Genomic DNA, 61,265 nt, shown 5'->3' with positions numbered 1-61,265 from the left:
CTTGTCTTTATTGTTCTAAACCCTCGAACCATACGACCCCGATAGAACCACAACATCAGGTTCTCACTAAGCCCAAATATTCATCATTCATTTTCATTATTTATATTTTAACAACCCCTTTTTTGCTTTTATTTTTTTGAATTATAACACAACTCAGAAGCTGGGCATCCATTGAGTCAACACAAACCTGGGCGCTATTGTAAGAAACTTCCGGAAAATAATATGACTAAAAAGTATATTCAACAATAACTGCGCATTGAAGTTAAAAATACTAAGTTTTTTAGGGTGTCTTTAAAATACAAATTTTCAAAATTCTATTTACGCGCACCAAAAAATTGTTTTAATACATGTAAAAATAAACTGTGCAAAATTTGATCCCGATAGGTTGACGTTAACACGTTCCCAAAAATTTAGAGTGGTTCTGGCGAGATTCAGGCAAATACAATTTTTGATTTATTACAAGTTTGGGATTTTTTACATTTTTAACTTTATAATGCTATAAATTTTTGAAAAGTGTATGGATCAACACAATTTTTTTATGAGAAATAATATTTATATCCCTTTTTCATTCGACATACTTTTTCTTAATCAGGATATAAATAAGGAAATAGCAGATCATGTAGCTTTTGGAATAAGACTGACACTTTTATATCTACCTTAAATTAAAGCTTATGTAATATACTTTAATTTGAAAAAAAAATTTAACCTCTGGACTTGTATGCAAAAATATGCTATTTTGTGTTATATGTAGTTTTCCTTATTTTTAACATATTAATAATCAAAATCAGTATTAATTTAAAATAATTTTTTTGTTCTTAATTATTTTTTATATAAATAAATACTTATTTTTTAATAATAAGTAATAATATTAAAACTTAGAAGCGATAAAAAAAGTCTAATTGCACATTTGAAAACATCGCGAAAAGTTGATTTAGAAAAGTATATTTTTGTTTGATGAATGGTCCTTGTAGTCCAGTGTATAAAACTTATAACTTTGTTATAAGCAACAAACATTTTTTATTGAAAAGCATTGCATCAAGCCATTTAAATTTTTATATGCGTTAAAAGTAAAGAAATATACAATTTCTTTACTATTTTATAATATCTCCGTAAAAATAAAATATTGAGTTATTGAATATCAATTTCATACTAAATTTAATTATTATTATTATTTATTCATATATTATAATTAGAGACCAAATAACTAATCGGGATAAAATTAAGGGAATAAGAGTTATTATTGCTTTTGAAATAATTTATCAATATCTCACAATTCAATACTATCTACAGATTTGCATCGAAGCGTTTCTTATGATAATGATTTTAATCACTGTCAGATACCATCTATACTTGTACCAACTATGCCACGTCCATACTGTGGCGTGACCCCACTGTGCTACCGTTTTTTTTACATTTTTTTTTTTTTGTCCTACGCAACTTTTATCACATCATTTGCGTTGTGATTTATAAATGCTCGATTTCTCCCTTTTTAGTGAGGCATTTCTTTAACTTTAGGGTTACTAAATTTTATTATTAAATTCAAACCCTTGGATAAAATGAACTTTGAAATACACGATAATTCATTATGCACAACCACACAAATCGAAAGTCGATAATGTACGACATTGACGTATTTAGAAGAGACCAAAGGTGGCGATAATATGAGACAGTACATTTTAAGGGCCATATCTTATAATCAAATGACTTTTTCAACTTAAACAAAATATGGTATCTTTATAAATTGAAATCTGAAAAATTAAAATTTTTAGTAGCATTAAAATATTATAAATTAATTAATCCTGGACAGCAAAACTGAAATACGCCTTTTATATATTATCTATTAATTTATATGTAAATAAAATTAAAACTTATTATTTTATATCTAGTAGGTACCTATATTTTAAAAGTATTAATGTTAAAACATAATATAACAGATGATTATCAAAGGATCGATTTCTCATCGACCCACATTTGGCATACATTTGATACAGCATGAGCTCTCAGTCTGTCAGATCGAGAGAATAGTAATAAACACTTTCCACATTTAAACACCTTTTCTCCAGTATGAATACGTAAATGTATTGTGAGTGATATACGCTGAGAAAACGATTTTAAACATATATTGCACTTAAAAGGTTTCATACCGCTATGAACGTATTTGTGTCGTTTTAAATCTGCATTGGACATAAATGATTTCGAGCACTCGTTGCATTCAAAACAACGAGTAGGTTTACCTTTTTGCTCTGCATTTGAGTGTACATTATTCATATGTCGAGTGAGATTAGCCTTTTTGGTGAAATGTGTATAACATACTTGGCACACTATTGCACTACCTTTGATATGCATTACTTTTATGTGTTTTAAAAGGTTAGCCTTACGGCAAAATGATTTCGAACAAAATTGACATTTATAATATTTCTTATAATTATGTTCTTGTTCCTGATGCTTTCTAAGAATATCACTTCGGGAAAATTTTTTTAAACAAGTAACACATCCATAGGGTTTAAGTCCCGTGTGTATCCTACGATGTCTATTGAGTATAAATTTACTGTTAAAAGTATTTTTACAATCCGAGCATTCCACTTGACTTTGGGGAGAATTTTTTTTTCCCGAATTAAAATCAGAATTAGAGTTATTATTGTGAAAATTCGTTAAATGACGGATAATTTCTTTTTTAAAAATAAATTTCTCTTGGCAATGGTGGCAAACAAACAGTGGCTTAGAATTCACTTCGTTAATTTTTTTATAATCAAGTAAAAGGTCCCCTTCAACTTTTAAAGTTTCAAAGTAACATTTAATTATTTTATCGTCTTCTTTCTTCTCTTCTCTTTTTACAAAAAGGCTGTTATAGCTGAAATGAGAAGAAAACCAAATTTTAAAAGAAAAAGTAAAGTTAAACATATTATAATAGTTTCTAAATATAATTTTATGTATAAAAATTATGTTTAAGGATATATCCATGTTTACAGTTGAGTTCTGACGTTTCGGACTTATTGAAGAGCCCATCTTCAGAGTGATGGTTGCTAGTCGGTAACTGCAACTATACAGGCAGCTTATCTTGATAACAATGTCCAATGTAAAATTTACCACACAAGATTTTCATTAGACAAACAGGAAAAGCTACTGCAACAAGAATAAGGAAACATTAAAAAAAGACGTGGAGTACCAAAGGACAGAAAAATCTTCAGTATCTGAACATAGCTAAAAACAGAGGACATGACATCCAACAATTCGATAAAGTGAAAATACTAAACAAAGAAACTCATTTTGACAAACGGATGTACAAGGAAGCAATAGAAATCGAATTATGTACGGAATATTTCAACAGAGAAGTTGGATGGAAAATCAGCAAAAATGGTTAACTATCATACACCAGACAAAAAGAAAATCAACCAAGAACATTGAAAATAAATCAAAATACGAAGAGGCTACAATCAACGTAACAGATAATTGTCGGTGTAGGAAAGGATGACCAAAATGTCAAGAATGCCGTAAAAAACAACGTTAGTCAAAAACTGAAATATTGTCAACAACGTTAGTAAAAACCAGGTGTTATCAATTGTATAAAAGCAGATTGTTATCAAGATAAGCCGCCAGTATAGTTTCAGCCACCGACTAGCAACCATCATTCTGAAGATGAACTCTGCAATGAGTCAGAACTCAACTGTAAACATGGATACATCCTTAAGCACTTCAAGCAACAAGATAATCCATGAAAGCTTTAACACATTCACAATCATGTTTAAATTAAATAATTTAAGTTTAGAAGTTTGTGCTTTTATTTTGATGGACCCCAATCTTTCTAACTAATATCTATTTAAACTCAATAAACAAACAATAATCATTTGTAAAATAATATACACTAATCAACTAAAAACAATAATTTTTATACTATTTCTTTATTAAATAATTATTATACATAACATAAAAACTATCAGAGTAAACGAATGTATAATAAAAAGTTAAAATAAATTCAAATTCAAATCTAGTTAATCAAAGATTAAATAATTAGAGCGAATATAGAATGAAAGAAACTATTCAATAGGACTTATAAGTAGTTAATATTATTTAGACCTATTTCATATCACTTGGGTGCGAACTTCCTTTTTTTTTAAAGGCAGCACACATATATTACTAGTTTAAATAATAGAAAATAACAATACCAGTACTTCGAAAGTTATTCATATTTTTTAATTTAAACTGGAGGCGACGTGCAGATTGGGTTATATATTTCTCTGTCGCACTTCTTCCGACTTAGGCATAAAAATATTCATAACTCCTGAACTATTGGAACAAAAGTTGTTATCGACCAGTATAGTTGAATCATTTTCTATTATATAAACTAGTTAAATTTGTATGTTGGCATTTAAAAAAAATTTAAGTTAGTATCTTTATAAACTTATAAATCAAGAAATAAATATTTCTTAAATAAGTCAAAAAAAAAAAATTATAATTATTTTAGAAGCTTCTAGCTAGTGGTCAATAGTAAAATAATCACTCTGTATATTATTTAAAAGGAAGAATTTAAAATTGCGGTTTATTGTTATTTTTATTTTTTACAAGTTATGTTATTTCTTTTTAACACGCTTATATTAGTTTCACGTGTATGTTTGTTGTAAGTTTGTAACTCCACGCGGCACGTGTTATTATGTCGCGTATCCCGTCGTGTATGACCTTGAGACTAGACTGTCGTAACGCATTCAACCCACCCCGCTCACCTCTCGCACCAAACACATTTTTTTTCTATATATTTTTATTTTTGGTTTTCGTACCTGTATACGCGTGCGTGTCATCAATTATATATATATATATATAACAAATTTTTATTGTGATTGACACGGCCCGCGTCGTTTCGTTATACACGATGCCCCACGACTCGTGCCACCTTTATCAGCCGTCGCCCTATTTTATGAGTATTTGACTGACCAACGCGCAAAGTCCAGCAAGTGCCACACGGCCGACGACGTCCCGCTGCTAATGATACGGAGTCTTCTTCTCGTTGTCAAAGTGACAACGTCAACAAACCGATCTACACTCGCGCACCGTCGTCATCTACGCTGCTAACCTTTTGACGCACGAGGATCACGCCGGACATCGCGTCGTCGACACCAGCGAAAGTGCCGCGATATTATGCGAAGATTATATATTCTTATCATCGTCACTAATATTAATATATATACATACGTATATGTTAATATTCATTTATATATCCCTACAGCCGACGCCGCTGCCGCCGTATATACCTCGTGTATAACGTTCCCCCCACCCCGCCCGCCCACAAAACACGGCTATACCTCGTGCATGATACGTTTACGTACTTAAGTCGCTTTACATGTATATATATATATATTCTAATTACTATTAAAACTTATATATTAATACGCTTTATTCTCATTAAGAGATATTTAGGGTATTTATTCCGATTACAAAGGATAATTCCCGTATCGTCATTTTTCGTCACTACCTCCACGTTCCGGGAGTGGGTAATTTGCGCGCCTGATATTTGGATGTGGTAGCCGTTTCTCAGACTCCCTCTCCGGAATCGAACCCTGATTCCCCTTTACCCGTTACAACCATGATATTGATAGTAACTACTATCATAACATGTAACTAAAAAGTGAAAAATAAATATAATTTAAAAAACCCCGCTTTTGAAGCACATCAAACTAAAAAGTTATAAATAATTTTTAAAATATGCTTAAAACAATAATGACTGAAAAGTACTAGTATTATTGTGAAAAAAGCGTGGGTGCTTTGTGCCATATTTTTCGTATATTGAGCGCCTGACGCTTTTATCACAATAATACTAGTATTTATCGTTCATTATTGTTTTAAGCTTATTTTAAAAATTATTTTTAACTTTAAAATTCGATGTGCTTTAAAAGCGTGTTTTTTTAAACTATATTTATTAAGTCATAAATATCATAATATTCATATAAAATAAACTATGATATGTTGTATATTGAATTGTGATATTGTGATTCTATTTTACATCAATATTACTCCCCAAAAAATTAGTTAATATTAAAATATCTATGAATACTTCCTTTTAACATTAATTCTAATTTTAAATTACTAAAAGCATATAAAAAAAAAATTAAAAAGTCCCTTTTATTTTAAGTATTTATTTTTAATTTCTAGAATATTCACTTGGTATTTACGAAGATCTACAAATACCCATTTATCAATTACTGTAACTATATTTAGTACAGGTATATGTATTTATTACTAAGTTAAAGTCATCCTCGCCCCCCCTTAAAGTATATTTAGATATATTTATTGATTTTTAATTTATCTAATACATAATTAAAACAAATAAAAATGTATAGAATAATAATATCAAAAGAATAGAAATTACCTTGATAATTTTCATAAACTATTTTTAAGTAACTAAACTAATTTTAAAAATTTAAAAAAATTTATTTAATACGTAGGATTTTTCTAGACATTTGCACTATTAATACAATAAGGATATATGTCAAAAAATGTAATTATTAGATAAATGACTTCAATCTCCGATAAGATTTACAATGTGTATTACTTTATTTTATATTTCAAATAAATTCATGACAATTTCACAGGTAGAGTCTGCATCATTAGATAGAAAGTAATAAACAGAACTTTACTAAATGAATTGATAAAGTTTAAAATGTCAGGAATCATGTTTTTGAGTTACTTATTTTATTGAAAGTACAATAAATAATAAACAACTCAACTTAACCTGTAAATCCAATAAATATGATAAAAAATAATACATATTTTTTAAATATAAATAAAATAAACACTTTTTATATATTTATGGCTTATATACAAAAACAAATTTATCTCATAATTGGGTTTTTAATTTGTCAAGAAAATAATGTTTTTTTTCATTTCCAAAAAGTAAAAATTAATTATATCAATAAGGTTCACTACCAAAATTTTCATTTGTATAAGACACCATAGAAACAAAAAAAATTTTTTTTACTCTTCTCGAAAATAGCTTAAATTGAATTATGAACTTTAAGAAAATAACCACAGTATTAATCTGATATGAATCCATTAAAAAAAAAATAACCTTACTTCACTGCAGATTTACTTAATGGAACGTCAATGTAATCATTATCATGAGTTATAACACATATCTCTTGTTTTATCTGGCAATCTTTATTCATATCTAACAGCTTCTATTTAAATTAAGCTATATAAATACTATATATGACCTGAAAAATTAAGATAGCAATTTAACTTTTACTTATTAAAAATGAAAAAAATATTTCTTATACAAAAGTTTAAATCATTTAAATGTAATACTTATTCCAATTTTTAAAATAACTATCAAAAATTAATTACATCATGAATCAAATTTCAATTTTATATTTAGACATTATTTTTCATTAATTAACTATGATAAAGTATGTTTTTATTACATTCTAAAAAGAAATTTAACTATTAAAATAATATTTTTGTTTGTACTTTAGGAGATTTTGTGTAAGAATTTATTAATCTTTATTTGACTTTAATAACTAGGATTAAAAATTAATACATTTTCTTATTTCAAGCACATAAATTACATACTCAAAAGATATAACAAAATAAGAGTAAAAGATAAAAATTATATTTCTAAAATTATTTTTACTTAAACTGTTGCTATATGTAGGCTTGTAAAAATAAATTAGTTATCTAATTATATCTATTTATATATGACTTAATTACAGATTTTATTGTACATACCACTCAATAATTTTAATAAATAGTTATTTACAAATTAATAATAAAAACGATGGCATAGTGGGGTCGCGGCACAGTGTTATCGTGACATAGTTATGTGTATGAAGTTAGCAATTCCTTTATAGTAATTTCTATCAGATAACTATAACATACACCGCTAGATGGCACTACTTAGTTCAATAAAAATGTTATATTATATTGTACTTTTGACAAAGTTCCGAGGCGTGTTCACTTAATAATTATACATCAACTATAGCTTATAAAATTTCCTATCGAATGGCATAAGTCGCAAAGGGTACTCGAGTGTCCAAGTAACCCGTATGAGAGAAATTGCTGGTCAATATCTATGATAGTAAACAGTATGTATTCACCGACCGGCGCTCTGTTTTTCGTGCTTTTGATAAAGTAGATTATATCCTTCATGTTAATTGACAGTAATAAGTAATTAAAAAACTAATAAATGTATGGTGAACTGGGATTCTATACCCAGTAGCAACCACATACAGTGTCGGATTTCCAAGTAAACATAATAAGCTAGTGCTTAAGATTGCAATTTTTAGGAACGGCAAACTCTTAGTGGTAAATACATACTAATTGTATTTTCCTTAATTATAATAAATACTTATACATAAAAATATGCTAAATTTTTAAAGAAGCTAATTCAATAAATGTCGTTGCTTAGTGTTTGATAGTAACTTAGTTTAAATTATAAATATTCATTAATACGAATAAAAGCTGTATAAGGTCTAGGATGTTAAAAAATAAATTATTTATATAACGTCACAAACTATTTTAATTTAATTATTATAGTATATATTGTTCTTGGATATTAAAATGATTAGTATCAATTTCAAATAATCCCTAAAAAGTTGTATTTAATAATTGAAATATAGTTTTATTAAACCTATTTGATTATATTCATTAAAACCAATGCATTAGAGAAAGTTATTATACAATATAAATATTTTAATGCTATTACCTTTCAAAATATAAAAAATGTATATAAACACTCATATTTGTTTAAATTTTTTTTATAATGCATAAAGTTCTAACTTTATCGAAAAAATTATTTATAATAATAATAATGTGTTTTTTGGGGGGAGGGTTATCGTGCAAACAATGATTGGTCAAATCGAATATTTTTTATAAAATATTAAAAATTAAATGTTTTGTTAAAACTAAAATATTCATTACATTCATTTTTTTTTATATAAAATACTTTTAAAAAAATTAAGGAATACGTTCATATATTTAATTTGTAATTAATTTAATTATTATAGTTAAATATTATCATAATTATAATATCCATTGGTATTTTTTCATTGTTAACAATTAATGTCATTGAAATATAGCATATTCTTATTTATATGTACATTAGGGTAGCCCTCAAAAATCGAATGTCTTTTTTTTCTTTATGCTACCCCTTGATTTTTTTTTAATGGTCAAAAAAATGAGCTGTGTAAAATTTGGGACCGATCCGTTAAGGTTAACCCGTGCCCCCGGGCCTATTAAGTTGAGTCGAAGAGTCAAATTTAATAGAAATAACTGATCTATGTCTTATAACTTTTTTTTCTCTTAACTTAGAATAATAAAAGTAAAACTCAAGTAAAGGAAATTTTACAAGAAATTCAAAAATAATAACTTCAATGTTGTTTTCTCAATAAATAGCCCACAAAAACACTATATACAGTAAAAAACATGTAAAAGTCTTAAAATACGTTATAACTGATTTTGTTGATTTTTAATTATTTATTTTCATTTTATTTTTTGGAAAACGCATATTCGTTTAAAAAAAGATTCTAGAAGTTTAATTTTTTATGCCAAGTACGATAATTATATTAGATTTATTATTTTATGGACAGTTAATTAATGATTAATTACAAATTTAACAAAATTGATTGTATTATTACATTTTGTCGTATCAATATATCAATTTTGGTTTACTGAATTACTTTAAGATAGTACCAATTATATTATTATTAAAGATAAGAATATTTGAGTTATTTTCGACAACTGACATAATTTGTGTCGTATAAATGCAGCAGACAATTTGTGAACACGTTAAATATATTTTACCTGTTTATTATTATAAATTAAATGATACGTTTTAATCACAAATGTACAATACTTTTAGCGTCTTTTAAAGTATTACGAACTAATATTTATCTTATTGGTAATTATTCCCACGAAATAACTGGTAGTAAGTTACCATCAAATTTACAACTATTTAATCTGAACACTGATTTTTTGAAAATTGATCCATCATTTTGGAGTGCGAACAACAGTTACATAAATGCTTTAAATACTATAAGTAAATTACGAGTCATTAATGATACAGCCTAGCGTGGCATTAAATTAATCTAAGACTACATTAATATATTAACTACAAATGAAGAACAGAAACAATACGTTTTACAAATAGTAAGTAATTATCGGAAAAAATTTCCTAATTGTAAAAAAAGTACATTATCAAAAAATATATTATAATAATATAATTTAATTATTGTTAAAATATTTTTTTTAAAGTTATTATTATTTAAAAAAAAATAAATTAAAAATTGTTAATAACAATTAAATTAAACTGTTAGGTTTGTAATTAATCATTAATTAACTGTCCATAAAATAATAAATCTAATATAATTATAGTACTTGGCATAAAAAATTAAACTTCTAGATTCTTTTTTTAAACGAAAATGCGTTTTCCAAAAAATAAAATGAAAATAAATAATTAAAAATCAACAAAATCAGTTATAACGTATTTTAAGACTTTTACATGTTTTTTACTGTATGTAGTGTTTTTGTGGGCTATTTATTGAGAAAACAACATTGAAGTTATTATTTTTGAATTTCTTGTAAAATTTCCTTTACTTGAGTTTTACTTTTATTATTCTAAGTTAAGAGAAAAAAAAGTTATGAGACATAGATCAGTTATTTCTATTAAATTTGACTTTACGACTCAACTTAATAGGCCCGGGGGCACGGGTTAACCTTAACGGATCGGTCCCAAATTTTGCACAGCTCACTTTTTTGACCATTAAAAAAAAATTAAGGGGTAGCGTAAAGAAAAAAAAGACATTCGATTTTTGAGGGCCACCCTAATGTACATAGATAATAACAACACGATATAATTATTAATTATGAATGTATATTATATGCACCAAATATTACAAATTAGTAAACACAGTTTTTAAAAATTTTGGACATTTTTAATGAACAAGGTATAAAGTACTTAAAAATATTTTATCCTCTTGAAAGGCTATCTAAATAATTTTAGAAATTAAAACAACTTCAATCTTTATATTAAAGTTGTTATTTTAAAAGTAGTCACTTTTTAAATAGACTTTGAATAGTCTATTTATCAATTTAAAGGATACGTATGCGTACCGGAATCGTATAGATGCGAACATAGCAAGATTTATTATTTTGTTTAACAATAAATCAAAGTTTGAGAATGGTTAATTAAGATAATTTTTGTTTTAAGAATATAACATATTAATTACTTTAGTTTATTCTTATAATTGTATTCGTATATTTTGAGATGAACTTTACTAGACTACTCAGTAGTATCTTGAATATTTAAAATATAAAATAAAGCTATATTTCAAGATAGAAGTGTGGTATCCGTAAACTATTTTATTAAGTATAAATTACTTTAATATCGGCAAAAAGTTGAGTTAAGGAGTGAATGGATTAAACCGTGTTGCACTATTTAAATATTTATGTATGTATTTTTCACAAGTCTCCAAGTCTAATTATTACTATAATTGTTTTTTTCAGTAGGTACAGCAATTATAAAGAATAATAGCATAACGAAAGTAATTTCGAAGTCCCCAATCAATTTTATTAGTATAAAAACATTTCATCATAACTTTGGGAGATATATAAAGGCGAGGTTTAGAATTATGGCTTAATTTTCTGGGAAGATTCTCAATAAAACTAAATTAACGACATCTATGGTGAATTCGTAGATAAAGTTTTGCAGGTGTTCAATTTTTCAATATACTATTTTGGAATTTGACAAGCAACTCTATTGAACAAGAAGTTAAGTGTAATCAATATAAAAATTTTGATTCATTAAGTATTTGATAATTTTACATTTAAGTTATTAAACAAGGGGTACCTGGCTTTTAAAGTCAAATACTCATAATTTGTTAATCCTTTTGACACTCAATTTTTGTTGATAGAGGTGAAAATAGAATTTTGTTGTGGCGCATATAAAAAAAATACTTAGTATCCTCTCCTAATAAAAAATAATTCTGCTTTAATATGGAATTTTTGCTTTGGCGCCATTCTTATAATTTATTTTTATTATTATAATTCATTTTATATATTCTTAAATTAATTTTGATATTTTCAATTACCTATAAAACATTATTTACCAACTGTTAATTATATTTTAGAATCGTCTATTGCAACTTATTTTTTCAATTGGGTACATATATAATGAACAAGTTTATTTATTTATTAACAATCTAATTAAAAAAATTACTTAACTATTACAATTTTTAGATCAATATTTCAGAAAGTATTAACAGTTTAAAGTTTTAACTGGCGTTGAGGAATGGGTGCTGTTGCTATTTTTATCGCTAGTCAATTTAACTAAATGTTTCCTTGACTCACTTTTAAACTTCTTCATTTTCAGTTCCTCGTTTTGATTGGTTACTGGGGTTGTACGATTAGAAACTTTCGTGCCAGTAGATACAACTTTTGGATCTTTTTGAATTGAGCGATTTAAATCAAAAGTATATTCTCTTATTTTTTTTTCTTGAGTTAATTACTATTGTTATATTTTGTTTTGCAGCGCTTTTTATTAATTTTTCAAACATCAAGACTGTATTAGTCACATTTACTGAATGCATATTTTCCATTTTTTGTATACAGTATATATAAATAAAAGTATTAAACTAAATATATATTGCAACACTAATAACTATAGAAGTATGAAAAACTTGATTAGTCGAAAATTTAAGAACACGTAAGTGAAATAAGTCTGCAGGTAATTTTCATGTATATTTAACAAATGTATTATTTATGTTTATCTATAGAAACAAAATAGTTGTTTATATATTGTTTATAAAACATGGAAATGCGTTGAGCCTGTATTTGATTATTTATTATAATTCCAAACGTTATAACGTTTGGTTTTTTTCATAACTTTTAAAATACAAACATTATTTAAGAACAGTTATAATAATAAATATCCAAATTCTCAAACCAACCTATTACTATTACATATTTTTTTATTTTAATAAGATTCATAAAAAAATTCAATATATATTCTGTTATATATCATTAAGTATAAATAAACTGCCTTAAATTTTAAATAAAACTAAGGGGAATTTTCCAGAAAAGGATTCCACCCCATTTATTTATAAATGTTCCATTAGAGGCAAATAGTTTATATTTACCTCTTAAGAAATAGAAAATTCAAAAGATAACATCAGAGATTTTAACTCTAAAAGTTTAATACATTATAATTAATAAAAAAATAAACATTAAATATAGTAAAAAAAAAAAAAAATCATAATATAATCGTAGTTAATTTAGTTAGTTTTTTCTTAAACATTTCCCTAGTACGCTTAGCAATAATTTCAGATGACTAAAAGGAAATAAATTATAGCTATAAACAAAATTTCTGATTTTCATCATTAACCATTAAATACAATAAAAATTAAAAATGCTCATTCATCTGTGTAACTATACTTCATTCATAATATTAATTGTTCAAAATACTAGTTTTATAGTAGTAATTTTCATAAGAGTAAAGTTTACCATTTTAATATTACTCATTTTAGAACAACAAGCTTATAATTCATGTTTTTTTTCACAATTTCTAATCATTTATTATTAGAAATAGATTATTATTTTTAATACATTATCCCATAAATTACAACAAATGTAACAATGTAATTATTTATTTAACTACATAATATAAAATAAATAAGAAAATACTGGAGACAAAAGACCTATATTGAGGCTTGTAATTAAAACTTAATTATTAAATGTCCTAAGTGTATCAATCAGGTAGAAAATTTAATTTAAATAAATAATTTTCACCTTACAATGAAAAGGTTCTTACGCGACTTTTTCGTAAAACTATTTTTTTTTCGATTGATCTCAGTTGTTCTTTTTACGCTTTATAATTGTATTGAAAAATATCTAAAATATATTTATTACTTATATAGAAGGAAATATTGCATTTCTTTAGAATTTAGTGATGCGTATGGTATCAGACCATGTGGTTGCGCGAGTGGGATAAATTTTTTTTATATATAACTATTAATATTGATAATTTTTTTAATTGTATCTTGAATCATAAATCGAGTAAGAATATGTCAATATTAGAATTTATTTTTTATGTTTTTTAAATTTATTTTTAAAGGCAATTGCAAATTTATTAACACATATTTAGTTATAAAAGTTGGTATTTCTGAAACCGAGCTCATACATTTGTTCAAATAAGGAAGATTCTAAATAATAAAATATTTCATTTAACTAGAATGAAAAGGTTCTACATGTAGAGCCTTATATTCTTACGACATATTCCAGTAATATGTCATTTACTCAGCTTATAACTAATAAATACTTGATAATTAAATCTCATTACATTCAGTACAACCAATTACAATGTCAAATATTTCTAATTAGAGGTTCAAAACAATCACTTCAAACTAATTCACTTTTTGAAACTATAAAAAATTAGGATTATAACTTTAACCCAACTTTTATATAAATGCATTTATTTGCATATAAATGAAAGTTTAAGGATCGGTTAAGTGCAATTTTAAATATTTATTAGTTCTAATAAAAATATCAAATACGTTTTTCTAGCATAATTATGATAACAATGATATTGGAACTAACCACTATATGTTTAAAATTTATTATTATTCTTTCGTCTAGTACACAAACGTGTTTAATGCGCTTTTAAACATTTCTGGAGATTAGTTTTAAATTTTATATTGTTATTAGGGTTAATTTTAACTGTTTTTTTAAAATATAATACAAATCGTATTCTCCACCATCATAATATAATAATTGATTACTATACAACTGACATTTGTAAAATACGTTGATTAAAATTTTTAAAGTTTATTTATTTCATCTATGAGTAATAAAACCCTTACTTATAATGTTTATTATGAGGTCAATAAATTATGCTTAGTATGATATCAATAAAAATTTTTAAAAAAATATGAATCAAAAAAATTATATAAAATAAGTAGGATACCCCACATACTATAAAAAGGGGATTGACTGGCGGATGACGGTTTGACCACGATCGTTTCCGTCGCCGTTAGTTTTATGTTCGTATCGGTTTTACCAAATTTGTGTGTGTGTTACTATTATATTTGGAATACAATTATTTATAAATGTTATAAAGACTTATTATTACTATTAATTTATTAAATCTCGTTAATTCATTATTTTATTAGTGTGTGTGTGGCTAGAGTTATTGTCGGATTGTTGGTCCTCCAATTAATGCAAATAGTTATTGTTTAAGCTGGCTATTTTCTTGGCTAAACCGTTCTTTAGTTGGTCAAGGGAAAACGTAATTTTGCTGGTGCCTATCAAAGGGTCGCCCTTCAGTCTGTTACTTTCTAACTACGAAATATGGTATTTTCCGAAAATGAAATATGCACCTATGAAATTTAGGGTTGCCAACTATCCTACATTGGAGAGGACAGTTATACATTTCAATATATCGACTTATTTTTATAGTAACTCAAAAAAAAAAAAAAATGAATGATATATGTAAATGGCAGTTTTCTATTATTAAAATGATATATGTAATTAGTTATTGGTTGATCTTGTATGAGCATAAGAAAATTGAGTTACTATATATTTATTGAATAAAATGATATAATATAATTTTCTCTCGGGATATGAGTACGAGGGTTTTATGAGAAGATGTTACATATAGATAAAACAAAGTGATGTTTGACAATTTATTAATATAATAATAATTTGAAATAGAAATTATTGCGATTAATTATTACACTTAAATTATCAACAACGCCACTCGTACCAGTAGTTATCTAAGCTTTTGCTAACTGTGAGTCGTGTCAATAAATACCTCGAGTAGTATAGGAACTGCAGTGGGTTCTTTATCTTTGCAAGAAAGTCTTTATTTGTATTGACTAAACAGTTAATTCACTCAAAGATTGGGAGTAGACTACTAACTTCGTATAAACGTTTTTAATTTTTTTTATTTATTTAAATAATATTTTATTCTACAGATCACTTAATTTTTCTGGTTCCTTACCTAATTTATGTTCTCATTACACTTAACTTTAAACCTTATAAATCTTCTGTAAAAATGTAAATTTAACTTGGTGATATTGGAAGTAAGGTTGAAAAATAAATATGTTTCGATTTCCTGTGTGAAATTATAAGTTTGTCGAGCCACTTCTTGCACTTGTTAAAAGTTCACAAAGTCAAAGAGCAGCGAGTCGAATTGACAGTTTTTATGTCCTTTTATATTAATTTTAATTCATCTATATGTGCAAGAAGTGTCACGACCTTTTACTATATCTGTTAATTACTCAATTGTGTTAGTTATTACACATTATTTGACTTAAAATAGATGATTTTTCACAACTAAAGAATTTCTTATAGTTATTACATTACATTTGTATGAATGCATTTTTATAAATATTTCTCGGAACAGTTTAAAAGATTAACATGAATAATATATATTTAATTTGGTGATTAATAGACAATAATTTATAGACTACTGAATAATGAGTGATGTATGTGTTATAACATTTTATAAAAACCACAAATTATTTGATATTTAATTGTAATCTTAGATTATGCAACCATAAAATAGAACCCCTTAATATTTGTGTACAATAATCAACAATATTTTATCTTTGTTTTTATTATTAATTTGTCTTATTGTTTATTATTATTTCTTATAATTAACCTCTCTTATCAACTACGATAATGTAATAGAAGTAAATTAATTAGGTTTTTATTTCATATACTATTTCTATTTATTTATTTTTAATTATTTGATCTGGTAATTTTTTTTAAAGTAAACAATTTTTTACTAAATTGTTCTACAAAACACAATTTGAGAGTTTGTAACTCTAAATTTCATTGAAATATATAATAGATCTATTAACTCATTGTGCATTCATATAAAGTAATAAAATTTAATAATTTTAACGAAATTCATTGTTAATTGTTATTTTTAAATTATTGTACATTCTATTGGATTCGTAGGTTTGTTATAAATAAAAAATAAATGTCATACATAACATACTTGTAATTTAATAAAATAACTGCTTGACGTAGTTAGTTATGCTTAAAAAAATAAATCATGAATTTCTGGGCTAGCAAAATTGTTAAATGTAGTTCTGTACTTTGGCACAACTCGTATTTAAATATTTTTAAAATTAATATAACCTATTATAGAGGAAAATTAAAATTGATATAAATTTATACTAATTTATGTCTATTCCATTTTATTCGATTTTCTATCTAACGTTCTAACTTTTTGAAATTCTCTAACAAGAGAGCTAACAGCTTCTTCGTGGCCCTCAAAACTATCAGCTTTCCTTATTCCATCTTGAAAAGCGTTTAAATTAAATTGACTACGAAATGATTCTGGATCATGGCAAAATTTACTTGCTTCTGGAATAACTGACTTTTTTCGTGTTGGAAATGTTTCCCAAGATCTTTGCTTTCGCACACTATTAGTTTTTCTGGAACGACAACGAACAGAATTAGATGCTCGAGCTGATTTTTCATCATCTGGAGTAGAGATTCGTCTACAAAAATTATACTTGTCATGTTTTATATTAAATTAAAAGTTTTAAAAGAAAAAATATTAATTATCCACAAGTAATCAATAATAATTTTAATAGTTTAAATTATTATTACTTAAAAGATGACTCTTGATACATGGCAGTTATACCACAATCCTCGGTGTCTGAGTGTGGATAACGTCTATGTTTTCTTGTTACAGCATTAGGTGCTACCATAGTTTCTTGATTTGATGACATATTTTTTTTATGTACTTTAATCCCTTGGTTTTTACAAACATTTGACCCTTCGCAGCTTATTGTTTCAACTTCTCCAAGAAACCCTTCTGTATAGTAATCGTATGGCTTTTTTTCAATTTTTCGGGAACCTTTTTTTTTAAAAATAAAAATAAATCAAACCTAATTCAAGACTGAAATAAGTGCAAAAACGAGACATTATTAACCCTCTTATTATCCCAAAATGTTGAGTATATTAATTAAGCTGTCCTTTATTTTTTAAATACGTCAATTTAAGGAATATCGGTTGGAAATTTGTTTCTATGCGCCTAACGATAATGTAACAATAATGATTATGCCCAGCTAGCTCAGTCGGTAGATTACATCTATTAACCGTTGGTGACACTTATTTTTTAGATTATTAATTGAAATTTATTTCCATAATGAGAAAAATTATATAAATAAACAAAGTAATTTTAGACTACAATATTCACCAAAACAAAATTTACTTTAAAATACTTAAGTGTTATTTAAAATCGAAAAATATTCTAAATCCCGTTTAATTTGAAAATTATGCGAAGTAAATAAGAAAGAATGTTTTTTTTATAGTCAGAATGGATAGTCTAACGATCCTTGCGGAATCTTGGAGGCTGAGGATTTTAATTACAATTGAATAATAATGATAGAAGCTCTGCGCATAAGCGTTGCTATAAAATCTGTCAAATAATAAATGGATTTTGTCCCATAATTAGTTTGTTACTTTGACTTTTTAATGAATATAAAGAAGGAATTCTAATTTAGTAATCTTGTATATTTATAATATGTTACATAAATGAATCGGTGAGTGGAAGAACAATACTAGTAAAATTCGATATTTCGTTTTTTTTTTACGAATAACTCATCTAATTTAGATCTAAGTATTTAGTGTAAAAATAGTACTAGTTCAACCTTTTTTCACTTGCTACAGGTATATTTATTATTTTGATGAGTGGAAAAACAGTGTTTTTATTATCATTTATTTATCTCTATGGTTATCGTTATTGTTGTGGTGTGAATGTGTGCTTACATTATTAATTTTTTGCAATATTAATAATATTTTTTTATGAGTACATATTTTGTTTTGTTTTTTTGTTTAAACGTTTTTGTGAAATAAAAATGACTGACTCTGACACTACCTCAGATGAAGAAAATGAAACACCAAAGATAGGAAAGAAACGCTAAGTTTATCCTCAAACATGGAAACGTCAAAAAATTAAGATCGCTCGTCAAAATGGAGCTTCTTATACTTCAGTATCGGGTAATCTAATTACTTCTAAAATTACTGGTCCTAATTGTGTTTGCAGACGCAAATGTATGAATACGTTTTCCAATGACGAAAAAAAAAATAATTCATAATTTATATGATGGAAAACCGAAAAATGAATTTGATACTTTTTTACTCGGGCTGATCGAAACAAAATCTGTGATTAGACGCCGCCAAAGGTCTGAGATTGGTGGAGCAAAAGCAAAACCAAGGGCGAGTAATTTTGCGTACTTTGTCAAAAAGAACGAATTACGCATATCTGTTTCCAAACAGGCTTTTATGAGATTGCATGCTATATCACATATTCAAGTGCAAAGATTAACAAGTATTTTGTTATCTGGTATATCACCTTAAGATGGATGTGGAAAGCACAACAATCGACCGTCCAAGATAAAAGACGAATTCATTGTAAAGATTAAAGAACACATTGTATCATTTCCGCTGGAAACGTCTCATTATTCTTCTAAACCTTTACGGTATTTGCCTTGTACCTTAAATACTAAGGAAATGCACAGATTGTTTATTAAAAAGCACCCAGATCTTGAAAATAAAATAAAATATGAGTACTACCTAAAGTTTTTTCAAGAAAATTATAACTTCAGCTTTCGTCGACCTTAAGTGGACGTATGTTCAGAGTGTGAGAACTTGGGATCAAGAATCCGGGATAAAAACTTAAATGATAATGCAAAGAGAGTAGCAGCAGCGCAGTATTTAATCCACAAAAAACGTGCCAATAAGTTGTATAATAAACTTAAAGAAGTTGAGAATCTATGTAAGGAAAATCCTAGTGTGGCAGCAATATGTTTCGATTTTATGCAAAACTTTCCTTTACCTAATATACCTGTTCAAGAGGTATTTTATTATCGTCAACTGTGGGTAAATACCTTTGAAATTCATGATTTAAAAGAAAATACAGGCCACTGTTACGTGTATCACGAAGGGCAAGCAAGAAAAAGCCCAAATGAAGTTAAAAAAGCTTAAGTTACTAAACAATAAAGTGTTACTATTATGTTTTAACTATTCCTACTATTTTATATTATTTTTATTTTAATTTAAAAGAAGTTAACAGGGAAATTATAAACAAAAACATAATTGAGAAGAAAAACAGTACTTGTCCAATGATATTTTTAAATTGTTTTAAAATAAAAAAAAAAATTTTTATGACCAATGATTGTAATAACAAGCTATTAGGAACTTTGTAAAAACAGCTACAAAATTTCCTGGCTTCTAAAGTCTATAAGTTACTGTAAACAGAATTTTTTAACTTAAAAACTTGATTATCTCAAATTTCACTTTTTGGACTAGTACTGTTCTTCCACTCACCGATTCAAATGTAATAATGATAACATCATATTTTATGTTAATATTATAGTGATAATATAATTACAGTACAAAATTTGAACTTTATTCAACTTAATTAACAGAATGTACATCAAGCTCAATATTTTGAGAAAATATTGAAGTTTTTTGCATTTCTAGGCTACAGTATTAATTTCACGGAAAATATTATATTATTTGAAATATTTTCAGATGTATCCATATCTTTAGTATTGGGTAATTGATTCGGACTTGCAGAGTCCGTTTTCGGATAAGGTATTATAATATGTTCTGGAGAATTAATACTGTTGCCTAGAAATCCAAAGAAACTTCAATATTTTCTCAAAACATTGAGCTTATTGAGGTAATTAAATGTTTTTAATTAATTTCTTATATAGTAGAAAATAATTTTTCAGAAATCAAACTTTCTTGTCCACTTTCAAGTTCTCAGTTATATGATAACGGTTACAGCTTATTAACCACACAATTAATACTACAGAATACTACAGTTAGCAGAAAAACTATTTACTATTAAGGTTTTAGCTACTAGTTTGATAATTAAAGATAATATATCAATTTTTATTTGAAACATAATATTTTTTTGAAAACATGTTTTTAATAATGATAATTTTATCCTATATTTTTAATATTATTATTGAAAATAATAAAAAAATCTTTGCGTTTAACGTCTAAAATTACAATTGAATAAAACTGGTCACTAATGTTTAATAATAATTTGATAACAAAGGAGTTTAAAATATAAACACGTATAGTGGGAATGTGGCATAGTTGGGATAAGTATAGATGATATCTGACAGTGATTAAAATCACTATCATAAGAAACACTTCGATGCAAATCTGTACTTAGTGTATAATTTTAAGAAATTGATGAATTATTCCAAAAGCAACATCAACTCCTATTTTCTTAATTATATCTTGATTGGTAATTCTTTGATTTTTAAGTTTAATATATCAATAAATTCTTAGTAATTTATATGATGGAGTTCTGAAAATATTTACTGCACTTCTACAAAACTATGTGATTTTAAACAAGTCTCTAAACAACAAAATTCGTTCTTCATTATTGAAGGAACGCCAGAGCCAAGAAAAATTTGTCAATTTTATAACTGTTAGAAGTTTTGTAAAAAGGAGTCTAAATAAGTTTTGGAACGTAGAGTAGTGAAGAGATTTGCCCCTCCACTGCCCTTCGTTATTATGATTTCATATGCATGGAAGGTCCTTACCTCATATATCACTCTTTAATATGCCACTAATTCTATAACCAAAAAGTTGGTTGGTTTTACTATACTTCGATTGTCTAATGAATAAACGATTTTTTGAACTACATTAACGTTATAAATAAACAAGGTGATTTTTTTTATATTAACTACTCGATTTATCCTTTAATAATAATTACATTTAAAAAAAAATAAAGCTGACATTCTTATAATGTATAAGGAATTAATTAAACATATACTTAATAATTAATAAATCGAGAAATATATAAAATTAAAAATTACCTAAAAGAATTTCCTTTATATAATTATTATTTTAAGAGAAATCAAATGGTCAATATCAAAATAATTACTCTGTATTGACGTATATAAACAGGCAATTCGTTAAATTATTATAATTCTTTTTTTTTTATTTTCCCAAATATTTATCTAATAAACACAAAAATATTTACTCTAATCTATTATAGTACATAATATATACCTTTTGCCTCTTCATCAAATATTTCAACATTCAATTTTTTTTTTAAATGATCTTTTAAATATTCTCTTAATTTGTCACATAATTCTATATTAGGATCCTGAAATATTAGTTTATCAAAGTATTTATCACTCAAACAAAAGTAAGGATTAAAAAAAAAACGTACTTTTTCGTGAATATTAGATGTTGACTGAGCTGTCAAATGTTGTACTCCGCGAATATCTATCATTTGATACAATGAACACGCTCTTGTATTCTTAACACACTCTTCTTCAACAACTAATAAATAACAAATGTATTATGATAAAACAGTCCTGTCCGTCACAGGAATATGACAATAATCTACAAATTTTTATTTTTTAAAGCTATTCCTCAGAAATTGATTTGCTAAGAAAAAACGCGATTACTTTTAATAGTAATTAAAACTGCTTGTTTTACTAAGAAACTAAAAACAAATTTAAAAAGTATGTAGCGACAAGTATTATATTTTGTGAAAAACTTTTTTTTCATTTAATTTATGTTATATTAATAACTTATAATACAAAATTAAAAATTGATGCCACTCTTGAAATAACACATATCAATTTACCATAATCTCCTGTATTGGAGAAAAATCACAGAAAAAGTTCAATTTTGTATAATTGTATAATTTATCAATTTAATTTATTATTTTAATAAACGATAAATTATTTTTAAATAACCTACCACTTTTTGATTTTGGTCTTGTCACAGGACATTCTTTAATACGTCCTTCAGATTTACTCCTTTCCCTGAATTCTTGACACGTTTTATCTCGAACGCATACCTTATCTACTATGTGTGATAGAACACTTTTTGTTGATTGTGCTTTATGAATAAATAAAATTTGTTGATCTTTTTCTCTGACAGGTGTATCTGGACGATTATCTTTCGCGTAATTTGTTTCTGATATGAGTGATGAACTACTCATGCAATGGGAGTCCATTTTAGGACAACCAAATGAAAATCTAAAATCACAAATTATAAATTTTTGAGTGGTAATAAATTATTTGTTTTTAAATATATAAATTAATTAAAATTTATCTGCATATATAACTTTCTATAAAAATTTATTAACTAGCACATAATTAGTATGCAATGACCATAAAATGAAATAATAATTTTGCTGTAAAGTGCTTGAAATTTTACTTTTTAGATACCTTTGAGATTGTTGAAGTGAACTTAGCCTGTCCAGTAAGATTTTCAAATCTGTAATTTCGTTATTACTCGGTTTAGATGTCAAACGTTTTACGTAAGGATCCAATTGTTGTGCAAGAGTTGCTAATTGTTTAACTTCACTTTGTAAAGTCACAATATCGGCCATCTAAATTTGATAAAAAATTTATAAAAATTATATAATTTTGGCAGCGGTTGGAACTTTTGAGAGTTTTAACAACGGGTTTTATAGTGGTTTTTTTAATTTAAATTAAAGAGGTTCTGGCTCTGTTAAGGTATCTTACATTTATTTTACCAATTATAATTATTGGTTCTTGCAAAAATAAATATCTATGGTTATTTTCTAGTAGTTGATATATCAATTTTAGCAATTTATCAGGATAGCAAAAACAAATTTAACAGTTTATAGACATCTTGTGCAAATCAACATTTTCGAAATGCTTCTCGTTTCCCTTAAATGTAACTTCCAAAAAATAAATAAGATTCTATCTTTACTTGTGAGTGGAATATATCTTGTTCGACATGAATTCGGTACAATTGCTCTTGCCATATTGTTTGAAAAACGGACCTCAAACGCTCTAATTCGACGCGATTCCTTTCAAGAGTGTCATTTAAACGAAGGCAGTCCTTTATTATGTTTTGATGGCGTAAAATTAAAGGTGGTACAGCTGGTGATTTTGTTCCTTGGAGAGCTTTTACTTCTCGTTGTAGTTCATTAAGTCGATCTTTGACACAACATAATTGAGTCCCTAGCTCCTAGTGAAAAAAAATATGAATGTGATCTAAATCAGGAAAACCATCGTATAAAGCAATAGTTTACTTTTATTTGAGATTCAAAACTTCTACAATGATTTGAAAATGGCCCTTCACCTTCCAAAGCCTTTGCTTTTAGCGCAGAATGTTGTTTTTTTGACGGATATGTTGACTGAGAAAAATTTAGATTGTCTTTTGATTTTGCATTTAAGATAGATAAGTTTTTGGATGATTCGTAAATTCCAGAATCTTGAATTTCTTCCTTTCCAAACCAAGGTTCTAAGCATTGTGCAAATTCTGAACGATAGTTAGTTTTTACTGTACTTGTAAGCAAAGGTCTACAATAAAAAACAGCGTATACTATAATTTAAATATTTAAAACATTTTAATTGTCTATTTTAAAGTGATAAGAAAATCTAAAATTTTACCATTCAAAGTTCAAACATTCAGATATCAGAACTTTGAACTTTAAAACTTTGGAGTTTTACATAAAAACTTAGTTTATAAGTTATGTTTTTCGAATTTAATTTCCATCACTATAAAGTTATGACATTTTCGCTTTTTTGATTATTAATATAGTAAAATTCAGCATACTTTGTTGGCTGCGGGATCTTTACTATTGTATTTAATCGATCAAGCATCAAATAAGCAATCTCGAGAAAATAATATTTATTGGAACTTGATACGAAGTTTCTACACAAAATAATATGGTGTTGAAGAATTGGTAATACAGCACTTAATGTTAATAGCTGGTTGCGAAAAGCTCTTTCCTTTATTTCATATTGACTATAAACAAACAAATAATATTTTAATATAAACGGTACATTTTTTAATGATGCAGATATATTTAGGGCTGATATTAATATTTAACAAATTATACATTTTCTTAACATGCAATAATATTAAACAGTAGTTTAACAAAGTTGAGCTAACAAAGTTATAATAACAACCATCAATTATAAACATTTTATTTATCTATTTATTTTTAATTGTGACAAGAAATTATGAAACTAAACGTATTTAATATAATATACTACAATTAAATCTATTTATTTCCATTCAAATTTTTTATCAATAATAACCGATAATTTAAAAAAATCCTAATACCTTTATAGAGGAAGATGTATTTTCATTATATGAATATAACTACGCCACTGTTTAAAATATCCACTTAATTATTTAAGAATTATTATTATGAGCTTGGAGCAGATCTATCGAGGAATATTGGGTTGTTGCATAACCCATTTTTGTAACATGTGTATCGCATCAAAAAACAGTTTTTGTGCAAAAAATGGTCAAAATGGCTAAATTAGATGATCATTCCAAAAAAATTTCTTAATTCGTCCCAGATTATAATAATAAATATTTTTTCTTAAAAATATTTATTTAAATTAATAATACCGTTGAACTTCTAAATGCATATCAGTTTGTATTTTATTGATAGCCTCGTGAAGAGTTTGAACAAAGTTATGTATTGTTGTTTTTTCCGTATCTGTATTTTGCCTTAATTCTTCTAACAACGTATGACAAGCTACAACGCCTTCTCGAATAGAGTTTTGGATATCATAAACTGACTAATAATGAATTTTTTTATTTTTAAAATGTTGTGATTGATTAAAAATATTTAATAAATATATAAATAACAAGAAATATTTACAAGTAAAGCTCTATCCAATTTTTTTAGGTTTTGGTTATATGCTACATCAATATCGACGCATGATTTGCGGCTTTCGATTGGTTTCTCTAGAACACAACTAGTACAAATTACATGTCTCTGGTTGTTTGAAAAGTAAGTGATTTTTTCATCATGCTTAGAACACTAATCATAATTAAAAACATATTAGCATAATAATTATATTATCTTAAAAAATGCACACTTACTACTTCAGTTTGTTCAGTTAGTCTTTTAGTCATTTGAACAATGTCATGTTTTGAAAACATTTTGGCTCGATGAGTGTTTTCTCGGCAAGATTTACATAATGCTTGACCTTAATAATTCACAGTTATAAAACATAAAAATTCTAATACTAGTATTTATAAATCTAAAAAGTATTTATTAACTAATAGATATTTTGAGATAAAACGATGAAATCATATATTATTTCTATTCAACTTTTTCAAAGTATAAAATAAATGATTAACTTACAATTTATTTATTTTTTTTTTTACATTTCTTAGTTTTAAATCTTGAATATATAATGCATTGTTAACTATATTTAATTACTATTTATTGTACATAAATTTATAAATTTTCATTCAAATTTTTGTAGTATTACTATTTTATAAAAATTGTTAATGCAATAAATGTTTTATTTTAATAACAAAAATTATAATATAAACTTAGAAAATTTTATATTTTATATTTTTAAAAAATTACCACATACCACAAGTGGAGCAAAAATACATAGAAGATGGGTCACGTTTATCGCAGTTAGCACAAGGTGGATTTTCTATATTGACCATCTCGATAAGCTTTACCATCAAATAATCTTGTGGTGGTAGTTGAGTCCCATCTTTCAAAGTAGTTTGTGTTCTAAAATATTGTGTTTGAATTATTATTTATAATTCATTTTAAAATCCTATTATTTTAAAGAACAAATTTCGGAAATTATACATTTTTGACACTATTAAATTGTGTACATTTATAATAGATCCACAGAAACTTAGAACTACTTATCCTTTAAGATGGACTAAATCTTCTTAAAATCCTCACGACCTTCGAAAGAAATTTTCAAAATCTTGTTCAATTTAGGATTAAATGAAAATTTATTTTAATAAACTACCGTATTTTTAATTATATGTACACACATTTTTACCGAGTATAGTTTCAAATCACTTGTACTTAAATTGTAAGAACATAATACTCCGTTTTCTAATCATTTTAATATATACTCGTAACAGTACATTAAAAATAATTTTAAATAACATTTATAAGGCCGCTTTAAAATAAAATTGATAACATTTCAATAGTACTATAGTTTTTTCAAAATAAATTATATTATGTAATATAAATATATTATGTTTATATAAAACTTGGATTTTTTTCATATCAGTTAATTACAGTTGATATTAAGATTTTAAGAAGATTCTTGTGGTCCGGATCCTCTATTGACATAAAATTATGAAAGTGGGGGGGTAGTTGAAAGGTATAGCTACTCAACGTAATAAAAATTACTGGACTCCCTTTACATGTAATTGTATAATTAACATAGATACTTCTTGTAAGTAAGACTCTAAATTTTAAGTCTTAAGGCTAATAAATTATTATTTCAGTAGTGATTTCGTAAAAATTTTTTAGAAAAAATGATTGTATAATGACTAAATGCTAAATTAATGTTTTTCAACATTTTTACCATGAGGACCTTTCTTATTGGATATTTAATTTTTAGCGACATAAACGTAATTATATATAAATTATAATTTGATGATTGTTTAATTCTTTATATAATTATTTTATTATGGCATTAATAATTTAGATAATTACCGTAATTAGCTCGCAACCCCCTAGTTGAAAAACACTGCGTTACCTGCATCATATATTTTACAGAAAATCACTGAATTATTCAGAATATTTACATAAAAAAAATCGCCTTTTATTATATTCAATAAAACGCCAGCGTTTTAAATTGCGAGGCTCTGGGTAAATCGTAAATGCGAGGTACTAAATTTAAATAACTTACAACCAAATGAGTTATTTTGCTAATATTTTTTTTATGAGGTCCAGGCCGCAAACCTTACTTACCAAGCCTTAAAATTGGCTTAGATTCTTCTTTTTCTAAAGAATATAATTAATTAAATTGATTTAAATAATTTCTGGTGGGTATTATCATTTTCTTTAAAAGAAGTTTAGTTTAAATTCCCATATACTTTACAACTTAATAATGAATTTTGTGTCAGAAATTATTATACAACTGCTCACTTTTTTGTTTTGACAAATATTTAAATATCAGTTTCATAATTTATTTAGTACTTTCCTTTTTAAATTGAATAATTATTATTAATAACGAATAATACACATACCCGCATAATGGACAATTTATTTTGTTATCCTGGATTCGAACTTTGATACATTTTGCACAAAAAGTATGAAAACAAATCAAAATACACGGATCGTTATAATAGTCTTCACACAAAAAACATAATAACGGGTTTCGGCTGGATGATACAGTGCAAGCATCAATTTCCTTTTCAAGACTAACATGCTCATTATTCAATGACGAATTCATGATCACTAATTTATTATATGAATATAAATATTAAAATTTGTTTCAAAGTATTCAAGGAGCTGATGTTATGCGATCCATTACCCAGACTCAGATGTACGTTTTCTGTACCTGTATCGACCCATGTGGATAACATCAAGTAAGAATCGCGCGCATGTGTCAAGCGTGGAAGAAACAAATCCACAATCTATAATCAAATCATATGTATCTTAATTTGATTGATACAAAAAAATATTATATTCAATGAATTATTTTTATTTAGGTTTTATTATAGTTGTATTAGCTGATAACAAAAATAATTGTTGATTATATAATGCTTATAATTAGTCATTATATATATAAAAAAAATTTATCATATTACCAATGGTGATTATTTTATTTTACTAAAATATCTTATATATTAATATATGTATATGTATAGTTGAGGAATTAGCCACATAAACATTACATTGTCTTGACGATCTCTAATTATTAAGATTTAAAATATTCCTATATTTTAAATATTATCTTACCAGTGGTACATTAAGATTTCGTCTTGAGGGAAGATATACATAAGAACATTTTTCATTTCTCCTTTTAAATGAATACAATAAAATCATGGCCATTTAATTATTTTTGTGATGGGGTATATAACAACCCAACCCCCTATGATACGCCAGTACTACCTACAAATTACACAGTATTAAAGACAATCGGAAATAATTATATGGTGTTAAAACAATTATGTTTACATTCGACCGATGATATGAATAATTTTCAAATATTTCTCCACAAAGAAAAAATGTTAATAACGCCTCTGTTACTTAAATATATTATTATTACATGAAAAAATGTGTTTATAATTATAAATGATAAAAAAGAATATTGGTTGTATATTAAATAAAGCCGATATTTTTTATGAATACACTACACTTTGTATTGTACTCACTCAAAACTGTAGATTTGAGGTATAATTTTTTTTATAATAATATAGATTTTGTTTATTGCATTAAGATTGTACTTTGAGTATTTCAATTTTTCTTGTAATTTTTTGGTGTATAAATAAAATTGTCTTTATATGCAAATTATTACGATTAATTAGTTATGTTATTTATTACTAATTATTATTAGTAACAAAAATATGTTTAAAACCCTTTTTTTTTTTTATTTTGGGAGAACTATTTGAATTATTATCGCTAATGATCATTACATTTTTAATGAGATTTAGAGACTTAAATATTGATATTTTACTTTCTTAATTTATACAATAGCGTAGCTAGGAAGGTCATAGAACCCGGACCACTTCCTCATTGATATTAATATTAGCTTAGTATATAAGCAATATTTATTTTTTTGATTAAGTAATAAGTAAAAAAAACGTCTATAATAAAGAATTTTATAGATTTTTTACTTTTGTCAATAATATAAAATTCTAGCTATACCACTGCATATATGTATTGTATATATTTTATAAAAAGTATAATATAAATTTTGTACCTAAATACACTTTTTTGAAAAAATATGTCGATTTGATTTCAATTATTTATTTATGAGCCATAAACAATAAAAACTTTCTCATTTTGAATACATATATGCACGAATATATTAAAAAAGCTTTTCAATATAATCATGAAATGTTATTGTACTTTTTAAAATTTTATTGTTTGAAGTTTAGTTGGTTAAATTTAAATGTGGATCATATCTAATTTAAATGAAAGTGACAGTATAAAATCGTTTAATTAATGCAATTCAAAAATGATTACCGGGTTCACTTATTATTATAATCTCATTAGTATCATTTATTATGGTACCTACTATACAAAACAACAAACGTAATTCACAATTATTTTATTCAATATTAATATCCAAACTGTGAAATACTAAATATTAGATTAAAATGAGATTGGGTCAAATAGAGCAACACGTAAAATAATATCTTATCTTATTATTCATTATATTGCCGGTATGGTGGGGAATATCATTCTTCTATATTTGAGAATGCAATTACTATTTTCATTCAAATTAATAATTTTATAAATTTGAAATTTTCCATTTGTAAACAATAAGTAAGTACTTTATTAAATTAGAATAATTAAAAATAGTTTTTCCTAATGGTATATTATGCTTAGTTTTTAATATTGAAATTGTGATATGATTTCAATGTAGTACATATTCTGAACTACAAAAATTTTAAGGTATTCCTTAAATTGGAGAAAATAAACTAAGTATTTCCAATCTATAAAAATCACTTTCATTTAGTTATTTATTAATCATTACTAGTTTATCACAATTTTTTATCATTTTTCAAAATTTAAATATCTTTAGTAGATAATTTGACCAGTTTACAGCTATTGCACTAGTATGTGTAACTTACATTAAAAATAAAATTTATATATGTAAGCGCTAAATGAGGTAGATTTTCTCTAAAATATAATTTTTATATTTGTTTGTTATAAAGTTATTATGTTTTAAATTATTATTTTTGAGCTTCAAAAAGAATTATTGATAATTTGGTATGTTATGCTTTTTCAACAAAAAAAAGTATTAACATTTTTAATAATAAATAAATTTCATTTGCAACATTTTGGAAAATTGTAGATGAACATTCTCAGAAAATCAAAATAAGTTAAAGATATTCCCTAATAAGATAATTATAAAATAAAAAATGTTTTGAAATTGAATAGTTTTGTCATTCTTTTATATTTAATTATTAATTATTTTTCATAGCAATTGGTTAATGGTTTATCTCATTGGCTATGGACAAGAATGATCAAATGCCCGAAGTTAATTTATCAAAAGACGGTGAAATTGATAGAAGAATATTGCAACAAATAAAATTTGTTGAACGCCAAAACTTTGTTCGTGTTAATAGATTAAATCGCATGCGTAAAAACGCACGTTTCACTGGTCTTTTGCTAGGAAGTATTGCTTTAAGTATTTACGGTTATTCTATATATGCAATCAAACAAGAATCATTTTTGGATGATTTTGATGAACCTGAAACAACTAATAAACAATAATAACAAAAATTTTAAAAATTAAACAACATGTCAACAAGTCAGTTAGTTCGTTTACCTCCATTACCTAGCATAAGAGATTTAATTAAACTTTATAAAATACGCGCAATGAAAGAATTATCACAAAACTTTTTAATGGATCCTCGACTCACTAGTCGTATTGTAAGATCTGCAGGTCCAACTAAAGATTGTGAAGTATGTGAAGTTGGCCCAGGTCCTGGAAATATTACAAGGTCCATTATTCAGAATATGCCTGCACGAGTTCTGGTTATTGAAAAGGATAAGCGGTTTATTCCTTCATTAGAAGTATTAAAATTCATTAAATTTTTTCTGTATAAATAATGTCTAAGAAAAATTAATTTTTCTTTATAGTTATTAGCTGAATCATCTCCGGTACCATTAGAATTAATATTTGGTGATGTTATGAACTTTAATATGGAAAAATTGTTTCATGAAGAACATGTAAGAGATTGGGAAGATATTTGTCCTCCTATACATTTAATAGGGAATTTACCATTTAATGTTTCTACTCCTCTCATTATTCGATGGTTAAAAGCTGTATCAGAAAAGTAATAATAGGTTTTTAATTAGTAATTAATCATTAAATTACTATATTTCACTTATGTAATCCATAATAAACTATTATAGGAAAAATGCATGGAGATATGGCCGTGTACGTATGACACTAACATTTCAAAAAGAAGTTGCAGAAAGAATGGCTGCTCCAATTATGACTAAAGAAAGATGTCGCTTATCTATTATGTGTCAGAACTGGTGCCGAGTTGAACATAAATTTAATATTCCTGGTAAATTTTTATTTTCAATTATTAATCTTAAGATAATGGGTATTGACTTTTTAGGTGTCAAGTATAGGTAATATTACAATTTGTGTATGTAATGCAATGCTTGTACGAAAAGTTAATATTTATTAATGTGGATTTATAAAATAGAAACAGAAATAAACTTATGAACATATAAGATAAAACAGAAACTATGAAAATACTATATAGGTTTTATGTATAAAAAACTATCCATTATTGTTCCTGTATATGGAACAACTGAAAACATAAGAAGTCTGAAAAATTATTTGAATTCAGTATTATGTCAATGGAGAATTGATCAGGTCACTTTTATAAAAATTTGATAACTCACTTTCTCACTCCTAACTTTTCAGAGTGAAAGTGATACTATATCGATTTTTATGATGTATCACAATTTTTAGTCAAAATTTGGGTTGACAGCTTTAAAATTAAAATTATATTAAATATAAAAATTATTTAACTCAAAAAGCCATAAACAATTAACTAATAAATTGTGAATACATATTTCAGGTATAATGTTACCATTCTTAACACTAAACATATAAACATTATAATTTTATGTGGCTTTTTGAGTTAAATATTTTTTTATTTTAAAATAATATTTTTAATATAATTTTAACTTAAAATAATATTAGCAACAAATGATTAATTTTTATTAACTTATATATTTTTTTTTTTTTGCAATTTTATGAAATTGTAGGAAAAAAATGTTTTATGGTTGTCATTGTTTAGTACCTTACCCTATCCAAAAAAATGTTTGAATTCAACACTAGTTTTGATACTTTCAACCACCAAAGTTAGTTTGAAAAAATAAAACCTGTACTTAAAAGTTAAATGAAACAAAATTTAAAAAGTGGCCAAACTGGTCTTTAACTGTAGAATAAAAGTCAGGATGACTATTACTGAAAATGACAATATTGAGATAGATATCCACTAGGGTGGTCTAAAAGTGACAAAAAAAAAATTTTTTTTTTAAGTTATACTCCTACACTTGAAAATTGTTCTACCTGGTTTTATATACAATTCTCAAGAAAAAAAAACACTAAAAATTAATTTTTGAGCCATCCCAAGCTATTCGAAAATTTTTAACTTAAAAAAAAAATAAAATAATAATGAAAACTATTTTATGTATACGTTCTTATATTTTTTTATCAATAAGTCAAGCTATATTATATAAATCATTTTTAACATTTCTAATTTTACTTTCTAAAGAATTAAAAAATTATATAAAAGTTGAATTGCTTTTTTTTAAAGTTTGTTTGCTGCAATCAGGGTAAATCTTCCGATGCTCAGAAACTACTTGTAAGAGAAACTGAAGTTGATCCTCATCATGAGTAATTTTGCGATTAAGGTCTTGAATCAATGAAACTCCTCTTTCTGCCACGTCATTGGTAACTCGAAGATTCTTAAAAACTTCCTCTGCTTTTAAGTAGCTTTTAGACTCGGTCCAGTTTACCACGTCATTTTTCAAAAATTCATCGACACCAAATTCTGTGAAAATTTGTATTGTATTTTTGTTAGCTAAATCATGAAACTGTAAATTTTCTACATCGTGTTGGTCAATTTTCGGTCTTACATTGGGAACTTCTGGAGAGGGGTTATTATTTATGGCGTAAATTATCTTACATTTGGTTTCAACAGGGACATTTTTGTCGAACAGACAAAGACCAACTAACTCATCTGACAAATACCATAAATGACCCATCATTTTTTTTACAGTGGCTTTTGAAATATGTGGATTATCATATTTTATTAAGGTCTTTATCAGTTGCAAGTCATTATTTGGAGCACATGCCGCCAAAGTTGCAGTGAACTNTAAGACCGAAAATTGACCAACACGATGTAGAAAATTTACAGCTTCATGATTTAGCTAACAAAAATACAATACAAATTTTCACAGAATTTGGTGTCGATGAATTTTTGAAAAATGACGTGGTAAACTGGACCGAGTCTAAAAGCTACTTAAAAGCAGAGGAAGTTTTTAAGAATCTTCGAGTTACCAATGACGTGGCAGAAAGAGGAGTTTCATTGATTCAAGACCTTAATCGCAAAATTACTCATGATGAGGATCAACTTCAGTTTCTCTTACAAGTAGTTTCTGAGCATCGGAAGATTTACCCTGATTGCAGCAAACAAACTTTAAAAAAAAGCAATTCAACTTTTATATAATTTTTTAATTCTTTAGAAAGTAAAATTAGAAATGTTAAAAATGATTTATATAATATAGCTTGACTTATTGATAAAAAAATATAAGAACGTATACATAAAATAGTTTTCATTATTATTTTATTTTTTTTTTAAGTTAAAAATTTTCGAATAGCTTGGGATGGCTCAAAAATTAATTTTTAGTGTTTTTTTTTCTTGAGAATTGTATATAAAACCAGGTAGAACAATTTTCAAGTGTAGGAGTATAACTTAAAAAAAAAATTTTTTTTTTGTCACTTTTAGACCACCCTAATATCCACTCATATGATAAAAATAATGCAAAATTTAATAATAGTATATAAAAATGTATATATATATATATATATATTTAAAAACTACAATTTGTATTGTGTTAAATGTATTTTTTTGCTTATTTGCTCTTCTGTAAAATTAGAAAATGACAGTAGCAAGTTTTGACTCATTACTCTATAATTTATATGGTTCTCAATTTAGATCCATTTTTAAAAATTAAAAATTATTGTATAAGTAATTCCAAACATCTGTATACCTTAAGAACATACTCAATAATATAATGAGTAAATAAAAACAACTTTTTTGCCAAAAAAATATTGGTACTAAGTGACTTATTATTTTAGTATACTTATAGTAAATTAATACATGTTAAAGGTCGAGCTTTCTTACCAAAGCCTGAAGTGGATGTTGGGGTTGTAAGGTTAGTTCCATTAAGGAATCCTGTAATTCAATTGCCTTTTGATGTTGTAGAAAAAGTTGTAAGATCTGTCTTTAGTTACAGACAAAAGTATTGTGTACGTGGTATAGAGTGAGTATTTCTAATTAGATAACAATATAATATTTAAACTATTTTGAAGAGAAATCAATTTATATATTATTTTCTTATTTTAATTTTAATCTCATCAATCTCAAAGAGGAAATATTCCATACTTTTTGTTCATTTAAATTCCAAATTTTATTCTAAAATATATACATTTTTTTATCATTTTTGCTACAAATTAAAAATTTTTTGTTATATTATATAAAAATTAAAATGATTATCCATCTATATTATTCCTAATTTTCAATTTGAATATCATACATATTTTACAGAATATTATTTCCAAAACCTGTTAGAGAAGAACTTTCTAAAGAAATGTTAAAGGCTGCATGTATTGAACCTGAAACAAGACCTTTTCAATTAACAATTAGTGAATTTGGACGGTTATGTAATGCATACATGGATATTTGTAATAAAAAACCAGATTACATGAAATATAATTATCGATCATCCAAATCACTTGAAGAATGGCCAATTTTAGATGATATGGAACTTACAAATGAATTAGATTAAAACAATTCCAAATTTATAGTTGTAGTGTATTTGTGTTGTTCAATAACTGCCTAATAACTGATTTTATTGTTGTAAAATTAAAAAAATGAAATTTTAATACAAAATGTTTTCATTTTTTCACTTATGATACTATTAAATTGATGTTGTATGTATCCTCTTTTAGTTTAATGTCTTTCATTCAATTTTTTGGTATGACTAACTTAAGTTAATAAAAAAGTTTAACTTATAATGATTAAACTATAAAATTGCAGGTTATAACCAATCGTAAACATAATATTGTTTTATTGTAGTGTTATCTAGTGATACACATATTGTATTAATTCATTATTAAAGCATAGATATGTGTAAAATTTCAACTAAAATATCCCTTGCTGCCCTTGATTAGTCAACTTTGGTGTGGTTATAATAGGTATAAAATGACAATTCATTTAAGAAATAAAAAAAAATAATAATATTTTATTGTATAAGACTTTATCCAAGTATAGTGTGTAAGAGTATTTATGATTTGAACTTTACAATTCCTTAATATTTCGCATAAATTATGGACCATTAATTAAAACTAAAATTAATTTAGTAATTATGGACCATTGAAAAGGAATCTAAGGTGGCACAAATTTTTACTATAGTTGACATGCGTCTAAGAATCAAAATAAGTAATCAAATTTTCATAAATTTCATAGAATAAAAATCTATTTTTTCATTAATTTTAAATCTAACCTTGGAATTTTATAAAATGTAATACAAACAATTTTTAAAGATTAATGTATGTATTAATACAATTATCGATGTCCAGGTGTCTAAAAGGTAACACTTGAATATTTTGATCTATGTCACATCATCAAAACCCTTTTTTGTTAATTGACATAAACACTTTAACTGTTACACTTTTACACGTTGTAATACTATGTTTAATATTGTTTGATAATATAGATGATTCTCATGTGTATTTGCTAAAATTTCAACTTCTTTCTGAATTTGTTTCATCAAGATAACTAATGATATTTTAATGTTATACAGTTAAGTTATTAGTCAAGTTTTTTTAATTTAATTTTATCATTTACTTATTAACACACTAATTTAAAGTTAACTTCAAGATTTTCATGGAGAGTGTTAAATGTTAAAAAAACTTTTACTATCACCTCAAAAATACATCTTTACCATTTAAATACTTTTTTATGGAAAAGTCTTTGACTATTATTTCACAATTAGGGGTATTTGATCTGAATCATTTGATTATGATCCTCAAAGTACTAAACCCAATTCTGCACAAGAGAGTAAATAATTAGTTGAAAATATACTAAATTATTTATTTGATAATCGTAAATGTTTCAATTTCTACATAAATTGTTCATTGAAATTGAAATATTAAAAAAAAATGTGTTACAATAATTAATTAACTATTTTCTATGTTTAACAGGAAATAATATTTTATTAAAATTGAAAATGTAAATTTTATAATGTAAAAACAGAAATAATTTAAAGTTGTCCATAATAAGTCAGAATTTAACAATAAAACTAATTCTTATCAATAATCATTCACATCATCAGAATTATCCCTATTTTTTGTATTGTTGAAATGACTTAATAACTCTTCTTGAAGTTGTAGTACATGCTCTATAGGTTTAGGACGTCCATCATCTCCAATCTTGCATGGTTGGATTACACCCTCCCTAAAAAATCCAACATTTTATTAAACAAATCAAAACAAATATTTAATTAAGTTATTCCATAAGATATCAAATGAATTTTACCTAGTAAGTTTGTCCATTTTACAAACTAACTGCATTACTTCATGTTCTTGCTGTTCTTCTGACATACACTCAAATGGATTAGGTTTAGGTGGTTCAAAACATCCAAGTACAGGATTTATCCTAAAAAATTACTTCATTTATGATAATTCAAATAATAACATTAATGAAAATTACTGGTCTTTGTATTTGAGGTATTCATCTGTATCACTATCCTCGCTATCAGAAGAATAATCTGGATTTGGTGTTTTATTAAGTAAACCTAGATTAGCAAATAATCCAGCAGCATTTCCAAATCCAGTGTACTTGATCATTCTTCCAACTAAAATTAAAAATATATACTTTTTAAATGTTTGCACATAGAAAACTACAACAACAGCGCCAAGAGTAGGCTCAGACCCACCTTAATATTTTTGAATTCATAAATGAACACAATTATTGAAATGATGTACTACCCTAATAGATTATCCCAAATTGTTTATGTTAGAATTACCCGTATCTTAAAAAATGTTTTTAAAAAACAAATGGCAAACCTGCCATTTAGTATTCTACTTATACATACCATTTTCTTTACACAATACAAAAAGAAGTTCAGCAACAAGATCTCGTAAATTAACATTAGGAGTGGTTAACAGGCGACACATTTTATTTCGCAATGTATTTCCTTGTTCGGGTCTATTCATTACATCTTTTAAAGGAGGTAAAATATGTTGTCTTACTGAACAACGAAACTTAGATATTGCCTTTGATCCTTTTAACAAAACTATTAATGTAGGTGAAACATTTTCATATAAGACTTGCTAAAAGATAAATCATTTTAGCTGATAAAAAAAAATAATTTTGATTAAGTTACCAAAGTTGATAAACGATTGTCCAGGAAATCTATTAAAACATTTAAAGCTAGTACATTAGTCCAATGACTTTTTATCAACAACTGATCTAAACATTGAGGTGGCACATTGGTCAATAAGTTCACAACATTACTAGAAATTAATTTAAAGTTAAATAAAAAGTTATCTTATTAAGATAAAAATGTATAAATAAATATAAAAACAAAAAATTCACTTTGAATAATATTGACAGAGCATTAAGTTTATTGATGTATATTTTTTTTTCTACTATAAATGTTAATTTTGTATTGAAATAATTATTTTGATTATTTTTCTTAAAATTATTATACAATATTATAGTAGGTTCTATAATTTCCATATCTTGAAAAATCAATTGCGGATAAGATGACAGAAAATTTATTTAGATGGATTGGTCATGTTATGAGTAGAGAAGAATTAAACACTGTGAAAACAGTTATGGAAATGAATGTTAAAGGAAGAAGTAGAGAAAGACCAAAATAGAAATACAAGGATGTTATTGAAAGTAATATGAGGGCGGCTGATGTGTGATAAAATTTGTTTTTTGTTAAAATATAAAATAAACTATATAAAAAAAATGCCATCATTTATGGCACAGAGCCTGTACACAAGAAAATTCTATTTTGGGTAAATGTAAACTAATAGAAAAATGAGATTTATATATTACTTTAGTTTTAAGTATTTTAAGTACTAGTTTTACTATATATACATTTGTGTAGCATTCAATTATGTGATCAGAACATGTTTTAATTATATTTACAAATTTTAACACAGCTTTCATTAAAATTTTTTAAAAAAATTTTTACAAAATTGAATTTTTTCTTTGTAAATCTTCAAATAAAATGTTGTATTCAATTGATGAATCTAATTTATATTGATTTTTTTAATACCTGATAATATTATCTTGATGAATAGTAGCATAGGTTGAAGTTACAAGTAAATCTCGCAATATTGATATAAGTCTTACCCATGTGGAATAATCATCGTCATTTGATGGATTGCATATTGGATTTACAGTTAGATTGAAAAGTACTTTTAAGATCTCACAACTTAATGATACATTTTCTTCCTAATAATCAATACACAGTAGAAAAAGTTTTAATGAGCAGTAATATAATTGTTAAAAATAAAAATAATTAAATAAAACAATATACATTAAAACATGATTTATTGGTTGATGAATCATCAATAATATTACGTAAAATATTATCTAAAACTTCCATCAGATAAGTGATACCATGCAGTTCTTTGGAAATCTTCATCCTAGAAAGGAGATTGTTAACAAAACGTAAATAATATCTGTAATCTAATAATATATAATAGTTACCTTAGTTCATTATTAAATGCAGTAAGAAGAAATAAAAGCTTAATATCAAAATACTTAATATCATGTGGCACCTCACACTGATAATAAGTTCTGAGTCTTAATATAAGACAATCCACAGTTTTATTGGAACAACATATTATTTGAGCATTTTCACACTGATAAATAATATTGCATAAACACTTGAGACTTTCTATTATAACTATAAAAATTTTTTACTTCTATTTAAATGAATTTTATGTAATTTTCAATATTTATAAATTATTTACAAATTTAGAAAAATTAATATACTAACCATCTTTATTTTCTGATGTAATAAATATGCACAATGAATCATTAAGAAGATTAGCAGATTCCAATAGAATATTTATGTGATTTTCATGAATGGATTCAATTAACTGTGTTTTGTCACGACTTAAAAAAAAGGATTAACATTTTTTAATTAAATGTGTAATATTTTAAACTATCGATAATTGAATTTATATATTTATGTACAATAAATAGAAATTTACCTTAATAGTCTTATACATGATAAACATGATTTATGCAAAACTTTTTTATCATCTTGTGATACATAGTGAAACATCAAATCCCAAAACCATTTATATGAATTTTCTTTATCAAAACAATTAAAATTGAATGTGTCTTTATGCTACAGAATATCATGACTAGTATATTTTTATTTAAATAAAGTAAATAGTAATAAAACAAAACAGACTTACATTTTCATTGAATTCATCTAAAAGATTATTAACTAGATTGAAATTTTTTTTTTTAATTGCTTCACTGATTTCAGTAAACATTATAAAATTTGTTAAGATTAAAGGTATCAAGACATAGTTTTATTGACAAAAAAAATTCACATTAATGTGTTTAAAGTATAAAATATTGAATTACGTTTAAAACTCAAAATTTAGTACAATTATTATGACACTTTAACCAAATTAGAAATTTTAACTTGTAATGTTTCAAAAAATAATTTTCAATATTTACAAATAACACTACGCGGTATATACTACAATATATTTAGTTAATTGTCAAATAATCGTTACGTGAATAAAAATTATTTTACAGTTTAATCATTAAACATAAAAAAAAAAATGTTACAATTCTTTTGAACCAAAAAGCTATGAATTTCTAAGTTTTTTTTTTTAATTAATAACATTGCTCTTAATATTTATGTACAACAATGTAAAGATGTTTAAACTGACTGATAACAAATAATAACATTAACATAGATATAAAAATTGTATTTTGAACAAATGACGTGTATGTTAATATTTATGTGGTACAACTGTATTCATTACAAAAATTAATGGTACGAAATTAAATATTGCAATAGACATGTTTTGATTTATTAAACAAAAAAATGCTTTTGCTAATGCTTAAAGGGACAAGAAAAAACATAGGGAGATTGCTGTCCTATACTATTTTAAGTGATTCATTTATCTATAGAACTAGGCGTGCGCACGGGGAGTCTAGACACACCCCGAAAATTTATAAGGGACATAGTAGTAAAATTTATGTAATGTGTTTGTTTTGTAGTCATGCAATGACAAAAATATTGGTATATAGACTCATTAATAAGTTATAGGTAGTTGATGCTTGGAGAAAAACGGTTTATTTAAATTTAAAGAAAGATCCCGTTTTTGTGATTATATCACAGATTGTATTATTCAGGTGGATAAAACCTTGGTAAATACGAATTTTTAAATTTAAAATTTGATTTTGAACATTAAAAAAATTCAGTGGCGTAATTAGGGGTTCTTTTTTGGGAGAGATATGCGTAAGAAAATTATTCACTTTACCTTACAAACGAAAAAAAAATTGTGTTTTTATCATATAATTTTTTTTTCATGGAGGGATATGACTCCATGATTGTCAGTGAAAACTTTTGATTAGAATTTTATAATATTAAATTATGTATTTACACTAAAATTTATTCTACGTCCATACAATTTAGATAGTTTATTCATTTAAGAAAAATATGTGTATTAGGAGTACATAAGCATGATTTTAAGTTAAATTTGAGAGGAGGGTCGAATTTAATTTTCTATTCTTATTTGATAATATTTATATAACAAAGTATCTATCTTCTATAGTAGTAATCATTATACATTTTTGTAAAAAAAACAAAATTAGAATTTTTTCGACGAAACTTTCTTATTGGCGATGCCCGTGAAAACTTTCCCTATAGGCAGAATTAGTTATATACATATAGGTAATTCCGTCTCTACTCATATAATTACTTACATTTTGAAAAATTCTTAAAAGATGACACATATTAACCGTATTGAGAGATAGAAGAACTTAGTCCTCTTTTAGCTTCGATGCGAAGCTGAGAAGGTATTGGTTTTACTAAGATGTGTTTATTTTTTTTTTATTTATTTTTTTTTTTTTTGTGTCTGTTACCACTTTTTCTCAGCTCTCACCGAACCAATTTCTTTCAATGATACGTCAAAAGATCACAAATTGTATCTAGTCGAAGACATTACCCTCAAAAATTGAAAAAAATGCCCTCGTTCCCCGTAAATGGGGGAAACCTCCAAAAAAATTACAAATTTAAAAATCGCTAATTTTCGAAATTTTTTCAATTTTTTTTACTTAAAAGTGCCATAACTTTTTCAAAAATAAACATATCAATATAATTCTTTTTTATATAGATGCATAATATCATTACCTTTCATTTGGTATATTTTTTTCATAAATTTAACCCTTAACCTGCCCACAAGGGGGGATTTAAAATGACAACTTTTTCACAAAAAATTAATTTTTTTAACTTAAATTTTGAAAATGTTCCGGAAGGTCTGACACTTTTATATATATCTTAAATTAAAGCTAATGTAATATGCTTTATCATGAAAAAAAAAAATTTCGGACTTTATCTTATCTTCATGGTGAAAATGGCTACCGAATGCTATTTTTGTGTGAAAATTTTCGATTTTGTATTTTCCATTTTTAACTTTATTATGCTATAACTTTTTGAAAAATGTATGAATCATTACAATTTTTTTATGAGAAGTAGTATTTATATAGATCTTTCATTCGACATACTGTTTTTTTAAATCGGACCATTTCCCTAAATACAGGGGGGATTCAAAACATAAAAATGCATATAGAAAGTAGAACTTTTTCAACGTAACTTTTGAAAGTGTTCCGGAAGGTCTGACACTTTTATATATATCTTAAATTAAAGCTAATGTAATATACTTTATAATGGTAAAAAAAAATTTCGGACTTTATTTTATCTTCATGGTGAAAACAGACATTAAACTTAATAAAAAAAATACGATTTTTGTAAAAAAATTCTTTTTTATATTTTTAACTTTATAATGCTATAACTTCTCGAAAGATGTATGGATCAATATAATATTTTTTTTTATAGATGCACGATGTCTTTACCTATCATTTGGTATATTTTTTTTATAAATCTGACTTTTTACCTGCCTACAGGGGGGGATTCAAAATGACAACTTTTTCACAAAAAATTGACTTTTTCAACTTAAATTTTGAAAGTGTTCCGGAAAGTCTGACACTTTTATATATATCTTAAATTAAAGCTAATGTAATATACTTTATCATGGAAAAAAAAAATTTCGGACTTTATTTTATCTTCAAGGTGAAAATGGCTACCAAATGCTATTATTGTGTGAAAATTCTCGATTTTATTTTTTACATTTTTAACTTTATAATGCTATAACTTATTGAAAAGTGTATTGATCAATATAATTTTTTTATGGGAAATACTATTTTTTAAAAATCTCTTTTTTATTCGACATACTTTGTCTTAATCAGGATATTAATAAGGAACTAGCAGTTTATGAAGCTTTTGGAATAATCCACCAATTTTTTAAAATTAAACACTATCTAAAGATTTGCATCGAAGCGTTTTTTTTTTATAGTGATTTTAATCACTGTCAGATATCATTATACTTGATCCATCTATACCACGTCACCACTGTGCCGCGACCCCCCTGTGCTGGGTTTTTTCTCTTCACTTTAAGTCTTTTTTTTTTAACGTATGCTTCTTGATTTCTGTGTTATTAACTAATTACTCAAGATTAAAATGGTTTACAAATTATAAAGATTGAAATAAATTAATAATTATTAAACTGGACAAACCTGATAATTTCTTCTGATGTAATACTAAATATTTCTATTATGTAATTTAGATAAGTACTCTTTTAAATGCTATTATAATGTTTATTGTAACACGGTAAATTTTGCCTTTTATCTAAGTTTTTATTAATTTACTTAATTTTAATTAGTAATTCTTTTTTGATCGATCGAACACTACGTTATGTAGATCGAAAGTTTGCTTTATCGATTGGCAACATATTATTATTAATAAAAAATCGCTACCGGCATCATAATTTATACTTGTTTGATTTTTAAATAACTACAAAAACAACCCGAGGGGAATCCTGATTTTTATGTTGGAAGTACTCGTTAAACACACACATAGGGACCACCTTGGTGGTCATGGTTGCTAAAACAGTTCAAAAATCGAATGACTAACAATATGGGCTGTGAAACGATAAAACTGAGGCTCAATGCCCCTCCGACAGGTGCATGGAAATAGAGTGAGAGGAGGTACTTTTGTGTCAGTATGGTCACGCATCATGCATATTGCCGACTGGTGACTGCTCCACGAGATCGGTAGTAAACAACGTTCAGTCGGACAATTCGGTGGCGCACTTATGAGAATTGTAGTTTTTCTTCGTGTGTTATCATAATCGCGTAAAACAACTTTAATAATATTGTGTAAATTAAAAAGTGATTGGTTTGCAATTGATAATGTTAACTTGTGAATTTGTCGGATTAACTTCTTTCTAAATTCAACGGATACAAGTTATAAAATAAAGTTTATAAGGAAATACCACGGAATGGTTATCAATTGGTAAAACGACTAAATACATTTTTATTTAACTATTATTAATAAAATTTAGATGACCGTTATTATACAAATTATATTTTTAAAAGACACAATTGATAAAATCACGGTGCACCTTAAAATATGTGAAAACGCATACTTTTAAATTTCGTATGCAATTTTATGGCAGTTTAAAAATGACCCAATATAAATTATAATTAAATTAGTCTTAAGAAACATATTAAGTCACCAATTTTTATATGGAGTTTTGAAAGGTTTCAATTATTTGATTATAAATGTTTTATGTTAAATAAAACATCGGCCACTTTGATGAGTATTTCACTACTACTAGTGATTTTATTTATTAATTTTTATATTGATTTTGTGACTAATATTGTTTCTTAAATAATCAAATTAACTTAAAAATTAAATGTTTGACCCTAAATATCCCGTAATTTTTAAAAATTTGATATAAAACCTGAGTAATAAAGTAGTTCTAGTTTAGTGTCTTGATTAATTGGGACATTAATAACAAAATCCTAATTAAGATTTTGTTATGAGGTATAAATGTAAGTAAGTTTTCTACTACCCCTCTAAATTTTTTTTATATTATTTATGTAATAATTTTATTTTCAGCTTATCATTGGTCTGATTTTTTTTTATCTGTAAGCAAATTACTTTCCCTCCAAGTAGAATTTCATACTGTTTGAATTAGTTTTTTTTTAATAATTGATTAACAGTTGTTATCAACCAGTTTAGGATGTATTTTGTACAGTTAAAAAATTAAAAGTTATAAACTGCTGTTAAAAAAAATGTTTGCTGATATCATAAAATGAGTAAAAGATGTAAAAACAACCTTTTTTTTTTAATTTGAAAGAAACAATAAAATTTAAGCTTTCAAAAAGAAAAAAAATTTCTTTTTATGTACACTGTCGTATAAGTTACGTGGAATACATAAAAATGTTGGTCGGTAATTTTTTGGTTTAATCTTTCTTGAATCAATATCATGAACATTTATAAGTAAAAACTTAAAATTATTGTAATATTATTATATATTGTATAAAATTTAGTTAAACATACATAATTATGATATAAACAAAGATTGAGAGCATACCTTTACTTATTATGAGCTACTTCGACTACTATTTTTGCCATTCTTAAAAATTTTAATAAACGATTTCCCTAGTCAATGTCTTTCGGGAGACATGCCTGCTTTATATGAATTATTTTTAATTATTTACAAATATTTAATAATAGTATGATTTCAAATGGAATGCGAATCAACCTTATCCATATCAAATTTTTAGTAAAAAGTCTTAAGTTTTAATTATAGGTAAAAATTATAGACGTCATCATATCGAATGTGTATTATGTATTTTCTTATCTTTAACATCTATTCTCACAAGAAATTTTAATTGATACATCTTGATTGAGTAAAATATCAAAAAGTTTTACGGTTCATTATATACGTATATTAGCCATAACTAATCAGTTAATTTAGAGAGCTTATGAACATTTATATTAACTCATTGATGTAAGAGATAGTTAAAACTTTTGATTGGTGGTAATTAGATACAATAAACTGTACATTCTTATAAGTAACAGTAGCAATTTCATAGTTAAATAACTTTTAATTGAAATATAATTTTTTTATATTTGATAAAATCTACGTTGTTAGGCAATCATTTTACGTTGAAATAAACAAAAAATTAAATGGCTCAACACAATTCTTGATTTCGTAAAAATATACAAATAATATATCTATTTTTATTAGAAAATAAACTTCATAATTCAAATCTACTATTTATCTTTAACTATAAACTACACGATAAAAAAAGAAATATGCACATATTTCTTCGTAAAATGCATCCACTCTCAAATATTGAATAAATTAAATTATACAATAAATTAAAAATTAATTTAAAAAGATTGACTAAACAAGTTTTTATAGTATATGTTTGCGCTAAAGATTATGGTCGATTACAAAAGTTATTTTATATAAATATATATACCATGTTTACGAACATGTAAAAGGGAGTATTATATCTATAATAGATGTAACGTCAATCGTAGATAAGATGAGTGAAAATAGACTTAGATGATTTGGTCATGTTACGAGGAGAGAGGAATCGGAAGCGGTAAGAACAGTTATAGAAATAAATGTTGAAGGAAGAAGAGGTAGAGGAAGACCAAAAAAGAGATGGAGAAATGTAATTGAATGCGATATGAAGACGGCTTATGTGAGCGTAGATGATGTGGGTGATCGTGTCAAGTGGAAGTTTAGGATAAGGGTGGCCGACTCCAAGTAGTTGGGATTAAGGCGAGAAAGAAGAAGAAGAAGACTTAATGTGGTTTCAAAACTAATTAATACGATTCGATCTCGGGGCTTGGTATACCAACAATTCCAAGAATTTCTGATTGATGTCGACGCAGATTATTCTGACCATCTTTACCACACGAAAGTAAGATGGTTAAGTTGTCAATATGCATTTGAATGGGTTTGGAAATTAAAAGATGAATTACAGAAAAAAAAAGTAAAAAAGAAAAGATATACCTTGTTCTACCAATTTTTGATTCAGCAAATATTTATGTTAGTTTATTTTTAAGTAATTTTTACAGTTTTTGACTACATTAGATGCATTATTTTTTCAAGTTAAAAAATAAATTTCTAGCTATTTTTGTTACAAAAAAATTTAATGGGTTAATAGCAATTTTAGGAAAAAAACTTCTTGAGTGTGAGTATGAAACGCAAGTGAATACAGTTCGTACTGATATTTATAATGTATGCTCTACTCGCGCTACATATTCACTCAATGTATAAAAAGGTAGGAAACTCAATAAGTACTTTTCTTAGAGTTGTTATTAGTCCATAATAATTTTTTGCAAGAAAAGAGCAAAACATTTGGTGTTTTAAAATTTTAAAAAGTTAAAAAAGAATTAAAAATATTTTTTTTATTAAGAATTTTTCTAATATGGGAATAGTTATTAAAGTAGAATTTTCATTTATTAAAACCGCAATATTTCTTAAACTTTTAACTCGAAAATTAAAATTTTAGAAACTTATGATTTTTTTATATCATTTGAAAAATATAGCATAATAATTTTAAATATAGTGTGGATGAAAAATTATGTTAGGAGTTAAAACCTTCCAATTAAATTAATTATTTTAATATAATATTTTGATATTGGTTACTTTTTTACACATAAATAAACTTGACGAAAATGTAAAGTTGTAATTGTAGTTATGTATAGTACTGCACAAGTTTATTATTTTTATAACTGTTTAAGTGAATTAACCTAATTCATTTGATGTTGCCACTTACTTTTGTGCACTTGAACATACAATACACAACGACGTTCTCATTAAAATACATATTAACGTGCTCTGTTTTGTCGGGCGTAACCGCCCCAAAATTGATGTTGTTCCTAAACAATTTGTATCAAACAATAACGTTACTATAATGTTTAAAACTTTTTCATTATAAAAACTAAATAACGATTTAATAAATAGCTCATCGTTAATTGTAAGTAATTCTGTTAAATGTTTAAAAAACCTTTTTGATGCATGATATAAATATACATATTTATTTATAAGTGTAAGCAGTGACTCATCCAAAATATTTCAGTAGGAACTAATACCAAGAAATTTTTTGTGACATTTTTTTCTTAAAATATTGTTGGTTTACAGGGCAAATAGGATACAAGCATAACCATTTTAGCTACACCTTTAAATTCGTCACTGATAGTGCATAGACTCAGTGTATCGGCGAGTCAAGCGACTGCCTGGGTAGCACTTTTAAATTTTCATTAAAAAATATAATAAAATGTTTGTTTTTGAGAACAAAACAAATCAATAGTCTAGGGGCTTAGTACCACTTGCTACATATAATAATTTTATGTTTATTTTTCAAAATATAAAAATACTCTTAGTGTTGTTGACATGACATGTCTGAGATGTTTAAGTGTAATGTTTATGTGGTTAATTCAAACTAGTAAATATATGTATTTCTTATATAATTGTGAAATAATCATAATTTTATTTTAAAAGTAATATTTGCACGAAAATATATATTGTATTTTGAAGAGATTCTTAATTATTTCGTTATTTTTTATATATAAATAAATCCTCTTTATTTTATTATATGTTATTTCGAACATATTTTTATTCTTTCCAGGCATTTGATTGAATAGTATATTTTATAATTTTTTAGATTTTCTTTTCTTTAATATTTGTTAAATATAGATGTGTTCCTAGGGGAATATAGAAATAATTCTCCCCCTACTAGAAAAAGTAATTATTAGCTCATCATTATTTAATAAGTCAACAACTAAAAAAGTAATTTTAAAAAATATCAAAAATTAATTCTCATGCTATCAAAAATAATAAAATAGCTCTCTCAAATATTTTTTTCAAATTTGTGCCTGCTTAAATGATGAACAGAAATAAATTACAATAAGAGATTATTAATCAGAAAATTATTTTAATTGTAATCTACTGTAATTCTAAAATTGAAATTAAGTGAGGTCAAATGTTTATCTAACTTGAGTTTATTTGATGTGTGATTAAAAAATCAAGTTTCCGGCCAATTAAATTGTCGAATATGTTATAAAAATGAAATTCTACTTATCTAGTATTGTTAAATCTTATTTTAAAATTGTTGGTAATTACTAAAAAAAACACAGCCATGTCAAGTTTGAGCAATAACGGATGTGTCATCACTACTTCTATTGTTAAGAGCGTGTTATATAGATTAATGATTATAATAATATATAGAGCATTCTCTCTTCATGTTTATGCGCAAATCTCCTCAGGCTGTCGTAGCCGGTAATGCTCATTAAACTATATATTTTGATTGTAAATGTTAAACACAAAAGGGTAAAAATTGTGAAAGCGAATGGACTTTACCTATGTACAGATATACCTATTATTATAACACTTAGCTGTATTATTATTAAATTATAGCCTCTTGATTACTATTGTCAATGAGCGAACACGGTGCTCATTGTAAATGTATCAATTTCGCTACACGTTACAGTTACAGAGTATAATGATATCTACTGCTGCTCGATTCAATCAAATATTCTTCTTATATACTAAACATAAAATATAGGTTAATTCCATAGCTGTACATATGGTTATCATCACATACATTGATAATAATATAAGACGAAAGTGCTGTACTATTTTTCCTTAACATAAAATAATGCACTACTTATGTTACAGCATAGTTAATAAATTTCAAATGCATAGTCTACAGAAATGTTTAAGACATATTTTTAGGGGGAGAAATGTTCTTTGTAATTAAAGAGATTTTGACGTAATGACTTATGCCTAACTAGGAGGGGTAATCTTCCCCAGTTGAAGAATGAACCTCTTAAAATTAAAAAAAATTATGTGTATTGTTGTATAAAATTACTTTTAGTGTGGATGAAAAACTTAATACACCACCCCTGAGAATTTTATTTTAGTTACCTCTATTCATAATAACTATTAGTTTAATCAGGAGTTCATGGAGTTTTAAGCTCTTCGTAGGAATGACTAAGTCAATTAAGTTGAATGTCTCTCGTTTTAACATTACATTTACCTGATCATAAATTTAAAAAATTCCTTTTGATTACTTCCGGTAAATTTGGAGAGACAAGCTACCCTCATATACTTCTCTTTTAATTACGCCCTAAGCCCCCCCCCTCTATTCAATGGCACTTCTTTTTGATTCTTTTTTTTTATTAAACTTAGTACTTCAAAACTGTGCTCTGGTTACTCAATTGATGTGACTGATTTTAGAGGTGTTTCCAACCTACACATAGTTTCTTCAAATATGATACTACTAAAATCAGTAAATCTATAAATGATCAATTACTCAGTTAAAGTTTGTAACACACTTTTAATATTCTCTTCTATAACTCTAAAAATCAATACATTTTAGCTACGCCAAGCAAAGACATACTGACACCATTGAGGCGTGTAATAATTTAATTATTATTTACATAGTCCTTACCGAACAAGCAATGAATGAGATCATACAGTTTCACTTAAAAAATTAGCAATATATGGCATAGTAATCGTCATTATGAGTTTATTACCCTAAACAAACAATAATACAATACAAATCAATCCTAGCACCGTATTGTAAAGGACACCTTTATTTTGATTAAATAACTTTTATTGTCACTTTAAATTGTATTACTATGATTTAAATATAATATAACAAAGCTAAGAGCCCTCTAGGACCTGCTCTGTCCTTTGATATCTGTCAATGACTCACTCTTGTCTTTTCTCTTCTTTCGATCACAATTAAATGCTTAGTTTAACTCTCCTATTTAATTTAACAACTATCTTTATATTGTGCTTTAATACTCAAATTATGGCTTGGTGTCTCATTATTAATGTAAGTCTTTGATTTCATTTACAAAACATTCTTTCAAAATAACTAATTATTCATTTATAATATACACTTGTATAACATTCTATCTTTTATTTGACAATTGTTAAACCTTCACTAATCATCTCTCCTTAATGCATTATGGACTGTTATCAAGGAATTCAAGTAAGAGTAGTTTTAACACACTAACTGCTTTAATCAAGCAATAACTTGCAATTAAGTACTAGTATTTATTATGCTTTTATGTATGATGCTGTTATCATTCTTTACTATTATAACCACTGCGATTAACCTTATTTTTAGTTATTACACACTGATGATCAACTATATGAATATTTACAGACTAATAACTAAACATCATGTCCATAAAATTAAAAAAATATTCTTTAAATTAATTTAAATTTAGTATTTTAAATTTATTAATTTTAATTTATTAATTTAAAATTTTTTAAATATAATATAGAAAAATATCTAACCTTAGGGTATCTGGCAACTACAAGGCAAGGTCTAAAGTAGAAAAAAAATCTAACTTTAGTATATATGATTGGAAGAAAGATATCAATTATCAATTATTATTGAGTAATAGTTGTTTATTTCTTTCGATGCAACTTTATTTAAAAATACCAATATGTACAAACCAACGCATGTAATTAAATTTAAAATTATGAAACATCTTTCTGTTTGTCCATTTTTTAACACGCATTTATAAATGTTGACTATTTTTATTTTTTATTTTTTATTCCAAGTATTACATATTGTTTTTAATGAAAGTTAAATGCTTTAAAATCACATTTATGGAATAATTATAATTATACATTTTTCTCGCAGTAATTACTATTTTATTTCAGGAAACTATTTTTACGCAAAAATCGATACATTAAGTTTTTGTAGTTAAAAACAATTTTTTTTAAGAGGCGCCAGACATTTATTTAATATTTAATCATGCTAATTTATGTTATTATATTGATCTAAAAATAGTAAAATAATTATTATTCAAGTTTTTTTAACGTCAAATTATCATAAAATACTAAGAAAATAATTAATAAAACATTATCAGTATAACAAATCAATTGGAAGATTCTAAAGATTTTAAACGTTCCTTTGAGACAATATTTGTCAAATGGTCTAATTTATATTTTTCTGATTTTAATTAGAATTGCCATCAAATTCTCAGCTCGCATTGTGCGCATAAAATATTTCGTGTAGTTTTACTGGATAGCTTTTATTTCTATATTTTATGTGTACCACAAAATAGTAAAGTAACAATGTAATGTGTTTAAAGTGACAACAATAATTACTATCAAGAAAGACTGCGTTTTATATACACACATGTGTACAATTTTATTTTGTTTACAACAGTAAGAAACAGTTATAAAATAAAAGGAGGTCCGTTATTGTGGTGAAAATACCGCAAAAAACATATTAATAGTTTCGTTATTGAATGGAAATTTATAATCCATTCAATTTTTTAAGAAAATAAATATTAATGTTATTATTAACATACTTAAAATTAAAAAAGAATAATTATATATATATATATATATATATATAATTTTGATTATTTGATATTGGAAAGCTTTCCTATTTTAATGTACTTAGTGTTAAATGACCTAGGTCATTTAAAACTTAGTAGAAAATGTTTCTTCGTGTTGCGTGAAAATAGAAATTCATATCAAACTTTGGACATAAGTATCCAAACTATGTAAAGAAATAGCATAAAGCTAAATCGATATGCTATAGGTCAATAGTTCAGCGAAATATAATGGCATAGATTAATAAAGATTTAATTTAGTATTACGACACACTTGGGTATTTTTTTCTGATAGCACATATATTATAAATATGATGATTATAATCATAATTAATCAAATCTTTTATAATTTTTTAAGGTAGATGCAGGAATGTTACTATTCTGTATAGAATGCCTACGAAGACCATAGGATGCTTACTAGTTGGGGTATTCATCGCGATATGGTTTGGGCATGTCGAGAATCAAGGTAAGAATTCTTTACAAAAAACTGTTAAAATTTCTTAAATGTAAAGTGCTTATTTTATTTGAGCGCATTTAATTTAATTTCTAAAAATTTATATTTTTGTATACGCCATATATAATAACATTGAACTGAAAAAAGTACAAAAATAAATTGTTGAAACATTAAAAAAAAAAATTTAATATAATAAATAATAATTATTATACTCAGAAATATTAAACTTATATTTTTATGTAATTAAAAAAATTAATGATTTTATTTGATAAACTTCTTTAATGTGAATCATCAATGTAAGTTGTTTGAAATTTCTAAATATTTGAACAATAAATAACCTTTTCTAAATCTGTCATGGACTACATGCTGAAAAAAGAAAACGGCAAAAATAATTTTATTTCTTTCAATTTATATAGATCTAGACAATTTTAGAGAAATACTACCGTAAATAGGAAACAGTGTCGAGCTATATTTGTTGTTATTAGTCAGATTCTGTTATAGCTCAGATTTACATTTTTATACGTTAATGTATGGTTAAATATTATATGATAAAAGCAGTTTTTATCGATTTGGAAGTAAAAAAAAAAGATAATGACACATACTTGTCCAAAACAGACGGATCAATTATTATGCAGACTATATATATTTTGATAGCTAGTGCTTAATGTTTGACATTTAAGCATTGTTAACTAAATTATTTACAAACCAAATCAAAATCAATTTGTTTCGGTTTTATTTGATTAGGTACCGTATCTTTGAATACTTATTTAAATTAAATTACACATAATTAATACGGGTACGGTTTATTTTCCTGGTACCAGTTGTGTTTACACATTTTTAATTCAAAATTATTATATCTACACAATATTGTTTTTTTCGGTATCATAATGTATTGTCTTTATATAGTTATTGTGGGAAGCGCCTAAGTTAAACAACCAAATTTCTAGCCGTTTGCTTCGCACCCGTGTGCTATAACTGTACAAACCGCGTCATCCAGATGGTAATGAAGCATCTAGTCACGATCTGTTCTTTTGTCAGTAGTTCAGAGCGGTAGTGCACGCATTACTAATTTTTTTATAATTATATATGTTTTTCCTATGAACGTATACATCTGATCATATTATAACACATAGATTCAGTAACGGGTCATGTATTCGTGTTAGCTATTGTTTGAGCACCTTAAAATTGCGTGGGTGGTTTTCAAACAAAGCAAAAGAAGTAAAATTAACCAATAAGTCGAGTGGTGTAATTTTTTCGTTATCGTCTAATCGAGTCATGAATGAAATTAGGTGTAAAAGATATAATTAAACAAGTTCGCATGTTGGCGTATTTATAAAATATCAGGTTCTTAATTTTCAGCGTGTTATAAAAAAGAAACTGCTTTATAATAAAATTCTCAAGATGAATACCTGAAATAATTCTCGAATTAATTTCCAACTTGGAAATAACAACTTACAAAGAGCAAAAATATTAAAAATGTAAAAAAAAGGAATCTAAATCACTATGTTTTAAATAATTCTTCAAAGATTCTTTAGAATTTTATTTATATTGTTACCCGTTCGAAAAATATTTGTTTAATTATATTACATTAATTTAATTTTTTTTTATAATCTTTTGGTTCATTTTTATAGTTAATCATAAAGCAATTAAAAATTACATATTACACGAATCGTAGAAATTTAAATTAAACTATGTAACTATAAATTATATTTCAATTTTAAGAAAATAATCAAAAAGTATCTACAGAGATTTGAGCCTTAAGAATCACGATTTAAACAGTGTGTAATTTTAATTTACACATTATAGTTACAGTACATGAACTCGATACACATCTTGTAAGTTAGTGTAACTCATATTCAAATGGTATGTTTCGTTATTGTTAACGTAAGTCTTAGATAACAAAATTGAGTTTTTTGCGTAATATAGATTGTTTTTTAGATTTTGTATTAATGTAGCAACTAATATTTGTGTAGACTTTTTGTACAAATACTCAATTAAACGATATAATTTTATTATTTTTGAGAAATTTGATTATTATTATTATTAAAAAAAATAATTAATAAACAAAACATTTATAAAACAGCAAAACTTGATAATTTTGACCATTGATTATAATATTTAATGTTAACAGTTTTTTATTGTCTGTTTAAGAATAAGACTCTATGATTTATATTCAGAGACTTAAACGGGTGGTAATGATATAACTATATAGTAACATTCGGAATATTTCATGGATGCGAATAAACCAAAAATAATATAATTAATGTTAACCTACTTTTTATACAGTCGTTTTCCCGCGTTTTAGTACAATGCATACTGAAATTCACCAATAACTATGAAATGAATTATTGGCTAGTAGTTAAATTTGATAGTTTGTGTGATATTATTTAAAATTATTAGTTTTCATTGAATTTACTTCAATTTTAAATGTTTCTTTTTATAAACTGTGTAAACTTTTTAATGTATTTTCAACACTCTTACTGATACAAATCACTATCAAGAAGGCTATTTTGTGTAGCGAAGTATTAATTGTGCTAGTTGATATTTGACCCGAAATCATTAAGTTCCAATATCAAGGATTTTTTTGCGTGTTAGATATTTTGTTTCGCAATATAAATAACTGACGGGGAAGATATATATTTAATCATGTTGGAAACTGCCTGGAGCAGTACACATAGTGGTGCACACCCTGAAACGAGTGTCACGGTTTAGTCACGAGTACTTTTATATACTATCGATGGGCAAGAAGTAGTGAAATTATAATAAAAAAAAAAGTACAATATTGTATGTATTCGTAGAAATAGGAAAGCAGTTCTTTATTACATCGCGAAGGCACGAGCCATGTGGTTTTTACAGAAGTATGGATATAAATGGTATCAATATTAGCCATCTACGACAAAATAAAACAATGATTGTAGAGGAATGTATAACACGATACCAAAGTAAACTGGAACACGATCTCAGAATAAATCATTGTGTTGTCTATACTATAAATTATAAACGCTGTTAAGACCAATTATTAAATTAGAAATTGTACAACCCACGCGAAACGGAAAATCAAAAAAAATTATTCAATTGCACTAATAGATTATTTTACAGCTTTTTTCTTTGATGTACTTTTTTTAGTACATTTTACAAATTATCATTTTGTATTTTATTTATTATGAAAAATAGTTTTATTCAATTCAGACTAGTTCTATATTTAATTGAATTTAAGTTAAACTAATGATATTTCAAATTAAATCATTAAACTCAATAATATTTGAAAAATGATATGGTAAAACATATGTATTCATTAGCATATATAACTTTACTTAAAAATCTAGATTATTTTTTTCAAATTCGTTAACTCATAATTATTGTTAAAATTTATTGAAAAATAACTTCCTACATTTAATGTATTGGATTTATTTTTTTACAATACATTTAAGTTTAAAATCAAATTAATTTTGAAATACTTAAATCGTAATAAAAAAGATAAGAAATGCAAGTATTGCACATGGCTGTATATTTAGACCACCTAAGATAGAATGATTGAAACATGGATCTAAGACAAGTTAACAACATGATGGCAGTGAAATACTAGTTTCGAATCTATTTTTTAACGACATATAGTAATTAAATTTCTTAGATTTTATTACAACCGGATCTATGTAACCTGACTTACTAAAAACAATCACAGCTATGAATGTTTTGATACTCTCTCATCACAAGCATAAAGATATTTAATGGCGCGATTGAACCTTTTATGAGTACGACAGTCAAATAATTCATGTTCTTTATGATGTTGTACATCTGAAAAAAATAAATGTACGAAAACAATGTATGAAAAGTAAGATTTATAATTGCAATAATGTCTATAAGAAAATCGAGAAAAACAGGACAAATCAACTGTGTTATTATGAATTGCACTTGTTTAATTTTTCTGAATGAAACACCGTGAAGTATTCATAAGTTATAAATTCTTTATCGAAACAACGCCGTACTTTATGTTAACGGTAAATACAATGACTGTCAATTTCAATCTATTGTTTGACCATTTAATTTATTTCATTATACTATTTTTAGGATATTAATATTTACATCAAAAAGTTTTCTTAAGAACCCTTTAAATGTTATTTATTTTTTATAGGTACATTTATAATTAGTAGAGTAATGAACATATTTGTACAAACGAGCACCATGATATCACGATGAAAGGCTTTAAGAAAAAAATATGCTAATTTTTACTGACAATCGGGGATATATTTGTAAACTCTCAAGTTTAGTGAGGGATTCAAGAGTCTTCCTATTAAAAAAATTATACAAAAATATATCGTCACTTATATTTTATAATATCAACTAGAAATAGACGTGTAATGAGATTTATAAGTTTGAACACTGTGGTTACCTCACTAGCTTATACTTTAAAGACGTTCAGGTTGATGGCGTTTTGTGTTTTGACGTCTGATTGAACTCTGTTTTGTTTTACCTCGATGACAATTTTTTGCTAACCACATTGTATCTAATATAAAAATACTTGACCAAGATTAAAATATGACAGCTGAAGTTTTTTCAACTATAAAAAAGGAACTTAATTTTTTTATTAGAAATCAATGAAATGATGATAAAAAAAATATATTTTGTTCTCAATAATACCTTAAATATTTTCTATTAAAATGCACAAAGTTAAAAAAAAATCCGTGATAAAAAAACGTTGACACAAAAGAAAGTTAGATAATTTAAAAAAAATGAGCGACTAATTAACAATGCATTTAAAATACATATATATAAAAAATTATAACTAACAATAGAAAAATTATCAAAATTTTGTCTAATTTTATGATACATCATTTATTTTGAATTATATTTATTTTAAAGGGATTTCTGTTTATTGTTTTATCACATTATAAATTTATAAGCATTGTAATGTTAGGATTAAAAAACTTATATTATCTATAGACATTCACTATTATTTATACGTAAAGTTTTAATATTATAAAAAAAGTTTTCAATTTTATATAGCTTTCATTACATAATATTACTATAATTCAAAACTTCCTTCTTTTTAAAACTGTATCATCTCATGGTTTCATTATCTTTTATTACTGTTATTATTTTTAAAGAGCAGTTTGCAGATATGGTGCAACAATTTTTGAAGGTATATGAGAATTGATCCGAGACAGTGACATTCAAAAATTGAAGTCATCACAATGTCGTTAACTTGCCATCAAATCCAATTTTAAAATTGATTTTTTGATTAAAGTTGCTAATAAAATTATTGTATATTATCTAATAATATTTTAATATTTCTTTAAATACTTGTGAGTTATTCAAGTTTTAAATATACATATTTGGGATAGACTTTTTGAACTCTTGAATGAATAAATTAACTTGACTGTAGGTTTCGTAAATATCATTTTTAAACACGTAAAAAATAGATTTATTTTTCTTTTGAAAAATTGTTTAAAAAACGGGTGTTTTACATCTCTTGTCATTTTACTTTCGGCTATAGTTTTCTAAACAATCTTCATGCGCGACAAATGGGCGTTTACCTGAATGTGTTGATTTTTCTAAAAAGAGAAACCGACCATATTCGTTAATGTTTACGTGCACCTAATCCTGTTTAATATCCTTTCGTGCATCGGTTGACGTTCAAGCCCCAATAAGCACTTGTGTTACCATGTCTTCCGTGTATTCTATGGTTTTGATATCTTAGACTATATTATGACTTGCTACAATAATATCATATTCGTTTGAGAACGTGAGCTACTTGATTATCTACGCGGCCACGACTCTTAATAACAGTTTTTTAGCCGCGTGGCGTGATGTAACTGACGGACATTGCCGCAAGTCTTGGGTCGTAGGAGTGTATGCCGTCGCGTCAAATCATTGAAGCAGAATAAAGTTGGCATAATTATTATCATTGTATATATACTTATACTTTCTATTTCCATGTAGATTTATGGTACAGAAGTTGTACTCACTACAATTAACAAAAAATGTTGTAGGTAATCAGATCATTTTACAATTGGAAATTCCCCCCGACTTTCTTTTAGATAAGAGAAATAAGCTTGCCTTGTCACGATTTCAAACTGAATTTTGACAGGTATAAGTCAAATATATTGTACTGTTATATATGTTATCGATTTTCAATACTTATTCATGTACATTATCTATATAAAATGTCTATCTGCCCACTTATAATTTGATTACTATTAGTCGAACCTCAATATTTTTTTAACACTGTTTAAAGTATTTATTTCTGGAAGACTTTAGTCTAAATATTATTATGTGTTTGTAGAAATTTCCAGTAATCAAGTTGCTGAGTTTTTTTAGTACGAAAATATTTTATTAATTTCCAAAACGTTTTATAATATATTATAAATATAATAATTAAAATAATTTTATAATTTTACTATTTATTCTAACAACAAGTACAATTAAAATAACCATAACACTATAAAAATATTGTAAATATTATTCATAATACTAAAATTGTTTGAAAATAAATAACGATCAAATAAGTAGCTCTATGCTGAAGAAATTAGTTATTATTTTTTAAATAATAAGTGATAATAACGGTTTTGATCTAAAAGAATCTGTATCGAATACCATTTAGTAATATTAAATGTTTTTTATTGTAGCTATCCACCGTAACTGAGTAAGTTTAAGTGCTTCAGTTTCGTGTAAAATCAGCTAATAATACTTACTGGCCATTGGTATTTTACCTTTTTATTAGCCACTACGGAACTAGGCTATTACTGTAGAAAATATTAGAAGTCCGATTATTGTTTGATTTACGTGTCCTGCGGTGTTACGTGATGTATTATCAGCTATTATCCACTTGTAACACGTTCTTGTATTACGGTCCTTAAATCTTCAAAATTGTTACCTATACATTTAGTTTTTTTCATTAAACCCCAGGAGCTGATGTATAGCTTTTCTCTGTCTTTTGACACGTCTGAAGTGCCGAAACGTCATACACAATGATGATTTTCCATGAGTTTTTAGTTAGTGTATCTCAAGAAGCGGGTCGTTCCAACGACTTGTTACTTCTCTCATCATACTCATATATTTACGAATTATACGAGCACTGACCGGAAAATTCCAATATTATCTGTTCGCTGATGATGTTCTACGTTTCCATATTCCATGATCTGAAAATATCTAGAATAAACACCAGATTATAAATGCAAGCTATTTAATTGGCTTTATAGTTTTACCGTTAATGGTTTACTCTTGATACATTTTTATATTTTATAAATTCAATTAATTTAATTACTATAGTACTATAGTCATACACGTATAGAAAAGTTGTTAATAGTTCTACATTGTTATTTTTTACTAAAGCAAAAATGTATAAAAGTTTTAACATTATAAGTTTATAAACATTATAGAATTATTGCTTCATTGGGATATAGTTGTAAGAGACTTTATCATAAAGAAGTATGTCATTAATGAAAAAACTGATGCATCAAGGTTTCATTTGTCGTTCTTTACTTAAACTGAAAATTTGTATTGTGTTGTTATTACTTAATTTTAGTTTAATAATGAGTAAATTAATACAGCTGATTTATTATAGGTACAGGTACTCTATTTAACAAAAAAAATGATTCACACTTGAATAATTTATCCAACGATTAAGTTTTCTGAGTCACAAATATTCCCATATGAGACAATCACGAATCTTCACTTCGTAGGGAGTTTAACAAATACATTATTTAGATGAAATACGGACAATAATACTTAACTCGTTAGAGAGATATGATACACGAGCTCCAGGGGCTAACAATGTTATTGTTTTTGAAGAAAAAAAACTAGTATTTGATGGAACTTACTGACTAATCCCATAGACGTTTATTCTTGTATACGGTTGGATGAGGAACTGCCGGATGTTCCGCAAGGGCAAGCGTAACGTCACTTCCGGCCCTATTTCTTACACTTTTTTATGTTTCCAACCCTCGTCTATTACGTCGTTTCATTTCATAAAGTTAAAACATTTTGAATAATAAAAAACTATTAATAATTACTTAGTGGGTTTCACGTCAATTCCATTGACTCGATTACGATAGAGTTATGTTTCGTCTAGTTTTGTAAGAGTAGAAAAATACTGTTATGAAAATATCAATATAACAGTTATGTATTGAAAAAAAATAATATCTTTCAATCAACTATTTTACTGTTTTTATTGTTTTATAAATAAATCAAACACAGAGAGTATTTCATTTTTATCTTTATTTTAATCGAAATAAAAATACTTTATAAAGCTAAAGAAGTTTCATTTTGTATGAGATTATATCTTTTAACTCTTTTGTAATGACGGGGGGCAATAGTTTAACATTTAATTAAAAATGTTAATGGGAAATTGGCGAATAATGTTAGTGAAAATATTGTCATGTCAATCAACTAAATCGTGACGTATCTAATAAAAAAGAGACCCAGAGATTGAAAACACGTGACTGTTTGAAAAAAGCACTGTAATATTATAGCAGAGTACAAAGTAAATTATGTCGGTATTCTTGAGTAACTTTTTACTAATTCAATCCTTTAACAAAATATTATATAATTCCT

The 61,265-nt window shown here is 25.7% G+C and overlaps 6 protein-coding genes across 10 annotated transcripts in view; 3 read left to right on the top strand and 3 right to left on the bottom strand.

Annotated features, from left to right (window-relative positions):
- Positions 1–1,121: 1,121 nt before the first annotated feature.
- LOC126895373 (zinc finger protein OZF-like) lies at positions 1,122–7,814 on the bottom strand. 4 transcript variants are annotated; one of them, XM_050667179.1, is made up of 3 exons: positions 7,619–7,698; positions 7,063–7,202; positions 1,122–2,851 (listed from the first exon to the last, which is right to left on the bottom strand). In XM_050667179.1, exons 2-3 carry the CDS (start codon positions 7,152–7,154, stop codon positions 1,942–1,944), a joined length of 1,002 nt encoding a protein of 333 aa, XP_050523136.1. In that variant the 5' UTR covers positions 7,155–7,202; positions 7,619–7,698; the 3' UTR covers positions 1,122–1,941. The 4 variants fall into 4 exon arrangements, with proteins under 4 accessions (XP_050523136.1, XP_050523138.1, XP_050523137.1 ...); XM_050667181.1 differs by lacking the exon at positions 7,619–7,698 and adding an exon at positions 7,456–7,479; XM_050667180.1 differs by lacking the exon at positions 7,619–7,698 and adding an exon at positions 7,333–7,416.
- Positions 7,815–16,832: 9,018 nt separating this feature from the next.
- On the bottom strand, positions 16,833–28,320 carry LOC126895366 (RING finger protein 207-like). Its single transcript, XM_050667167.1, has 14 exons — positions 28,000–28,320; positions 26,364–26,512; positions 25,861–25,967; positions 25,637–25,798; positions 25,381–25,553; positions 24,574–24,765; positions 24,047–24,317; positions 23,722–23,982; positions 23,211–23,374; positions 22,738–23,018; positions 22,199–22,311; positions 22,036–22,132; positions 17,602–17,851; positions 16,833–17,489 (listed from the first exon to the last, which is right to left on the bottom strand). The coding sequence occupies exons 1-14, from the start codon at positions 28,203–28,205 to the stop codon at positions 17,174–17,176; spliced, it is 2,742 nt and encodes a 913-aa protein (XP_050523124.1). The 5' UTR covers positions 28,206–28,320; the 3' UTR covers positions 16,833–17,173.
- A 1,801-nt stretch (positions 28,321–30,121) lies between these two features.
- Positions 30,122–31,201, top strand: LOC126895376 (cytochrome c oxidase assembly factor 3, mitochondrial). The gene is made up of 2 exons (XM_050667184.1): positions 30,122–30,247; positions 30,909–31,201. Exon 2 carries the CDS (start codon positions 30,938–30,940, stop codon positions 31,199–31,201), a length of 264 nt encoding a protein of 87 aa, XP_050523141.1. The 5' UTR covers positions 30,122–30,247; positions 30,909–30,937.
- A 27-nt stretch (positions 31,202–31,228) lies between these two features.
- On the top strand, positions 31,229–35,682 carry LOC126895372 (dimethyladenosine transferase 1, mitochondrial). The gene is made up of 5 exons (XM_050667177.1): positions 31,229–31,504; positions 31,571–31,767; positions 31,847–32,004; positions 34,852–35,005; positions 35,290–35,682. The coding sequence occupies exons 1-5, from the start codon at positions 31,229–31,231 to the stop codon at positions 35,528–35,530; spliced, it is 1,026 nt and encodes a 341-aa protein (XP_050523134.1). The 3' UTR covers positions 35,531–35,682.
- Positions 35,683–36,816: 1,134 nt separating this feature from the next.
- LOC126895369 (synembryn) lies at positions 36,817–40,470 on the bottom strand. The gene is made up of 11 exons (XM_050667170.1): positions 40,194–40,470; positions 39,984–40,123; positions 39,767–39,885; positions 39,475–39,673; positions 39,302–39,410; positions 39,038–39,216; positions 38,132–38,261; positions 37,841–38,078; positions 37,456–37,600; positions 37,282–37,401; positions 36,817–37,200 (listed from the first exon to the last, which is right to left on the bottom strand). Exons 1-11 carry the CDS (start codon positions 40,272–40,274, stop codon positions 37,056–37,058), a joined length of 1,605 nt encoding a protein of 534 aa, XP_050523127.1. The 5' UTR covers positions 40,275–40,470; the 3' UTR covers positions 36,817–37,055.
- Positions 40,471–44,110: 3,640 nt separating this feature from the next.
- LOC126895367 (protocadherin Fat 4) overlaps positions 44,111–61,265 on the top strand; it is a 29,149-nt gene continuing 11,994 nt past the window's right edge. Inside the window, exons 1-2 of one of the 2 annotated variants that reach the window (XM_050667169.1) lie at positions 44,111–44,371; positions 52,621–52,724. In XM_050667169.1, coding sequence (XP_050523126.1) covers positions 52,649–52,724 — 76 coding nt within the window. In that variant the 5' untranslated portion in view covers positions 44,111–44,371; positions 52,621–52,648. Of the gene's footprint in view, positions 44,372–52,616; positions 52,725–61,265 lie in introns of both variants that reach the window. The other variant, XM_050667168.1, reaches the window with a different exon arrangement.

Source organism: Daktulosphaira vitifoliae, unplaced genomic scaffold, assembly GCF_025091365.1.
Source record: "Daktulosphaira vitifoliae isolate Bord-2020 unplaced genomic scaffold, ASM2509136v1 Scaffold_1, whole genome shotgun sequence".
NCBI classification, from domain to species: domain Eukaryota; kingdom Metazoa; phylum Arthropoda; class Insecta; order Hemiptera; family Phylloxeridae; genus Daktulosphaira; species Daktulosphaira vitifoliae.
The sequence above is the reverse complement of the archived record's forward strand: the minus strand, read 5'-3'. Positions and strand labels throughout refer to the sequence as shown.

What these genes read in the sequence shown, in the direction of transcription:
- LOC126895373 (XM_050667178.1), bottom strand. Translation starts at nt 7,154, where the DNA reads ATGAATAAAGATTGCCAGATAAAACAAGAGATATGTGTTATAACTCAT. An exon ending in TTAAGTAAATCTGCAGTGAA is followed by an intron (nt 2,852 to 7,062) that starts GTAAGGTTATTT and finishes TTCTCATTTCAG; the next exon opens with CTATAACAGCCTTTTTGTAA.
- LOC126895376 (XM_050667184.1), top strand. Translation starts at nt 30,938, where the DNA reads ATGGACAAGAATGATCAAATGCCCGAAGTTAATTTATCAAAAGACGGT.
- LOC126895372 (XM_050667177.1), top strand. Translation starts at nt 31,229, where the DNA reads ATGTCAACAAGTCAGTTAGTTCGTTTACCTCCATTACCTAGCATAAGA. An exon ending in TTAAAAGCTGTATCAGAAAA is followed by an intron (nt 31,768 to 31,846) that starts GTAATAATAGGT and finishes AAACTATTATAG; the next exon opens with GAAAAATGCATGGAGATATG. An exon ending in TATTGTGTACGTGGTATAGA is followed by an intron (nt 35,006 to 35,289) that starts GTGAGTATTTCT and finishes CATATTTTACAG; the next exon opens with AATATTATTTCCAAAACCTG.
- LOC126895369 (XM_050667170.1), bottom strand. Translation starts at nt 40,274, where the DNA reads ATGTTTACTGAAATCAGTGAAGCAATTAAAAAAAAAAATTTCAATCTA. An exon ending in TACATCAGAAAATAAAGATG is followed by an intron (nt 39,674 to 39,766) that starts GTTAGTATATTA and finishes AAATTTTTATAG; the next exon opens with TTATAATAGAAAGTCTCAAG. An exon ending in GCATTTAATAATGAACTAAG is followed by an intron (nt 39,411 to 39,474) that starts GTAACTATTATA and finishes TCTCCTTTCTAG; the next exon opens with GATGAAGATTTCCAAAGAAC.
- LOC126895366 (XM_050667167.1), bottom strand. Translation starts at nt 28,205, where the DNA reads ATGAATTCGTCATTGAATAATGAGCATGTTAGTCTTGAAAAGGAAATT. An exon ending in TAACTGAACAAACTGAAGTA is followed by an intron (nt 25,799 to 25,860) that starts GTAAGTGTGCAT and finishes AATTATGATTAG; the next exon opens with TGTTCTAAGCATGATGAAAA. An exon ending in AAGATCCCGCAGCCAACAAA is followed by an intron (nt 24,318 to 24,573) that starts GTATGCTGAATT and finishes TTTTTATTGTAG; the next exon opens with ACCTTTGCTTACAAGTACAG.